General features: G+C 37.3%; 7 protein-coding genes and 2 long non-coding RNA genes across 9 annotated transcripts in view; 8 read left to right on the top strand and 1 right to left on the bottom strand.

Annotated features, from left to right (window-relative positions):
- The window catches only part of LOC109179370 (proteinase inhibitor type-2 TR8-like), a 1,404-nt gene extending 456 nt beyond the window's left edge, over positions 1-948 (top strand). The window contains exon 2 of the mRNA XM_019328868.1: positions 512-948. Within this exon, the coding sequence (XP_019184413.1) occupies positions 512-762 (251 nt within the window). The 3' untranslated portion in view covers positions 763-948. The remainder of the gene's footprint in view (positions 1-511) is intronic.
- Positions 949-3,108: 2,160 nt separating this feature from the next.
- LOC109179366 lies at positions 3,109-4,321 on the top strand. The gene is made up of 2 exons (XR_002053883.1): positions 3,109-3,205; positions 3,878-4,321. It is a non-coding gene; the product is annotated as an uncharacterized LOC109179366 (long non-coding RNA).
- Positions 4,322-6,002: 1,681 nt separating this feature from the next.
- Positions 6,003-7,058, top strand: LOC109179368 (wound-induced proteinase inhibitor 2-like). Its single transcript, XM_019328867.1, has 2 exons — positions 6,003-6,141; positions 6,602-7,058. Exons 1-2 carry the CDS (start codon positions 6,084-6,086, stop codon positions 6,838-6,840), a joined length of 297 nt encoding a protein of 98 aa, XP_019184412.1. The 5' UTR covers positions 6,003-6,083; the 3' UTR covers positions 6,841-7,058.
- A 7,422-nt stretch (positions 7,059-14,480) lies between these two features.
- Positions 14,481-15,670, top strand: LOC109179350. Its single transcript, XM_019328855.1, has 2 exons — positions 14,481-15,468; positions 15,642-15,670. The coding sequence occupies exons 1-2, from the start codon at positions 14,481-14,483 to the stop codon at positions 15,668-15,670; spliced, it is 1,017 nt and encodes a 338-aa protein (XP_019184400.1).
- A 1,983-nt stretch (positions 15,671-17,653) lies between these two features.
- LOC109179349 (uncharacterized mitochondrial protein AtMg00810-like) lies at positions 17,654-18,439 on the top strand. Its single transcript, XM_019328854.1, has one exon. It carries the CDS (start codon positions 17,654-17,656, stop codon positions 18,437-18,439), a length of 786 nt encoding a protein of 261 aa, XP_019184399.1.
- Positions 18,440-22,131: 3,692 nt separating this feature from the next.
- LOC109179305 (proteinase inhibitor type-2 CEVI57-like) lies at positions 22,132-30,169 on the top strand. The gene is made up of 2 exons (XM_019328810.1): positions 22,132-22,247; positions 29,847-30,169. The coding sequence occupies exons 1-2, from the start codon at positions 22,190-22,192 to the stop codon at positions 30,074-30,076; spliced, it is 288 nt and encodes a 95-aa protein (XP_019184355.1). The 5' UTR covers positions 22,132-22,189; the 3' UTR covers positions 30,077-30,169.
- A 13,633-nt stretch (positions 30,170-43,802) lies between these two features.
- LOC109179304 (wound-induced proteinase inhibitor 2-like) lies at positions 43,803-45,220 on the top strand. Its single transcript, XM_019328809.1, has 2 exons — positions 43,803-43,942; positions 44,779-45,220. The coding sequence occupies exons 1-2, from the start codon at positions 43,885-43,887 to the stop codon at positions 45,015-45,017; spliced, it is 297 nt and encodes a 98-aa protein (XP_019184354.1). The 5' UTR covers positions 43,803-43,884; the 3' UTR covers positions 45,018-45,220.
- Positions 45,221-45,745: 525 nt separating this feature from the next.
- On the bottom strand, positions 45,746-46,384 carry LOC109179303 (classical arabinogalactan protein 5-like). The gene has a single exon (XM_019328808.1). It carries the CDS (start codon positions 46,280-46,282, stop codon positions 45,887-45,889), a length of 396 nt encoding a protein of 131 aa, XP_019184353.1. The 5' UTR covers positions 46,283-46,384; the 3' UTR covers positions 45,746-45,886.
- A 51-nt stretch (positions 46,385-46,435) lies between these two features.
- On the top strand, positions 46,436-51,831 carry LOC109179306. Its single transcript, XR_002053874.1, has 2 exons — positions 46,436-46,524; positions 51,596-51,831. It is a non-coding gene; the product is annotated as an uncharacterized LOC109179306 (long non-coding RNA).
- The last annotated feature ends 20,258 nt before the right edge of the window (positions 51,832-72,089 follow it).

Raw genomic sequence — 72,089 nt, 5'->3', positions numbered from 1 at the left:
CTATGTGTAGCCTTTATTACAATGTTTCAATGGCGGGGACTTGATGGGTTAAGTCCAACATTCTGCTATAGAAATATGGAGTTATCTGTTACGCAAGCTAAGTATAAAGAAATAATTATAAGTTAAGTATTTGTTAGTATGTTACTAATTATGGTCATGTATGTTTGGTAAAATAGTTAGTTTATCGGTCTATTTTGGTTTATTTGATCACTATTAAAAAAAATGTTTAGTTAATTAGTTTTTTGTAACTTCAAAATGTTAAATTCAAAACACTGCTCAAAGCAACTTTTTCAATTAGTTTTTTGATAAAAAAAAAATTATACCAAATTTACCAAACATCTATCTACAGCTAATGTTATCAACTACTAGTCATGCCCTTTAACCCAATCAACTAATTGTAACTATAACAGCCATTTACCAAACAGGACCATAGTGATAAACACTTGAGTCTAACAATTGTGTAGGCTTTTCTTTTCGATGTTAAGCTAAAGGTTTGGGTTTGTGCATGCAGCCATTGTTATGGTGGTGAAGAATGCAAATGCCCAAGAAATGAAACCTTGCACTAAAGAGTGTGACGGTCGAGCAGAGTATATGATCTGCCCTCGTCTGCCGGGGCAAAAGGTGAAGCAAGTTGCAGATCAACTTTGTATGAACTGTTGCGCAGCAGAGAACATGGGTTGCATACTCTTCGATCAAAAGGGAACTGCCTATTGCCATGAAGAGGAGCGCTCGTTTATCCGTAAGATGGCAACCATGGTTTAGATCCCCATGAATGCATGCGCCAATAAAACGCAAACATCAAGTTTGCTCTATGTACTACTGCATCTATCTTTGAATAATTAGGATCGGAGATTATTAGGCGGCCTATGGACGCCATCTCCGGCCTTTCTTGTACTGATCTGAAGCTTTTGCCGATGTTAATGAATGGAAAGTGGTGGAATTAATTAATCTGGGACTCGAATTAACTAAATCTGATTAATTAAACTAAGTGGAATGTAAAGACAATGTAAGGTTTGAAATAGACAAAATAACTAGTTTTACACTCTACCTCCCTCATAACGGCTCCGAGCGAATCGGGTTCCCTTGCTCAAGGCGGGTTACCATCCCGCTTGACCAAGCTTCCGACCGCCTCAGTCGAGCCCATTGACCCGCCAACCGACCTCTCAGGCTCGTGTCGGATTGCTCGGGGTCAGTCTCATGGTTGGCATTGGGGCCTTAAAGCCAACTACGAGGTGGCCTTGGCCTCCGAGGCCGACTATCGGGTCAATTATCTCGAGTTGACTTTACTTATCTCTTCAGGTTGATTTACTCCGGATCCGTCTCCAATCAATCAAAAAGAAAGATCTACAAAATTATCAATTTATTTTAGTGGGTTGGCTGTAATGATAGATAAAGTCTATAAAATGGTAATGAGCTCACAGTTTTCTCTACATGTAGAAAGTACTTTAATTTTTCCTTAACACTTTGAGGGTGTGTTTGGCCCTCAAACATTGAAATCGCAATTGTAATGATAATGTGTTTAAGTAGAATACGTCACTTTGTTTAATAATAAATATAAATTTGGAATCAAAATAAATACATAATTAATTAATTAAAATAAAAATAAATAAATATATAAAAATTATATATATATATATATATATATATATATATACACACACACACACACACACACATATGTGTATGTATATTAAAATTTCATATTTAATGCATGGACAATGAGTTATTTATTTATTTATTTTAATTTTTTATCCCTTATTTTTTATTTCATTGTTTAAATGGACTAAGTGGCTTGTGGTCCACTAGTATTGGGTTACTTTCTTAAGTGGGAGGTGATAGGTTCGAACCTTAGTTGAGTTGAGTAGTGTGTATATGTAGGGTATCCCTTCCTTATAATAAAATAAAATAAAATAAAAACAAATGGTAATGAATTTTTTAACTACTAAACGATTTTAATCCAATAGTAAGATAAGAAATATAGATAAATAAACATAATAATTGTATCAAAACTCATAATAGGGTGCAAAAGTCCTCAACCAAATACGGGCTAAATTCTTTCCAAAAATATCTATTCCTTTTGAAAATCTCCCAAAACCATAACTATTCATTGGTAGTAAACAAGTAGTGAAGTAGGAATTAAAAAGGGCAGGAACCAAGCCATTTTTCATCGTAAGTATTATACTCATCCATTGCACGAGAATAGATAATAAAGTATTCATTTTCTGAGATGTTAATGTATATTATATATATGGATAAAAATGCAAAAAAAGAAAAAAAATGTAAAACACTCTTTTACTTGACATCGAGACAAGACCCTCAATCTTTGTATTGTGAGCTGCATCTTTTAATACTCCCATATATATTTCACTAATTTTTCATTCTGTATTCTTTATTTTTTTTAATTTGAAAAATACATTTTTTAAACGTGGTTTAAATAATTAATGTGATGTGGTACCACACTACCATGCATGAAATCGTTTTTTTCTTCAATTAGTCTTCTTATTAAATACATAATTAATAACTATACCTAACTTTTACCAATATATAATCAATAATCATGCCTAACTTTTCCCACGCGGCACTACTGTTTGGTTACTTACAGACTTATTCTCGTTTGATCCTAATTATATATAAGACATATTTTTATTGGGCAATGGTTTTGATCGAGAGTCTAGTCCAACTTCTGCTATTTAAACATGGCGTTGAGAGCTATAAAAGTGTAAAGACATAATTGCTATTAGCTATAGCTTAATCTCGACTATTGGTATCAAAGTCACGTGTTTGAATCCTATAAAAATATGTCGTGCAATTTAGCCTTGCAAATGTTGGGGGGATTATTCATCTCAAACTACTTGGTTTTATAGTAACATAAGATTTGATGTTGTGTCGTGTGTCATTTAATAAACATTATTGTACAATGTAGAAATGTTCACAGTACGTTTGGATAAATAATACGTAAAAATTATTGTACAATGTAGAAATGTCCACTGTATATACGTTTGGATAAATAATAAATGATCATACCTAACTTTTGTCCCCAGTCATTATTGGTTTGCTATAAATGGGATACTAGAATAACACTTTCCATTCATCAACAAAATTAAGTAATTACATGCAAAGCAAATTCCTTTCAACAAGTGAAGATTGAAGGTACCATCCATGGCTACCAGCAAATTTGGATTTGTCACTCTCCTCCTCCTATGCAGTATGTCGTCTTACACAAGTATCCAAGTTTAAAATTTTTGTTAAAATATTTTCATGTCTTTATTTTTTTTTTTTAAAATACATTATTGATGAAAAAAATTGCAATCAAACTATATAAACCAGAGATAAAGACACACCAACAATGTCCTCAAAAACAAGCAATCAACTTGTTTCACTTTTGCTGGGAATTAACAAAAAAAAAAAAAAAGAAAAAAAAAAAAAAGAGAAAGCCACCACTGCTAAGTCTATAGTTTAGATTGATCGACATACACTTCAATCTTCACATCTGTTAGACTCCCTTTGTATATGCCGAAGTGAGCAAGCCTCGTCTCTCTTTCAAAACTCTCAAATAGCTCCAATAAGGTGCTAGTGGCAATCTACTTTAATTTGTTATTACCCTCACACTTAAGCGTTTAGACCCTGTTTGGTAAATGGTTGTTAGCTAATAATAAGTTACTTTCAAGTTCAATGTCCCTCTACCCTTTCACCAGCCCGCACAATGTTAAAACACAATAAATGCCCCGAAGTTCTTCCATAAGAATCGTCACAAAATCCTAATGGTTTGCTTAAATACTTTCTCATATTTTGTTATGTAAGAAAGTCAAGAAATCTTGAGTTTGAATATATATACCATCATCTTTACTAACAAAGAGAGGTGTATTTTTATATGTAGGCATTGTTTTTGTGCATGGATGTGAAGTGAAGCATGCAAATGGCCAAGTAAAAGCTTGCACTCTAGAGTGTGACCCTCGAGCAAAGTTTATCATTTGCCCTCGGGAATCGAAGGCGATGCAAATTGGTCAACTTTGTGAAAACTGTTGCACGGCACAAAGTCGTGGGTGCATGTTGTACAACTTCTTTGGATATCCCATTTGCAAGGATGAACAATCTTTCTTCAATAAGATTAGACTATGGTTTAATTAACTAGATCCGGTCGGTCCATGCATGCATGCAGCCAATGAAAAAATGACACGTAAACGCTGAGTTTGCAGTACTCTATCTTTGAATAATGAGGAGATTAGGCTTATGTGTAAGCAAATATCAAATTGGCCTGTTTAATTTGTTCTAAAATGTAAGTCAGAATAATGAGATTTGTCTCATGGTACCATACTTATAATTTAATGCTTTATTAAAAATAATTTGAACTTTTAATACAATATAATTGTTGGGCGGTGGTTATGAGAGTTAGATTGTCTCGACTGAGCCTATTGACCCGTCAACCGACGTCTCATGTTAGATTGCTAGCTATTGGCTAGTCTCATGGTTGGCTTTGGGGCCTTAAAGCCAACTACAAGGTGGCCTTGGCCCTTGAGGCCGATTACGGGGTCAACCATCTCGAGTTGACTTAACTCGTCTGTTCAATTAAATTTGCTCGGGACCCATCTCCAATTCATCAAAAGGAGAGATTTACAAAAGTGTCAGTTATTTTTTTGGGTTGGCTGTAATGATAGATAAAGCCTATAAAATGGATGATAGATAAAGCCTATAAAATGGTAAGGATCTCTGTAGAAAGCAATTTTAATTTTTTTCTTAACACTCTAAGGGTGTGTTTGGTTCAAACATCAAAATCTCAATGGTAATGATAATGGGTTTGCATAGAATAAGTCATTTTGTTTGATAGTAAATATAAATTTGAAACAAAATAAATAAATAATTAAATAAATATATAAAAAGTATATACACACACACATATGTATATGTGTATGTATATTATAATTTCATATTTAATGCATAGACAATGAGTTATTAATTTATTTGTTTTGTAATTACTAAAGGATTTTAATCCAATAGTATGATAACAAAAATAGATAAATAAACATAATAATAGCTATCAAAATCTATAATAGTGTGCAAAAATCCTCAACCAAACACATCCCTAATTCTTTCCAAATATATCTATTCCTTTTCAAATCTCCCAAAACCAACTATATATATTTTAAAATGTAAATCATAGTAGCTCAACTGAACATGAACCACAGAGGTTAAACCTTTGCTTACTGCACACAAAGAACCTTCCCACACAGGGTAGACCTTTGCTTACTGCACACAAAGAGCCCTCCCACACTTCAGCTAGTGAGACTCAATCCCTAGTCATTCTTTTCAATTTTCATCTTTATAACCAGTTATGAGTTGCCCATGCGTGCAAAATTTATTCATTAGTAGTAGACAAGTACAATTGAAGAGATAATTCTTGGTAACTTAACAACACACTAATTAAGTGGGAGGACCAATATTGAGTGCCTATAAAAGCCTATTACATTAAGTGAAATTCTCAAATTGTGACTATTTGGGCTTAATTTTGTGTCCTTACTTACAATTTATTATAAGAAATCAATTTAGTTATCCATGTAGGATAAAGTTACCATTACTTACGTTAGAGTAGAGTGTTAGATAGATGGTGGTTTATCAATATCATATCATCAGTGCAGTAAAAGAATACAAAAATCACAGGAATCAAACATGCAAACAGAGAAGACAAGCAGGTGGCAGGCAAAAGCCATGAAACAAGCTATGCCATGAAAGCAAGGTGTCAACAAAGAACTCTGCATGGAAAGACGAAGAAAAGATGTATGACAGATGGACTACATCAAGCTATCCTCGTAAATATATACATCTGATCTGCATGCATGCATGCATGCATTTTGAATAGAAGACACCTAGCTCTAATCTAAACCATATATAGATAAACAATTCATTTTTACTCTGTTTAATTAATTACTGGATAGTGTTTGATAAATGTTGTGATGTGGCATTATATTGATGAGTGCAGTGTATGTTATAAATGGGATATGATAGTAGTACAACACTTTCATATCTCATCAACCACAAATGCACTATCTTTCAAGAAGTGAGAATTGAAGCTAATTAAGGTAGCATCCATGGCGGCAAGCAGCACCAAACTTGGCTCCGTCACTCTCCTCCTCCTTCTCCTCTGCGGTATATACCACGTCGTCTTCCACTCTAAATCATAGGTTAATGAGTGTCATTCTGTCTTATTAGTAATATATGATCTTTAAGGATATGTTTGGTTTATGGATTTACACACTAAGAATAGAAATTAAAATCATAATTAGTGTTTGGTCGACAACTTCTAATTAAAAACTTCATACCCTTATTAAAAACGGGTATTATTCTAATTTATTAGTAATCTGATTTTTAAGTTTGGATTAATGTTTTTAGATTTTTGTTCCTATTGTTTTGTTCATATTAGTGCTTTAGATGTGATCAATTTGTTTTTATATATATTTTTAAAATCCTTTATTTTCATTATAGAGTTATACATAACCAAACATTAACGTTATAAATATTTGATTCCCATTCCAATTTCCATTCCCATGTGCACACCCTAAGTTGTTAGGCGGCTAAAGGGTTTGATCGAGTTTATATATGCCCGCAGGCATTGTTGCGGAGGTGAAGCATGCAAATGCGCAATCGAAGCCTTGCCCTCTGAACTGCGACGGGCGAGCAGAGATTATGCTGTGCCCTCGTCAGTACACGAAGGTGAAGAAAGTTGGGCAACTTTGCACAAACTGTTGCGTAGCAGAAAGCATGGGCTGCATACTCCTCGACCAGAATGGAACCCCCTATTGCGAAGAGGAACCATCGTCGTTCCGTAAGATCGTAACTGTGGTTTAGAAACATCCGGCGGTCTGCCGGCCGGCCGGCGGCACCAATAAAATGCAAACTTCAAGTTTGCTGTACTGCATGCATCTATCCTTGAATAATGAGGAGATTATTAGGCCTTCGCAATACGCCATCTCCTTTCTTGTATTGTACTCATCTCAGCTTTTACCTATGTGCCGCATGTGTTAATGAAATTATTAACGAAATAGATCTGATCTACAAGAGTACAAGACTAGACATATATATTATGATGAGTTATATATAATTTAGCTTAATTTTGTTATATAAATGCATGTGTTTGGTAATTAGTTGATAGTTGATTACATGTAAAATGATTTTTTCTAAAAGTTGATCAATTTTGAATTTTAACAGCAATAAAATTAATTAATCAAACATTAATATTGAATGTTTAAACAAGTTAAACAGCTAATAGTAGTCAAATAAGTTAAAATTAATTGATAAGCTAACTATATTATTAAATAGATCCTAATCTGGACAAATGGCATGACAACCAAAATCTTGATACAATAGTTCTCTTCCATAGAGAGTTAACATCAACTTTGCTGAGATTGTTACGTTGTTATTCATATTATGTCTTGTTCGACTTTTTATTGGCTAGGTCATAAATTCATCCAATTTTAGTCATTGACCTTGTGATTTAGTGGCCCTAAATTGCTCCGAGCTTTAGAGGATTTGTGCTTCAGTATAGAAAGTTGTTCTGCACAAATACATCATACATGCATTGTAACATAATCAATAGTACTAAAAAATTTCATCCAATTTTATAAATATAACTAGTTTTTTTCAAGCCCATTGCGCGAATAGAATAATGCCCAATAATTAATTTAAATAAGTAATTCAAAATATATAAATGCAAAACTATATAGGAGACGTTCATACATAAGTAATTGAATGTTGAATTTGTTTATTTAAATCAGTAATTCAAAGTATATAAATGTACGAATATATGACAGATTGATTATAATTGTCACTAAAATAAATGTTTATAACTTTGTAATAATGCTAGTCTAAATACTTAGTCTAAACATAATAGTCTAAATAAATACTACTTTTGATTTAAATTTCTCTTAGTCTTCTTAATTCTCTTTTGGGTAGCTAGCATTGTCAATGTATTCATCTTCCGTACTTGTCATTTTCTTTTATATTGGTAGTGTGGCATGTGCAATTGAATTACTAGGGGTAGCATAGATGGCAGCGTCATACAATAAGATATTGGTGTAGAAAGTTTTAGATTTGCTTTGTTGTGTATATGATTGAGATCTTAGTTGTGCTATGAACTCTTTATTTTGTAAGCGTCTGTTGATATTTGACCGTGATAGTTTTTTTTTCCTACATGTTTAATGTGTTGTGAGATGTGTGTCGTGGATTATCATGTGAAACTATTGAACAAAATATTAATATTTATTATATTTGTATAAAATACTTGGTAAATAAATATATATAACATATTTTATATTATAACTTTGATATTTTTGTGACATTAACTTTGATATTTAATTACAAGATAGTGTAGAAAGAAGAAAATAGACAATTTAGTAAATATAATTAAGAGTTAATACCCAAAATCGTCCTCGACTATAGTGGTTTTTCTCAATTTCGTCCTAAACGACTTTAGTGACCTAATATCGTCCCAGACATTTGTGTTTCGCTCAATTTAGTCCTCAATTTGTTATTCTGTCAAATTGGTGTTAAATAAAGGGACAATTCAATAATGTCAATATTGATCTCTCTTTACTTTCAACTTGTAAAGTGTGAAATTCCTCTTTCTTGTACGAATTACACCCAGAATTACTCCCGGACCTACAAATCAAATTTTATATTCGCAGTTTTAGGAGTAATTCTGGGAGTAATTCGTAAAAAAAAAAAAAAAAAAAGATTTCGCAGTTCACATGTCTATGAGTAAAGAGATGCCAATATTAAAATTACTGAATTGTCTATTTATTTAACACCAAATGGACAGAATAACAAATGAGGGACTAAATTGAGCAAAAACACAAAAGTCTGGGACTAAATTGAGCGAAACACAAAGTCTGGGACGATATTAGGTCACCAAAGTCGTTTAGGACGAAATTGAGAAAAACCACTATAGTCGAGGACGATTTTCTGTATTAACTCATATAATTAATTAATGAATTTGAAGGTAAAGAATCTTTGAATTATAGAAAATAAAGATAATATAACTAATGAAATTGTATCTCTTTTAAAAGTTTTTTTTTTTATAGTGAATAAACTTTTTTTTTTTTTTTTTTTTTTTTTTTTTTTGAATAAAGGCATTATAGACATCTAATTCTTATTCCAGAAGGCTGAACCCCAACCCTAAGGGCCCCCCACACCCCGGCCCGACAGAGCATTTGGGAGGATGTAAATCATGGTGACTCAACTGAACATGAACCATAGAGGCTAGACCGGTGCTCATTGCGCACAAGAAGCCCCCTTCACTTAAATGCATATGTATTATTTTTTGTTGTAGCTACTAATGAAGTCATTGACTTTTTAATTTTCATTTGTTGTTGAGACAAATTATTTTAGTAGTTTGTCAATAACAATTGCTATAATTGATGTCAATAGAGGACGATAGAAAATAATTCGAAATATATGGTTATAATATATATTGTTAAACTGATATAGTAATTTTTTAAAAGTTTTCATGCATTGAAAAATTATACATTCATAAAATTCTGAGAATGATGATGTGTAAACTTGTTCAATTGGAGCTAGTGGGATGTCAACATTGTCAATTCTTTGAAAAATAGTCCTACCATTTTAGAGTTTAGTTGTATTTCTTATCAACAGCTTTGTATTTAGGTAGCGCAGGCTTGACAATGATATGTAAGAACAATTTTGTCCGATAAAAAAATAATAGTACAATATTTGTAAAGTAATTTACAATTGTACCATTATAGAAATACATACAAAAAAATATCTATCTACTATGCTAATAAGAGCCAAAGAGAGTGAGGCCTATAATGGGTAGAAAAATGACGGTCAAATTGTTTAATCAAATGAATGGCTTAGATTTTAATTTTTCCTTGAGATTTCCTAATTTATCCTTAATTATATGATTATCCGTTAACTTTTCCATTAAATATTATCTTCTCCATTAATTTATGTTAGTTCACCGTTAACTTACTCATTGATTTCAATAAGAAATGTCTTAGGTTTCCAACACAATTCCAATCAAAGTTGGCATAATTAGTACCCTATTTTACTCTTATTAAATTAAAAATAATAATTTAGTAGCTACAACAAAAAATAATAAATATGCATTTCTTTAATTTGGAATTATGTGTCTATAATGCCTTTATTCAAAAAAAATTATTCATTATCAATAATTTCTAAAGTGCCGACCACAATAATTTTGATAAACTTAATTATTATCTGTCTTTATGTGCATAGAATTGCATATATTCTAACGTCTAGTCTGGCCAACTTATTTAGGAACCATTTATATCACATTACGTTCTTGTAATTTAATATTGTAATATGAAAAATATTGTTGTATTTTGAAATTTTAATTGATGCTAAAATATTTTATTTCAATTACATGAAATTGTTGTGAAAATATTTTTAGATATAACTATATGTAAATTATCATCAATTATTAAAAAAATTATAAATATCTCCAAATATAAAATTTAGTGATGACTAGGAATACGGAAAAACGTTAGTAAATTTATTTTTATTGACAAATTGGTATTTCATCAGCAATTACTTTTTTTTTTTTAATGACAAGCAGAATAATATATACATAATTGTCAATAAATGTTATTTTCTTGACGCATTTCAATTTTCGTCGCCAATTCAATTTATTAATGACAACCACCATTTTATGGAAAACGTCAGTAAAGATACATTTTCTGACGAAATATTTTATTTCGTCACAAATTATTACTGACGTTTTTGTTTATCTTTCGTTTCAAAATGTATGTATTCCATGAAATTATCAAGACCATGCAAAATCGTCAGTAATAGTAATATTTAGTGACGAAAACATAACTACGTCAGTAATACATTTCCATACGTCGCTAACCCGGCGGTCGGGGTGACTTTTTTATTTCGTCGGTAAATACATTTGCTGACGTTTTTTTATTTTTTTGTGACGTTAAAAAACGTCGCTAAATGTTAAAATTCTAGTAGTGACAAGAGAAATAATTTCATTAGTTATATTGTCTTTATTTTTTTTCAATATAAAAATTCTTGACATTCAAATTCATCAATTGAATTATATTCGCAACATTGTCCCTACAATGTTTTTATTAAAAAAAAATTCATTATCAATAAATTAATTAAGAGAAATAATTTCATTAGTTATATTGTCTTTATTTTTCTCCAATGTAAAAATTCATTACATTCAAATTCATCAATTGATTATATTCTTTTTTGTGCACTATTTTTTAATTAAATATCAAAGTTATAATACAAAATAATGCTATACATTTATTTACCAAGTATTTTATTAATACCATGAAAAAATTAAAAAAATATAATCAAGCCAATCATATTAACTACTTGAGGGATTTGTTGACAAAGAGAGTATTCAAATCACACATAATTTGAAGTGGAAACTCGCAATGTCATTGTTTGCCAATAGCAGTTAGTGGTTAGCGTTAGCGGATTTGACCAGCGAATTATATCAACGGTTTGTAAAATAATATTTGAAAAAATTAGCTGTTTAAATTAACATGTAAAATGACCTAAGGGTATACATAATAATAGTAATAATAATAATAATAATAATAATAATAATAATAATAATAATAATAATAATAATAATAATAATAATAATAATAATAATAATAATAATAATAATAAAAGAAATAAAATCAAAAAAATAAAATAAAATAAAACATATGTGGAGCCGAACGTTCGGCTCCTCTTAGTTTTGCCACATTTTCCACATTGGTGGAAAAAGTGACATGGGAGCCTTGAGGCTCCTATAAAAGGAGCTTTAAGGCTCCAATTTAAAAATTAAGCTTGCCCATCCGTTGATGGACAAGCAATGAGCCAGCGAAACTGGCTCTTGTTATTCAAGGAATCGAAATGGCGCTATAGTATTTTTAAAAAAAAATAAAATAAAATAAAATATGAAGGTGTTTTGGGGAAATCATTTTCAAAAACGCTAAGTGAAAATATTGTAAATTGCAATATTTGTATTTTCAGTGGCTTGGAACAAATTGTTGCTTCAAATTGTTGAATAACCAAACACTTTCTTTAGCATTTTGATATTTGGGTTACATCATATTTACCAATCGTCCAATATATTTGGATTACATTATAATTAAAAATTTTAAAATTTACTACTTCATCTAAATTTCTTAAATTAGAAATTTCTTTATCCATAATAATTTATTCAACAAGGTTGAACTAAATGAACACTAAGCAAAACACCTAAAGAACTGGTACTGTTGATTCATTCATTGATCTTGTATATATGTGCATTCATTAAACATATTAGAACCCTTTGCAACAAAAATACTTGGTTACTATTTAAAAAAAGTTTAGTAACAATTATAATGAATCTCATATATTACAGTGTATTCATATATATAATATCAGTTACATATTTAAATAAACAAATTCGACATTAAATTACTTATGTATGAACTTCTCATATATAATCTTGCATTGATATACTTTCAAATATTTATTTAATTATAAATATTGGACACTAACTCATTCACGCAATGCGCGTGTAAAACTATCTAGTTAATACCATAATGGCCTAAATCATTCCAATAATGCAAAAATATAATTAAAATATTGAGTCTTGTTCTAAATAATCAAAAGAAGATTAATTAAACGAAAAAAAAAAAAAAAAAAAAAACTTAACCCAAATTTATTTTTGTTTTGGTATTTTTTTTTAAATGCAAGAAAATAATTTTCAAGGTTCCTGATTTATAATCTTTGATGCTCAACTTTGAATGCTATGTATTTAGTCGCGCTAATTATTTGACCAAAGTTTATGTTAAATTTTATATGACTTAATTCCACCGGAGGTCCCTTGTCTTTGGTGGAAATTTCAAATTTAGTCCCAGACTATCGTTTTTGCAATTTTACATCCCAGACTATCATTTTTTGGACACTTTTAGTCATTCTAATGATTTTTTCTATTTTTTAATAAGGGCATTTTTGTCTCTTCATATTTTTCTTTTGTTATTTTTCCGGTTTCAACTAGTTTAATTGGTTTAGAACTTTACTAAAAATTGGTTGAAAAATATGGTTACTAAAAATCAAAGGTTACCTAAAGTTTTAAACCAATTAAACTGGTTAAAACCGGAAAAATAACAAAAGCAAAATATGAAGAGACAAAAATGCCCTAACTAAAAATAGAAAAAATCATGAGAAGGACTAAAAGTGTCCAAAAAATAATAGTTTGGGATGTAAAATGGCAAAAACGATAGTCTGGGACTAAATTTGGAATTGCCACCAAAGACAGACATATTCGTAGTATATATTTAACAATTATGCCAACTCTGATTGAGATGCGGTTCGAACCTAAGACCTTCTTATACAAATTAATGAGTAAGTTATAAGAATAATAAATATATACACTACTGGAAATTATGGAATTTCCGACCACCTGAAAGTGATCTTAAATCAAGTTCATACCAAAAAGTGGTCGGAACAAGGCTTTCGACTTGATTTAAGATCATTTTCAGGTGGTCGAAAATTCCATAATTTCCAGTAGTGATAGTTAACGGAATATTTCATTACTAAAGTTTATATTAACAAAATGTAGGATTATTTAAGGGAAGAAAATAACATAATAGAGGGTAAATAAGGAAAATCCTTAAAAAAATACTAAAATAAAAATAATATTAACCATTCATTTTAACAAACAATTACACCAGTATTTTTTTGTTCACATTAAGGCCTAACTTTATTGGCTCTTATTAAATTTTTAGATTTTAGATGTAGATTGTAGATTTTTTTTGAATGCAGATGTAGATTGTAGATGTTTTGACAATTATATAATAAGCATGCAAAATCATTATCACTTTAGCAAAACATAATAAGCTGAGAGAACATTTATAAAATCTTAGTCTTCTCACTTCAATATTAATACAAGAAAAGTCCTTGGAATTGCTAGCATTTCTGTGTGTTGTTTACCTCTTTATTGTTGGGTTTATCTCTCGTCTATGATTTATGAATTATTATACACCGCGTATATCTTTATAATTTATATATATACAAGAGTTAATGTTGGTAAGATTATAATGGAAACAAAAATTATGTTGGTGTAATTATTAGTGAAGTTATTATTTTCATATTATTATTGTATAATGTAGTCTTATAGTATGTGGTTATTATTAGTTAGTCAAGGCTAGTTCTACTCATCAGGGTTAGTTAGAGTTTTAGTTGTGATATACTCTGTAATCTTTATCCGGTTTCTAATTAAATCGAAAGACATTCTCTTATCTGGTATCAGCCGGGACTCGATCCTATTTTCTCATCTCCACCGTCAAATTACCCCCTCTCCACCGTAACCTCCACCACCAAATTATCTGTTTTTCCACCTTCTGACCGAGATGTCTTCGAACTCTTCTGAGCACACCCCTTCCGCCGCTGCCGCCGGTACGCCATCTCCGGTCGCCGGAAGCTCTCTCGCAGGCGCCCACCACTATGTAACCATGAAGCTGACATCCCGGAAATTCTTGTTCTGGCGTACGCAGCTGCTCCCATTTCTTTGGAGCCAGGAACTCCTCGGTTATGTAGATGGTAGCCTGTCATGCCCGCCGGCAACGATCGCCGCCCCTTCGTCATCTGCGGATTCCAGTACCATTCCGGCGGTCAGCGTTGTTCCGAATCCAGCATACCAAGTCTGGGTGAAACAGGATCAATTGATTCTTTCACTTGTGATCTCGTCGATGTCGGATGAGGTCTTGTACCTTGCGCTTGGCCGAAACATGTCTGCTGCGATGTGGGAGTCCATCACCACGGCGCTAGGGTCCTCCAGCCAAGCTAAGTGTCTCAATCTGTTGGCGCAGTTCCAGCTTCTCCGCCAAGGGAATTCCACCACCGCTGATTATCTCGGGCGCGCGGGTGTGTTGGTGGAGTCTCTAATCCAGGCCGGCAGGCCTTTATCGTTGATGGAGCAAAATTTGTACGTCATCCGCGGCCTGCGTCCGGAACTGAAAACGTTGGCGGCCTCCTTCACCTCCGGCAGTGCAGTCACCCTTGCGCATCTTTCGGACTATCTGCAAGCAAATGAATTCATTCTGGTGGATGATTTCCCTGCTGCCGACGAAATTGCTGCCCACTCGGCGTTCTATGCCGGCAATGGTCGTGGTGTGTCTTCTGGAGGCGGACGACATCAACAACAATCGGGTCGAGGCTCCTCGTCCGGTGGCCGTGGTGGGCGCGGTGGCCGGCAGAACCGAGGTGGCCGCGGAGGTCCTCGGTGCCAGATTTGTCGCTCCCATGGACATTCGGCTATGTACTGCTTCAAGTGGTATCATCCGCAACTGGCCGCGCCGCAAGCTCACGTCGCCGTGTCGGGCGACACTCCGCCGGCTCCGGACACCGGTGCCACCGCGCATGCGACCCCCGATACGAACATGTTGGGGCAGTCGGAGGAATACACTGGTTCTGATGTGCTACATGTGGGTAATGGTGCAGGTTTGGCTATTACTAGAGTCGGTCGTGCATCTCTCCCTTCCGAGTCAAAATCTCTCTGTTTAAATAATATATTGCATGTCCCGAGTCTCTCGGTCCCATTACTTTCTGTTCATAAATTTGCAGTTGATAACGGTGTATACTTTGAGTTTCATGATTCCTGTTTTTTTGTGAAGGATTCCATCACCAAAGTGGTCCTGCTTAGAGGTCCGGCTATGGGCGGACTTTACAAGCTTTCGGCGTCACCTTCACATTTTGCGTATGTCAGTTCCCGGGCCACCCCTACGGTTTGGCACCAAAGGCTCGGTCACCCGCATAAAACTGTCCAGAATAAAGTTCTACAAAGTTACCCAGTTAAATCCAATAAAAATGATCTAGTCAATTCCTGCGTCTCGTGCCATCTTGGGAATCATCGCGTTTTAAATTAGACAGTGTACCACGTTCTAGTGAAAATGTACTAGATCTTATTTTTACCGACATTTGGGGACCATCCCCGGTACTATCTGTTAGTGGTTATTGTTATTTCTGTTTATTTGTAGATGATTTCTCCCGCTTCTGCTGGTTTTATCTATTACGGGTAAAATCAGACATATATAAATGTTTCGAGTCGTTTCGTGTTTTGGTCGAGCGCCAATTTGGGCGTTCTATAAAGTCAATCCAATCTGATCTAGGGGGTGAGTACAGAAAATTACATACTGTATTTCAAACCTTAGACATTAATCACCGCCAGTCATGTGCATACACACATGAGCAAAATGGGCGTGTAGAGCGCCGTAATAGACACATTGTCGAAATGGGCCTAACTCTACTTGCTGAGGGAAAAGTACCTCACGAATATTGGGAATATGCCTTTGAAACAGCAACTATCTTAATCAACTACTTACCGTCTTCTGCCATTAATTATGATAGCCCATACACTCGTCTCTTCAAAATACCACCTCTGTATACCTTCCTTCGCGTCTTCGGGTGTCAGTGTTACCCATATCTACGCCCATATAACAGGCATAAGATAGAGTACCGCTCCACCCCATGCGTCTTCCTAGGTTACCCATCCTCCTTTAGGGGATACAGATGCACTGACTTGGCTACTGGTAAGACCTATATCTGCCGCCATGTCCGTTTTGATGAACATGTGTTTCATTTTTCAGCAAAAAATGTGCAACAAGTTTCGCCTCTACCGATTTTACCGTGGGCGGCAGCACCTGTTGTCACGACCAGTACATCTTTAGTGCCCACTGATCCACCGGGCCCCCGAGAGGTTGTTGAGTCTGAGCCCATACCCTTAGCGCGTGATCCACCACAACTGGCGATCACTCACACTGCCCCGGCACGGACCCGTAAGCGACGTGCTCAACTACAGGGGTGAGACCATGTCATGCGTCTTCGTCACATGACTAAGGGTACGGACGAGCCTTTTCAGGCCTTGACTGTCAGTTCAGACCCGACGTGTTATTCACAGGCCGTTGAACATGCACACTGGCGTGAGGCTATGGATCAGGAGTTTAATGCTCTTCTCCACAATCATACCTGGCGCCTAGTCCCACCTAAACCTCATATGAATATTATTGGTTGCAAGTGGGTGTTCCGCACTAAGCGCACTGCGGATGGGTCAGTTGAGCGATATAAAGCTCGTTTGGTAGCCAAAGGGTATAACCAGGTTGCAGGGGAGGACTTTTTTGACACATTTAGTCCAGTAGTCAAACCCACTACAGTTCGAATACTGTTTTCATTGGCTGTATCCAAGGGTTGGACTCTACGGCAACTAGATGTTCACAACGCCTTCCTAAACAGCCACCTAGCCGAAACAGTTTACATGAAGCAGCCACCAGGGTATGAGGATCCTACAACACCTGGTTATGTGTGTCACCTACAACGGTCTCTTTACGGGTTGAAACAGGAACCCAGAGCCTGGTTCAAGCGTCTCCATGATTTTCTGTTATCCACAGGTTTTCAGGCGTCCATAACCGATGTCTCTTTGTTTTATTACACTGCAGGAGACTCCCGTGTGTTTTTGTTGGTCTACGTAGATGGCATCATTATGATGGGCAATGATGCCAAACTTGTGACTACTTTACTATAGCGACTGCCTACAACCTTCAAAATTCGAGATCTAGGAGCGCAGGGATTTTTTTTGGGTATCGAGACAGTTGTGGTAGGCGATGGTCTCCTTTTATCGCAACGGCACTACATGACGGATCTTCTTGGCCACTCGGGTATGGTTGACTGTAAGCCGCTTGCCACTCCAGCAGCTGTCACCAAGTCAATCACTACGGTGGATACCCCGTATGATAATCCGACACAGTATCGACGCATTGTTGGCGCGTTACAGTATCTGACGATCACGCGTCCAGACTTGTCTTATGCTGTCAATCGACTTTGTCAGTTCATGCATTCCCCGACAGAAGATCACTGGAATCTAGTAAAACGAGTCCTTCGATACATCAAAGGTACTTTAGACTATGGGTTGCAGCTTATTCCGTCCGCTTCTACTGCCATTCATGCCTACTCTGATTCAGACTGGGCTGGCTGTCCCGTCGACAGGAAGAGTACAAGTGGTTATGCTGTTTATCTGGGTTCCAATCTCATCTCATGGTTGTCCAAGAAACAGCGCATTGTGGCTCGTTCTTCCACTGAAGCTGAGTATAAAACGTTAGTTGATGTATCCGCTGAGGTCACCTGGGTTGTTTCATTACTTCAGGAGCTTGGGTTACACTCTGGTCAACCTGCGACACTATGGTGTGACAATCTTGGTGCAACGTATCTATGTGCAAACCCGGTCTTCCATGCTCGCACTAAACAAGTGGAAATTGACTACCACTTCGTTCGTTACAAAGTTGCTTCAGGGGATTTCGTGGTGAATTATGTGTCTACTACTGATCAGCTAGACGATATCTTCACCAAACCGCTTCCGTCACCGCGTTTTTCTACTCTACGAGGCAAGCTCAATGTGGCCTCTCTGCCGTCTTGTGCTTGAGGGGGTGTATTAGTGAAGTTATTATTTTCATATTATTATTGTATAATGTATAGTCTTATAGTATGTGGTTATTATTAGTTAGTCAAGGCTAGTTCTACTTATCAGGGTTAGTTAGAGTTTTAGTTGTGATATACTCTGTAATCTTTATCCTATTTCTAATTGAATCGAAAGACATTCTCTAATCGTAATAATATGTATTTTTTTTTTTTGAAAAGGTGTAATAATATGTATTGATAACTTGTACAGTGATAAGAAAATTTTATAATTATCATTTTTCCTTTTTTTTTTTAAATTTATATACAAATTTTAGTAACATAATATTTCGTTAACTTTTATTATTCTTAACTTACTCACAGCAAATATTTTCTAACATAATAATAATAATAATAATAATAATAATAATAATATAATAAAAATAATAAAAATAATAATAACAACAACAACAATGAATATTTTGTTTTTATATTATTTCCTAATAATTAAATTAATGTAAACAAAAAATAAAACTCAGACCTTTTTTTTTTATTTTTATTCTTTTTGCAACTATTTTCTTATATGTGGTAAGAATTAAAATATAATATTATTTACTTATTTGGTTTTTTCTTTCAGAAAAAAAATGATTTTATTGAGGATTAAACACTCGGCGAGCAACAAAACCCCAGAGATCATACAGAAAAGCCACATGAACAGAAGCACGCAAAGTCTCTAGGGGTGTTCAATCGGTTAACCGTTCGGTTAACCGAACCGTTTTAACCGAACCGAATTAACCGAAGTTTTTTTTCCTTTAACCGTTAACCGAACCGAAGTTTGCTCTACCGAATTCACCGAACCGAAATTTTTTTCGGTTAATCGGTCGGTTAACCGATTAACCGAACTTTTTAAAGCTAAAATTTAAAATTCTAAAAATAACACTTAAAATAATAAATCGCATTAAAATAAAATACATATCATAATACATTCATAACAAAATATAAATAACATGAATTATAAACTCCAAACATCCATAATTTCAAATTAGTATTTATATTTATATTATTATTTTTATATATATATTAAAAACTTCGGTTAACCGTTCGGTTAATTCGGTTAACCGACCTTTCGAACCGAATTAACCGTTAACCGAAATTTTAAAATTCCTTTAACCATTAACCGAACCGAAAAAGTTCGGTTCGAAAACGGTTAACCGAACTTTGTCGGTTCGGTCGGTTAACCGAAAATTATCCGAAGTTTGCACACCCCTAAAAGTCTCAACGAAATGATAGACCGTAAAAGATGGGTGACTCAAGCCCACTAAAGGTAAAGCATCAGCAACACTATTGGCCTCCCAAAAAATGTGACAGATAGAGCCCAACCAAGAGAAAAGTAATGTGTAAATACGATCAATAGCACCACGAACAAACCAAGGAACGGACAAAGAAGACAATTTAAAGTAATTGGCAAGCATGAGAGAGTCCACCTCAACAAGCACTAGTTGAATGACCATCAACTCACACCATCTGATCGCTAGATCCAATGATTAGGCCTATGCCTCTAAAGTCGAGGACACAGACAGTGGGAAATGAAGAGCCATAACAAGGGAGCTCTCTGGGTCTCTTAGACAAGCACCACCAATCACGTCACTATTGGAGAATGTAGCGTTAGTATTGAGTTTGAGTCGTCCTGAGGGCGGTCGAAGCCATTTGATCAATCTAATTACCTTTCGCCGCAGGAGAGCAAAAGGATGAAACAATTCCCTCATCAACTATAATGAGGTACGAACAGGTCCAACACTGAAGTGGGTGAACATGCATGTTTCATTTTCTGGATTTGCAACAGTGTTGTAGTTTCGACATCTTTTCAATACGTCAAGTGTGTCACGATGTTCTATTGCGGCCCTACATTGACATTTTTAATAATGAGTTTTAGATGTAGCTATGTTAGATAATGGTCTAATTACCATTTACATATTATTATCAGCATAAAAGCATACCAGTTCTTTAGGTGTTCAGCTCAAGGTACTTTTAGTTCAACCATTATTGTTGAATGAGTTATTGTGGATAAAGAAATTCCTAGTTTATTTAAGTAATAAGATTCGATAAGGTAGTAAAATTTTATACATTTTAAATCATCTTAATAAAAAATACGATTTACCTTTAAAGTGAAGTGTGATATAATCTAGAGATATTACGGGATAGTTTCCCGCTTCAATTTCTTCGATTATTTTAATACCCTCTTTTTCAACAAATCCTCCCCAAGTAGTTAATATGACTGACTATTGTTTTTTTTTATTTTTTTTCCATGGTATTATAAAATATTTGGTAATTAAATAAATATATAAACGTATTTTGTATTATAACTTTAATATTTAATTACAAGAGTGTAAAAAGAAGACAATGAACAAGGTGGTGAATATAATCAAGGCTAAAGTGTCATCCCGCACAATGAACCAATCCTGATTATTCATGTCGCACTATGATTTTTAAAAAATGATATTTAGAGCCATAAACCATAATTTTTGTTCATCTAGAACTTTTTACAGGTTTCCTACAGGTTACCAGTAATAATATTGCTGACATAAAATTTTTTATTAGTTTTTTTTTTTTTCTTTCACCTTCGTATTAATTTTTGTATAGGCATGCTCTGCGTTTTTCGCTTCTCGTTTCTCCGATTAGGCCTGCTCTGTATAGGCATTCTCTACGGAGTTTGGTATTGGAGAAACGAGAAGCGAAAAACGCAGAGCATGCCTATACAGAGCAGGCCTAATCGGAGAAACGAGAAGCGAAAAACGCAAAGCAGGCCTATACGTTTAGCAAAAAAAAAAAGTTACGAAAAAAATAATACGAAGGTGAAAGAAGAAACGAGAAGCGAAAAACGCAGAGCATGCCTATACGTTTAGGAAAAAAAGAAAAATACGAAAAAAATTATAATACGAAAGAAGAAAAATACAAAAAAAAAAAAAAAAAAAAAAAAAAAAAAAAACTAATAAAGAATTTCATGTCAGCAATATTATTACTGGTAACCTGTAGGGCTGTAGGAAAACCTGTAAAAAGTTTTAGACGAAAAAAAAATTATGGTTTATGACTCTAAATATCACTTTTTAAAGATTATGCTGCGGCATGAATAATCAGGATTGGTTCACGGTGCGAGATGACACTTTAGTCTATAATTAATTAATGAATTTGAAGGTAATGAATATTTGAATTATAGAAAATAAAGACAAAAATCTACCACATCAATTAAGTAAAGTCCTCAAGTTGTGACTATCGGGCTTAATTTGATCTGTGCCCTTATTTATAATCTACTGTCAACAAATCAACTGAGTTGTTCATATACGATTATCTTACCATTACTTACGTTAGAGTAGTGTTAAATAGATGGTGGTTTGTCATATCAGTGCAGTAAAAGAATACAAAAATCACAGGAGTCAAACATGAAAGCAAGGTGTCAACAAAGAAGTCTGACAGATGGGCGATCCAAGCTATCCTCGTAAATATATACATCTGATCTGCATGCATGCATGCATTTTGAATAGAGGACACCTTGCTCTAATCTAAACCATAGATAAACAATTCATTTTTAATCTGTTTAATTAATTAATTATTGGATAGTGTTTGATAAATGTTATGTGGCATTATATTGATGAGTGTATGTTATAAATGGGATATATATATACTAGTACAACACTTTGATCTCATCAACCAAACATACATACAACACACTTACACACCTTTCAAGAAGTGAGAATTATTGAAGCTAATTAAGGTAGCATCCATGGCGGCAAGCGGCACCAAACTTGGCCCCGTCACTCTCCTCCTCCTTCTCCTCTGCGGTATATACCACGTTGTCGTCTAGCACTCTAGCTTGTTCCTTTTTAATAGAAAATAATGACATGTCTAGTAGAGAGGAATTTAATTCTTTTTGTAAAACTTTGAAGTCTGGTCGAGAGGAATTACAATTTTATGGAATTATAATTTTTTAAATTTGATGAATTACAAATCTTATATTTCTTAGGAATGGTCAGGGACGGAGCCAGAGGGGGGCAGGGGGTCAGCTGCCCCCCCCCCTCACCCTACCCCCACCCAATATATAATATGTATATGTATATATGTATATATAGTATATGTTTTAGTATTAGTATAAAAAAACTAGTACATACTAATAAGTATGGAGTTAGATTAGTTGGTGGAGTATATCTAAGGTACTAGGAAAGGTCTTGGGTTCAAAACCTTGCATTAGCATAGTTTGTCCTTCCCCTATGACTTTAACACATTTACTTTTTTAATATTTAACACACACACACACACACACACACATATATATATATAACATTCTTTTATATTAATACTGATATGTATAATTTATAATGTGTTTTCTATTCAAATTATTTTATTAAATTACAATTATATTTCTTAAGTAATGGTTATATAAAAAGAAATTCTTAGGTAATTTTTTTTTTTAATTATATCTTTTGTTTTAATGTTTCGCTTTTACTGAAAAAAATTTCTAAATCCATCCTATTTCGCCCCCCCTCAATCGAATTTCTGGCTCCGTCCTTGGGAATGGTAACTATATAATATATATATGGAAATAAATTTGGAGTGTAAGGATTAAAATGTCCTCCCTAATAATATTATATCTTTCCTTATAAATTATAATTATATGGACATTTTAATTTTTCTACTACTTATTCCGTTCCCAAAATATTATAATTGAAATTCTTAGTAATTCTATTCATAGAAAATAATAAAATTTGAATTTATAATTTATTTTCAGCTTATCCTTTCTCCACAAAATTACAATTCATTTGCCCTTTGATTGTCTCATTGCAACAAACGGCCTGTAAAAGTTTTATCTAAAGGTGTGTTTGATTCATGGGTTTACACATCAAGAATAAAAATCAAAATCATAGTTAATGTTTAGTTGACAACTTTTTAAAACACAACTATGAGATTTTATTACGTCTTCAATTTTAAACCAATTTCCTAATTAAAAACATATATCATCTCATCTTATTGGTAATATGATTTTTAAGTTTGGATTAGTGTTTTTAAATTTTTGATTTGATTTTTTTGTTCATATCGGTGTTTTTTTGTCATTATATATATATATATATATATATATATATATATATATATATATATATTATTTTTTTTTTTGAAAACCAAAAACTTCATATATTGCTTTAACTTAACCCCGAAGGAATAAACGATGGGAGGGACTCCCTCCAGATAGAGCGTTCATGTACTGCTCCTACATGTTTAGCTAAAGCATGAGCAACCAAATTGGTGCCTCTGCGTACAAACTTAATAGAATGAGCTGGGAATGAATTAAACAAACGTAAACATGAATCTAAAACAATGCCAAGATACGAACGAAATAAACTGACGTCTCGAAAGCTATCCACGAGAACTGCGCAGTCCGTCAAAATAACAATACTTTGATAATTGTGGTCCTGAAGCCATGAGAGAGCCTCACGTATTGCCATTGCTTCGGCTAAAAGCGGATCATATGGGCAAGAGAGAGGGCCATTTACCGCTGCTATAAAAACACCTTCCGGGTTGCGCACATAGAAGCCGAAAGTTGGGGCGTGTTGTGATCCATAAAATCCAGCGTCCGTACTACATATCACGGCATCGTGGGGGAGAGATGCAGCAGCCCCGTGTGGTATGGCAGGCAAAACTTCAGACTGCGTCTGTAGCAAAGCAGTAACATTGGGCGGTAACAGCGAAACACTGCCATGAGCATTTGCTTTATTCCATACGGCCCAGGTTCGGTGAAAAGATGCACAAAGCTGCGACGGGTTAGGCAAAGCGAGGTCCCAAACCGCCATGTTTCGGGCCCTCCATATTTCGTAGAGTATTTCACATATTTGATCTTTTAGAAACCCAGTAGATATTGCTGAGTTCCCTAGCCAAAGCTCCACCCACTGCACAAAATCATGATCACCAAAGTTAGGGAGTTGTAGTTGTGAAACATTCCACACATGTCTAGCATAAACACAATTGCATAAAATGTGCATAACATCTTCTTCAAGCACACCACAAGCAGGGCACACATTTGGAATTTCCACTCTTCTTCTAACCAGGTTAGTAATTGTTGGAAAAATATTAGTGATAGCTCTCCAAAGGAAAATCTTCCATTTGGGGGGAACCTGTAATTTCCAAATGTTATTCCATATTGCATCACTTGGGGCATTAATTTCCCCCAGCTGCCTATAACCATTTTTGACCGTATATACCCCCCTTATATCACCCGCCCAGTACCAATCATCTTTAAAATCCACACACACCGGGGTTTGTAAAATCAAGCCAGCATCCCTGGGAACAAATAACTGCAATATTAGATCCTGATTCCAAATTCCCTGGTCATAATCTATTAAGTCTGCCACCAACAAATCAAGGTGTTGCGCAGGCTGATCTGAGTGAACAAACGGGTCATGGGAGTCAGTCAACCAGGGGAGGTCCCAGACTTTAGTCATTCTTCCGTTGCCAATTCTCCGCCTGCAACCACTTCGAACAAGATCCTGACTGGCCATTATACTTCTCCACACATAACTTGGGTTACCACCAAGCGTGGCCTCATAAAAGGTAGAGTTAGGAAAATACCTTGCCTTAAAGATCCTGGCCACTAGAGAGTCTGGGCAAGTCAACAATCTCCACCCTTGCTTCCCTAGAAGTGCCAAATTAAACTCATGCAGCCTTTTAAAACCCATGACTCCATACTTCTTGGGCACACACATCTTGTCCCAGGCCATCCAGTGAATGCCATCTACCACATTACTTTTACCCCACCAGTATCTATTCATTAGTCTTTCCAATGAGACACATAAAGACATAGGTAACAGATAGATACTCATAGTGTAGGTTGGCATTGCCTGTGCCACACTTTTCAATAGCACCTCTTTACCTGCCATAGATAACAGTCTCTTATTCCAGGAGCCAAACCGCTGTTTCAATTTTTGCTCAATATAAGAGAAAACCACCCTCCTGTTTCTTCCAATAACTGAAGGGAGACCCAGGTATTTCCCAAAATCCTCAGCTTGCTCAACTCCTAGCTCATCAGCAATATCGTTCCTGACCCCCAAAACAGTGTTACGGCTAAAAGAAATATTGGATTTATGATAATTAACTGATTGGCCTGAAAATTCCTCATAAACCGCTAGACAACGTTTCACCTCCATAGCTTCTTTCATATTCGCCTTAAAGAATAGTAGGCTATCATCCGCAAAGAAAAGATGCGAAATAGGTGGAGCTCCACGAGCTACCCTGCAACCATGTATCCGTCCTTTTGCCTGAGCGTCCTGCAACAAGAGGGACAAGCCTTCTGCACATATAATAAAAAGGTACGGAGACAGTGGATCTCCTTGCCTTAAACCCCTAGATGGGATTATCTCTTTACTCGGCTTCCCATTGACCAGCACCCTGTACCTGACTGTCCGTACACAGAGCATGATAAGTCTGACCCATTTTTCATCAAAACCCAGCCCCAACAACATACGCTCCACAAATGGCCACTCCATACGATCATAGGCCTTGGCCATATCCAATTTACGGGCCGCCCAACCTACCTGCCCTAACTGTTTCCTTCGTAGATAATGACCAACCTCGAACGCAATAAGAATGTTATCCGAGATGAGCCTACCTGGCAAAAAGGCACTCTGAGACTCTGAGATAATACTATCAAGCAGTGGTTTCATACGATTAGCAATCATTTTGGCCATCAGTTTATATATCACATTACACAAAGCAATAGGCCTGAGATCCGCAACAAACTCAGGGGCTGTTTTTTTAGGGATTAGCACAATATTCGCATCATTCAACTCTAAGGGGAAGGATGATTGAGATAAACAATTAAGGACAAAATCAGTAACATCCTTACCAAGAAGATCCCAGAATGCCTGATAGAAACCCGGATTCATACCATCCGGTCCTGGTGACTTATCTTTCCCCATGGAAAACAAGGCGCACTTAACCTCCTCAAGCTCAAACGGACGGAGAAGATCATCGTTTTGCTCACGTGTGACACGTGGTGTGAGGGTATCCACGTGGAACACACCGGTCCCACGGCTGGACCGAAATATCTGCTCATAATAGCTCGTGACCAGCGAGGTTAGGTCATCCCCCTCCTTCCAAACCCCATTCTCATCCTTAAGCTTCATAACAAAATTTTTCCTTTTCCGGTACGTGGCGTACTGGTGGAAAAACTTTGTATTTCTATCCGCACCCTGCAGCCAGTGTTGCTTGGCCCTTTGTTTCCAGAAAGTCTCCTCCTGCGACAGAATGGAACACAACTGCTCATCCAACTGTCTAAACTGCCCCAAGGACGCCGGGTCCATACGCCCTCTCAAGGCATTCATATCCCGCCTTATTGTGTCAATCCTGGAACCAAATTTATGAAAATGGTCCCCTCCCCACTTCTTCAGGCCCTGGCCACACATCTACAACCTCTCCTATAACCCCAACCCCTGCGTACTCAACCACCTCTCCTCCATCACCCCTCTGCAGCCCTCATCCTCTAACCACGCATTCTCAAAACGAAAACCACGTGGTTCCCGAGTTGTAGCTGAGCCATTAATATCCAGAAAAAGGGCCGTATCATCCGACATTAAAGTCCGAATATTATATAGCCTGGCTCTATTATGAATCCCCAACCAAGCTGCATCCCCCACTGCTTTATCCAGCCTCTCCTCCACCCAATTTGGTGTCCCCTTACTTCGTTCCCAGGTAAAAGGGTACCCGATCATGGGAATAGTCGTCAAGTCGCAATCAGCAAGAGCCTCCCCAAACCCCTCTATCGAACCAGCTGGATGTGGCCGTCTACCTCTCTTCTCAAATTGATGAAGAAGATCGTTAAAATCCCCTACTACCACCCAAGGAAGATCAGATACATTCTTGAGTGATCGTAGAAAATCCCACGACTCCCTTCTCCTCGTGCTTTGAGCAAAACCATAATAGCAAGTAAGCCTCCAGTGATGACGATTTGGCAATGACACCACCAGATCAATGTGGTTATTAGAGTACTTAATTAACCGAGCGCTATTATTCTTTGCCCATAGGAAACCCATACCACCTTTCTATCTCACACTATCCACCCCAAAACCTCCTTCAAAACCAATCTTCACACGGAGTCTCTCCACATGACTCCTATCCACCATCGTCTCCATCAAGTACACAAAATCCGGCTTCCTTTTGGACACTAAGTCCACAATTTCGCGAACCGTCCGTGGATTGCCCAAGCCACGGTAGTTCCAACTTAGAATACTCATTGGGAAGGGCGGGCCTGATCAACAGGTCCCGCCAGAATAGAAGAATCAGAATCCACCAACATCACACCATCCTCCGCCTCCACCCTCCCCGTCACCTCCCTCACCACCCCCCGTCTCCGCTTCGGATCAACCCGCACCCCCTCCTCCTCCCCCTCATCCCGAAACCCCTCCCTCAAACCTGCCGCGAACGGCCTAGTCACACTGGCCGAACCTACTCCAGTGCCCGGCGTGCCCCGACACCAATCTGCCAGCAAGTCCGAACCGCGTCCTGGACGGTCCGCGATGGTCCGTGGGTCATGGACATCACCCCCCTCCCCACAGCTGAGACCCAATTCTCGGTGTCTCCGTTCCCCTTTTTGCAGCCAACTCTCCCCCACCGCCTTCGCCGGTAAATTGCCCCCAGCCTTCAAACTCGCACTAAAAGGATATTGCTCAGGTTTCAGGCGAGACACACGGGCATCCAGACAGAACTTATCTGTGTGCCCTAATTTTCCACAAAAGTAACAAAACATGTGCAACCGTTCATACCGGAAATTAACCCATGTCTATGAATTGTCCCGCAAAATCATCTTCATGCCCCTTTTCAGGGGTGCCGTTACCTCAATCGTAACCTTCACCCTGTAGAATTTAGTCCAAGGCCTCACAAAATTTCGTTCATCTAGCCGAATGAACAGCCCTAAATAATCCCCCACTTTCTCCAAGACTTTATCCGTTCGGTAACCAACCGGCAGATCATGAACCTGTATCCAATAATCAATCGTATTCAACGTGACCTGCGTGGGATGCTCGCCAGGCCGCAAAGGTTGACATACTAAGGTGGCGTTCTCAAACGCCCAAGGGCCATTCTCCAAAACATACGCCATGTCCGTGTCATGATAAAACGTGAACAAGTAAAGATTCGGTTGTACCTCTGTAACCTGTATCCCCATCAACGGCCTCCACACAGATGCCATTACCTGTCTCATCACATCAAATTTGATATTACGATCGGTTAGGAACCTGCCGACCAACTGCCAATACTGCCGCTCAACCTCAACTGTGACAACCGCACTCGGGTCCTCCTCAAACCGAACTCCCGTCTCCTCGTCTTCAAGAGTTATCTCCGCGCAACTCTGCACTAAATCACGGACTTCCATGCTACGTCCACCGTCCATGTTTCGTCCACCGCCCATGTTTCGTCCATTGTCCATGTTTCGCCCACGTGATCGAAACAGCAACGTGAACGAGAATCGAGAATAATTAACGTGATCAAAGAAGCAGCGTGATCGGGATCGAGAGTAAGCAAACGTGATCGAAGAAGCAAGAACGATATAAACCCTAGATGTCAGGGAGAGAGAGGAAAAACCCTAGATACCAGGGAGAGAGTTTATATATATATATATATATATATATATATATATATATATATATATATATATATATATATATATATATATATAAAAGGATCAATTGCTTTTCTTTTCTTTTTTGTTTTTGTATTTTTAAAATCTTTATTCATAGGGTTATACATAAACATACATTAATATTATGGCGAAAACTTGTGTGAGACTATTTCACCGTGAGACGGGTCGGGTCAAGATGAAAATGTATATTTATACGCACAAATGTCATACTTATATGCTCAAATTTAATACTAGTCAGTAATAGAATTTTTGTTACTTATACGCACAAATGTCATACTTTTACATTTTGATTTAAAAGTGTTACATTTTTCTTTAAAAGTATTATATTTTTCCTTACAAGTAAGGGGCACTTGCCAACAATACTTATTATGAAAAATGTAATATTTTGATTGAAAGTATAATACTTTTACATCAAAATGCAAAAGTATTACATTTTTTCTGTTATAAGTAACAAATTTTTTATTCATGATTAGTATTTTATTTGAACATATAAGTATGACATTTCCGCTTATAAGTATGATATTTAGATGTTAATTCGACATGACTCTACGGGTCTCACGAATAAAGATTCGTGAAACAGTCTCACACAAGTGTGACACCTAATATTAGTAATCATTCCAATTTTACCTTTCTAACAAACATGCAAAATACTTTCAGAAAAGCCATTAATATTACAAATATGTGATTCACCTTCCGATTTCCATGTGCACACCCTAAGTTGTCAAGCGGCTAAAGGGTTTGATCGAGTTTATATATGCAGGCATTGTTGTGGAGGTGAAGCATGCAAATGCGCAATCGGAGCCTTGCCCTCGGAACTGCGACGGCCGAGCAAAGGTTATGCAATGCCCTTTTACGGACACGAAATATGGCGAACTTTGCACAAACTGTTGCATAGCAGCAATCATAGGCTGCACACTCTATGACCAGAATGGAACTCCCTATTGCCCAGAGGAACCATCGTCCTTCCGTAAGATCGTAACTGCGGTTTAGAAAGATCCGGCGGGCCGGCGGCACCAATAAAATGCAAACTTCAAGTTTGCTGTACGTACTGCATCTATCCTTGAATAATGAGGAGATTATTAGGCCTTCGCACTGTACTCATCTCAGATTTTACCTATGTGCATGCATGTGTTAATGAAATTATTAAGGAAATAGATCTGATCTACCAGAGTACAAGACTAAGACATATATTATGATTGAGTTATATATATATAATTTAGTTTAATTTTGTTTGTTTGTACCTGAAACAATTTGAGGGGATGTTTGGTAAATAGCTTTAGCTGATTGTGTTAGTGGATTTGACTAGTTGATTGCATTAGCTGATTGTGGAGAAGTGTTTGGTAAATTAGTTCTTAGTTGATAGTTGATTACATGCAAAATGACTTTTCACAAAAAAGTAATAGAAAAAGCTGTTTTGAACAAAATTTTGAATTTTAATATTTTGGAGCAATAAGTTGTTACAAAAACTTAATAAATCAAACACTTATATTTATTTTTTAACAAGTCAAATAGCTAATAATGATAAAATAAGCTAAAATTAAATGATAAACTAACTATATTATCAAACAGGTCCTAGTCTTGACACGTGTTGAATGAACAAATGTCATGACAACCGAAATCTTAATACAATAGGTCTCTTCCATAGAGAGTTAACATCAACTCCGTTGATTTTTTATTTTTTTTTGAAAGTTAAAACTTAATGCATTAAATCTCGAATAAGACAGTTAACAAGAAAAGCAGGAGGTGTATCAAACCACTCTCCACAACCTGACTCTGAACAGGCCTTCTTGGCAACAGTCTGAGCGGCACAGTTCGCAATAACTCTACAAAGGGTCGGAAATGTGCTTGGTTCTTGACCAATGTAAAGCATGAGAGTCTAAGGAATAGACAAAAAAAGACCTGATCGTCTTAAAAAATGGAATTGGACGTCTTCAATCATAGACTCCAATTCTTCAACATCATCTAACAAAAGTCCCAAAGAAGAATAAAAAGAAGGATGAGAACTGATTCATAGTGTTGATTCTGAAGAAGGCAAATCCGGATTCATTTGCTGACTATAGACCGATTTGTCTGTGTACCTTTATCAGTAAGGTTTTTACACGAGTAGTCTCTTCAAGAGTGGCTGCGGTCCTGCCTAATTTGATTTCTAAGGAATAAGTTCGCTTTGTACATGTCCGAAATATTCAAGATAACGTACTTCTGGCTTTTGAATTGCTGCAGTATATTGACAAGAGATGTCGTGGGATGAATGTTATTGTTATGCTTGATATGATGAAGGCTTTTGACAGAGTATCTTGGTCTTTCCTCCAAGCAGTACTAGAAAAGTTGGGTTTCCCGGCAATGATTGTGAATGTTGTAATGCGAAATTTGGAGGCAACGAGACTGTCTGTTCTGGCTAATGGGGTAAGCTACGGTTTCTTCCCGCCGACTAGAGGAGTCAAACAGGGTGATCCTCTATCGCCGCTTTTATTCATACTGGCCTCGAAAGCTTTATCCCGCTCCCTTATCTTAAAGATGGGGGTAGGACTGTTATCACCTTATTCCACAGCCCCGAACTGCCCCTTTGATCACCCATCTGGCGTTTGCTGATGATATTTTAATTTTTGTAAATGGTTCGTCGGCCTCCCTAAAAGTACTCACAGAAGTCTTAATCCAATATCATGAGGGTTCAGGACAAAAAATCAATTATGACAAAAGTTTTTTGTTACTTCCAGGAAGTGTACGCGTGCTCGGGCTAGCATTATGTCGCGTGTCCTTGGTATGCAACAATCAACCTTGTCGTTTCGCTATCTTGGAGTGAATCTTTTTAAAGGAAGAAATCGACCGCTATATTATCAACATCTTCTTGAAAAGGTCGATGCAAGACTCCTAGGCTGGCAACGAAAATTAGTATCTCCAGGGGGCCGACTAACGCTCATTCGTCATGTATTATCTTCGATCCCTTTATTTACTGCAGCTTCGGTTCTCTTGCCTAGACAGACCGAGCGATCACTTGAATCCAAAGTTGAAATTTTTTTATGGGGTATGGACGGTGGCAAGCCAAAGCGTCATTGGGCCTCTTGGAAAAAATTATGCTTCCCCGAAAAAGAGGGCGGCCTGGGATCAGGTCTCTCGACTCTATCCAGAAAGCATATTCTGCAAAACTTTTGTTTAATCTGCTTCGTGGAGGGACATTATGGAGCGATTTTATGGATTCTATCTATATCGCTGTCTCCCGCGCGGCTCCCTCGCTCTGATCGCTACGAACAAACCAAAGAACGGACGAAGAAGACAATTTAAAGTAATTGAGAGGCAGGAGAGAGTCCACCTCAACAAGGTGGCCATCAACTCACACCATCTGATCGCTAGATCCAATAATAAGGCCTATGCCTCTAAAATTGAGGACGCAAACAGAGGGAAATGAAAAGCCACAACAAGGGAGCCCTCTGAGTCTCTTAGACAAGCATTACCTGCTGCGCCGCTATTGGAGAATGTAACGCCAGCATTGAGTTTGAGTCTTCTTGAGGGCGGTCGAAGCTATTTGATCAATCTAATAACCTTTCGTCGCAGGAAATCAAAGGATGAAACAATTCCCTCATCAACCAGAATGAGGTCCAAAGAAGTCCAACATTGAAGTGGGTGAACATGTTTCATTTTCTGGATTTGCAAGATTGATTGCAACATTGTTGTAGTCTCGACATCTTTTCAATACATCAAGTATGTCATGATGTTCAATTTCCATACATTGACATTTTTAATAATGAACTTTTAAATGTAGCTACGTAAGATAATGATTAAATTACCATTAACATATTATTATCAGCATAAAATCATACAACTTCTTTAAATATACCAAAAAATTAGCCCTTAATCCAGCCAAAGTTAAACCTCTAAATTCGATTTCACCTAGCCTAATAAACCATTATAAAATATTCTTTAAATTAGCCAAGATCGAGCCAACTAGGTTTACATAATTTGGTATCAGAGCCCACAGTTATCTCTTCACGAAGACTCATGGAGCTTCAACAGTGCGTGGAACGTGGATTCGATGACGAATCCCTCTAAAGTGAGAGGGAATGTTGTGGCTACGTGATCTGTTAGAATATTTTAGAATTAGTTTTATTAATTAATTAGGATGATTATCTTAAATTAAAATTATTTTAGATTTAGTTTGTTACAATTATATTATTATTCGTGTTTATATTAGGTTGTTGGTTACTGGTTAGGATTAGTTGTTATTTCATTCATGTGGTTATAATATGCTTGTTAATGACTATTTAAGGTCATTGCATGCCAAATGAAATATAGAGTTAGACTTTTTTAGGAAGCTGAGTGTTTTCTAGAACTCGGGACAGTTCGACCATGATCAAGTCATGGTGATCCTGACTTATCAAGTGTGAAGCATCACTTGTGGAGTCACCCCAAATCCTACGTATCACCTTATAACCCGATGTGGCCAAAGGACTTATTAAAACCAAAAAATTATCCCTTAATCGAGCCCAAGTTAAACCTCCAAATTCGATTTCACCTAGCCTACTAAATCATTATAAAATATTCTTTAAATTAGAGTGTGAACATAAGATCAGGCCAACTAGGTTCACATCACCTAGTTTATTTAAGTAGTAAGATTCCATAAGGAAGTAAAATTTTATACATTTTAAATCATCTTTAAAAAAAAATACGATTTACATTTAAAGTGAATTGTGGTGTATGTACTCGAGAGATATTACAGGGTAGTTTTCCCGCTTCAATTTCTTGGATTATTTGAATAATATCTTTATCAACCAATCCTTCCCAAGTAGTTCATATGACTGACTTCAAACTGTTTTTTATTTTTTTCCCATAGTATTAATAAAATATTTGGTAAATAAATATATAAAATTATTTTGTATTATAACCAATGTTGCAAAAATCGCGCCATTGCGCCGCCGCGAGGAACGGCCTCCGCGGCCTCCTCCGCGGCCGGCCGCCTAGGCGGTCTAGGCGGCCGCCTAGACCGCCTAACCGGCCGGTTCGGCGGTTTTTTTTTTTTTTTTTTTTTTTTTTTTGAAAATGTCGGAAAAGTTTCGGAAGGCATAACTTTTGACTCGTTTGTCCGATTTGGACAATTTCTTTTTTCAAATCGCGTATTTTTTCGAGATCTATCCACCGCTGGTCCACTAATTTCTCAAAAAAATGCTTCTTTAGCTCTTAATTTTAATTTTTTATGTATTTAGATGATTTCAACAATCTTTTGAACACTTTTACAACCACTTTCGTAAATAATTTCTAAGAAATAACTATAGAAACCTTATGTTTTATTACTAAATTTTAAAAATTTTAAATTTTAAATTTTATTTTTAATTAAAAAAATATAAAAAAATAAAAAAATAATAATAAAAAATAATAATAAATCGGCGCTTAGGGGGCGCCTAGCGTGTTTTGCAACATTGATTATAACTTTGATATTTAATTACAAGATAGTATAAAAAGAAAACAATGTACAATATAGTGAATTTATTTAATTAACTAATTTGAAGGTAATGAATCTTTGCATTGTAGAAAATAAGGATAAAGAACCCACCATATTAAATAAAATCCTCAAATTGTGACTATCGAACTTAATTCTGTGTCGTTATTTATAATTTAGTGTCAAAAAATCAACTGAATTACCCATGTGAGATTATCTTAACATTATTTACGTCAGAGTAGAGTGTTAAATAGATGGTGGTTTATCATATCAGTAAAAGAATACAAAAATCACAGGAATCAAACATGAAATTAAGCAACGTGTACAACAAAGAACTCTGACAGATGGGCTACATCAAGCTATCCTCGTAAATATATACATCTGATCTTCTGCATGCATGCATGCATTTTGAATGGAGGACACCTAGCTCTAATCTAAACCATAGATAAACAATTCATTTTTTAGAAAGCCAAACATCAGCTCAATCGAGATCGAATATATTGATTACTCTGCCTAATTAATTAATTATTGAATAGGTAGTAGTGTTTGATAAATGTTGTGATGTGACATTATATTGATGAGTGTATGTTATAAATAATGGGATATGATAGTAGTACAATACTTTCATCTCATCGACCACACATACACTATCTTTCAAGAAGTGAGAATTATTGAAGCTAATTAAGGTAGCATCCATGGCAGCAAGTTCGCTTGGCTCCGTCACTCTCCTCCTCCTTCTCCTCTGCGGTATATACCACGTCGTCTACCACTCTAGCTTGCTCCTTTTAATATAAAATAATGGCATCTTTACTAGAGAGGAATTTAATTCTTTTCCCAAAATTAATTCCAAAAAGTGTAAAAATTTAAAAATCTAGTTGAGAGGAATTGTAATTTTATGGAATTATAATTCTCAAAATTTGAAGAATTACAAATTTTACATTCTCTAAGAATTGTAATTCCATAATGTTAGGAACCTTGTATTAGGATTTTGATGATACCAATGTAATGTAGAAAGTAGACCCCTAACTCTTACGTTTCTCTTGTATCGCTACTTTCGTTCTAGACGAAAGTTGCCATAACTCATATGTAATTCGTGTTAAGCTAGAACAAACACACGAAAAGAGTTATGAATAGAAGATAGGCTGATCAAGACGAAAGAAGACTCCACAGCAACGAAAGAAGGAGTTGTCATTAAGAAGACAGTTCTTTTCAAGACTATCCCAACAAGTATTCTTCTTATCAACAAGAAGAATGTTCCACCTGTCTGTTTTGACAACATCCTAGGACAATAAGGACCTCAACTCATGGGACACGCTCTCCAAAGAGCATTTAATGAAGCTGTACTATCTCTAGAGCTAAAAGACAAAAGCCATCAAGTCCTCCATACCTTCAAACGGCTACATAGTACAAACTCATTAATGGAGCATTAAATGCATGAGGCTCCATGGTCCTTGTCCAACGGATAAAAGGTTTGAAAAATTCATCTCCCTCCAACGGATGAATTTTCATCACCTATATAAACCAACCTTCATCAACTAAGAAGGTGCTGGTTCATTATCACTCTACTCACTCTCCTGCAAAAAGTCCTTGAAAAGTTAACAATCTCAAAGCTTTTTGCGAACCAGCTACTTAAGGTGTTAAGGCATTTGAAGTAGATCATCCATCACTGCCCTACATCTTGAAAGAAGTCTTGCACTCTTGAAGCAATCATCCCACACCATCAAGATTTCACAGTTGGAGGAATCAAGAAATACTTTCTTACCAACCTCAACTTAGAAGAAGAAGTTGATAGAGGCGGAGTAAACTCTCGGAGTTGAAAAACCTTCAAAGGCTGTCCGGCTTAGTGATCAAGGAAGTCTTTGTGTAATTGTACTAAAGAGTGATAGTGCAATCCTTCCAGCAGTTGTGGAAGAAGAGTGGAAGTAGGCAACGTTTGGCCGAACCACTATAAAATTTCGTCTCTCTCTCTTCTTTACTTACTGCTTTATTTTACTGCTTACATATCATCTTTTTCATCACTTCTCTAATATTTTATCAAACTCGTGCAACCCTCACTTTATAATCTTTCCGCTGTGCTTATCTTACTCAAAAGTGTTGTCAGGGTTTTTCTTTTAAAAATCTAAAGAAAAACGAGAGTCTATTCACCCCCCCCCCTCTAGACTCACCACACAATCTATCGGGACCAACACATAATACATGGAAATAAATTTTGGAATCTAAGGATCAAAATCTAATAATATTATATCTTTCCTTATAAATTACAATTATATAGGCATTTTAATTTTTATACTAATTATTCACTTTCCAAAATATTATAATTGAAATTCTCAGTAAATCTATTCATACATAGGAAACAATTGAATTTAAATTCATACTTTATTTTTAGCTTAACCTTTTTCCGCAGAATTACAATTCATTTGCCCTACTTATTATTCTCTCATTGCAACCAAACAGCATGTAAAATTTTTATCTAAATGTGTGTTTGACTAGGAATAAAAATCAAAAATATAGTTAGTGTTTAGTTGACAACTTTAATTTTTTAAACACAACTATGTGATTTGATTACTCCTTCATTAAAAACTTCATTCCCTAATTAAAAACAATCATCTTATTAGTAATCTGATTTTTATATTTGAATTAGTGCTTTTAGATGTTTGTTTCGATTTCGATGTGCACAACCTGAGTTGTTAGGCGGCTAAAGGGTTTGATCGAGTTTATATATATGCCCGCAGGCATTGTTGTGGAGGTGAAGCATGCAAATGCGCAATTTGAGCCTTGCCCTCGGAACTGCGACGTAACTGTGGTTTAGAAAAATCCGGCGGTCTGCCGGCCGGCCGGCCGGCGGCACCAATAAAATGCAAACTTCAAGTTTGCTGTACTGTACTGCATGCATCTAATTTTGTTTGTTTAATTTGTACCTGAAACAGGTCTAGTCTCGACACGTGTCGAATGAACAAATGGAATAATGACGACCGAAATATTGATACAATAGGTCTCTTCCATAGAGATCGAGTTAACAATTAACATCAACTCTGCTGAGATTGTTACGTTGCATGTTATTCATATTATGTCTTGTTTGACTTTTTATTGGCTATCCTAGGTTATAAATTCATCCAATTTTATAAATATAAAGTTTTGACAATTATATAATAAGCATGCATGCAAAATCATTATCACTTTAGCAAAACATAATAAGCTGAGAGAACATTTATAAAATCTTAGGGTGTGTTTGGTTTGTACATGGAATCGAGAAATTAGAACCGGAATCAAATACTTGTTATGGTAATGGGTTTTAGTGAAAGTATTTTGCATGTTTGGTAGTATGATGGAATTGGAATGATTAGTGATATTGATGTTTGGTTATGTATGGTCCTATAATGGGAATAAAGGTTTTGAAAATACAAAAAATAAAAAAATAAAAAATCAAGACTATTAGTCCTAATATAATGACATACAAACTACCAATATGAACAAAAAAATCAAAGCATAAATCTAAGAGCCCTAACTTAAAAATCAAATTACCAATAAGATGGAATGATACACATTTTTAATTAGGAAATGAGGTTTTTTAATTGAATAGGTAAATCACATAGTTGTGTTTCAAAAAGTTGTCAACCAAACACTAACTATGATTTTGATTCTCATTCTTTGTATGAAAACTCATGAACCAAACACACCATTAGTCTTCTCACTTCAATATTAATACAAGAAAAGCATTTCTTTGTGTTGTTTACCTCTTTATTATAGGGTTTATCGCTCCTCATTATGTATTCATATTCACCACATATCTTTATGTATATACAAGAGTTAATGTTGGTAAGGTTATTATGGAAATAAAAATTATGCTGGTATAATAATGTGTATTTATAACTTGTACAGTGATAAGAAAATTTTATAGTTATCACCATTCCTTTTATTTATTTATTTATATAGAAACTTTAGTAACAAAATATTTCGTTTAACTTTTATTATTCTTAACTTACTCACTGCAAAATATTTTCTAACATTTTAATAATAATAATAATAATAATAATAATAATAATAATAATAATAATAATAATAATAATAATAATAATAATACCCACACCAACAACAACAAGCATTTTGTTTTTATATTATTTATTATATTTAATTTCATAATAATTATATTAGTGTACACAAAATAGAACTCATGCCCTTTTTTATTTTTCTATTCTTTTTGCAACTATTTTCTTATATGGGGTAAGAATTAAAATATAATATTATATACTTATTTGATTTTTTTTTTCAAAAAAAAAAAAAAGAAAAGATTTTATTAAGGATTAAACACTGGTGGAGCGACAAAATTCCGGAGATCATGCAGAAAAGTCACATGAATAGAAGCACGCAAATTGTCAACAGAATGATAGAGCGTAAAAGATGGGTGACTCAAGCCTATTAGGACTCTATGTATATGAGTCTGTTTAGAACTTCTTATCCTTGTCACACTGTGACTCTCTACTTCTTATCATTGTCACACTGTGACTCTTTATTCTATATATTCACATCATCTGATCTCATTGTAATCAAGTTCAGAAAATATAATACAATCAGTTCTCATCTGGTATCAGTTAGCTAGGGTTTTGTGATTCATAAAATCAAGAAGATGCAGCGCTGCGATGATAACCTTAATTACCGTGGAGGTCAGCAACGTGGCTTCGATGATCCGTGTCAAATCTGTAAAGGTTTCGGCCACACAGGAGTCAATTGTTTTTGGCGCTATGATGATCCGTGTCAAATTTGTAAACGTTTTGGTCACACGGGAGCCAATTGTTTTTGGCGCTATGATGATCCGTGTCAAATTTGTAAACGTTTTGGTCACACGGGAGTCAATTGTTTTTGGGGTCCTGCGCCCACTTTATCTACTTCTGGCTTCCGTTATTTTGTGATCTTTGTGGATGACTATTCCCGTTATACATGGTTCTTCCCTATGAAATTAAAGTCTGATCTTTATGTCATCTTTGATAAATTTCGTACTCTTGTTGAACGGTCTTTTAATTGCAAAATAAAGGCCATTCAGTCTGATTTAGGTGCTGAGTACAAAAAGTTGCATTCTTTGTTTGTTCAATTAGGAATTCAACATAGACAATCCTGTGCCTATACACATGAACAGAATGGTCGTGTTGAACGAAAACATCGTCACATTGTTGAAATTGGTCTGGCTCTTCTAGCTCATGCCTCTGTTCCTTTGAAATTTTGGGATTTTGCCTTTGAGACTGCTGTCTATTTAATTAACAGAATGCCATCTTCTGTATTAAATAACTCCAGTCCTCATCTCCTGTTACATAAATCCCCTCCTTCCTATCTTTTTCTTCGTGTCTTTGGGTGTTTATGCTACCCACATCTTCGGCCATATAATCGTCATAAGATGTCATACAGGTCTTCTCCATGTGTCTTCCTAGGTTATCCTGAGTCCTTTAGGGGGTACAGATGCATGGACTTACATACTAATAAGATTTACACATGCAGGCATGTCAGATTTGATGAATAAGTTTTCCCCTTTGCTACTAAAACTTCTTTACAGGATCTATCTACTCCGTTTTCTGGACCTTGGGCGGAATCTGTTCTCAGTCACAGCACACCTATTCCTGCCGTGTCCAATGATGAGCTGCCAGAACCGCCGCTACCTGCTTCATTCGAACCAGCCGTGGATCCCGGACAGGCTGCCTCGTCGGGTGATCCTGTGGAGCCTGTTGCTCGCCGGCGAGGCCGTCCACGTGGGCGGTCCATCAGGCCCAATGTTCGTACTCACTCTATGGCCACTCGCAGCAACGCAGATGCTCCTCTTTTTGCTCTAGGAGCTCAAGTGCATCCCACGGAACCCACATGTTACTCTCAAGCTGTCAAATATCTTGAGTGGCGTGAAGCCATGGACCAAGAATTCAATGCTCTCCTGCATAACCACACATGGTCTCTAGTTCCACCCACTGCAGGTATGAATATTATTGGCTGTAAATGGGTGTTTCGTACGAAGAGAAAGGCTGATGGTGCTATTGAAAGGCATAAAGCCAGGCTGGTTGCGAAAGGTTTTAATCAGGTTCCTGGTCAGGACTTCTTCGACACTTTTAGTCCAGTGGTAAAGCCTACGACTGTAAGACTCCTTCTATCTCTAGCTTTATCATCTGGGTGGTCTATCAAACAGCTAGATGTTCATAATGCTTTTCTGAATGGTAATCTGGCTGAAACAGTTTATATGAAGCAACCCCCTGGTTATATTGATGCTAACTTCCCGAATCATGTTTGTTTGTTAAAAAGATATCTGTATGGGTTAAAACAAGCTCCCAGAGCTTGGTTTAATCGACTACATACGTTCTTACTATCGGTTGGCTTTCAAGCATCCAAGACAGATGTCTCTCTGTTCTATTACTCTAAAGACTCTGCTTTGGTTTATCTATTGGTGTATGTGGATGACATTCTTGTAATGGGAAGTGATCAGGGTATTATGTCTCAGCTCTTGTCCAAACTGTCTGCTACATTCAAAATCAGAGATCTTGGTGAACCAAATTTTTTTCTGGGTATTGAAACAGTTAAGAGTGACAATGGGATTATTTTATCTCAACAACGGTATATGAATGATATTTTAAAACGGGCTGGAATGTCTGAATGCAAACCCCTTTCTACACCTATCTCTGTCTCGAAAATTGTCCCCTTCAATTCAGATCTATATGATGATCCCACACAGTACATGAGTCTAGCTGGAGCACTGCAATATCTCACTGTCACACGACCTGACCTATCCTTTGCAGTTAATCAGTTATGCCAGCATATGCATGCTCCCACCATATCACACTGGGAGCAGCTCAAACGGGTACTCAGGTATGTTAAGGGAACAGTTGATCATGGTTTACGCATACGACGGTGCTCATCTAGAGACATTCATGCTTTCTCTGATTCTGATTGGGCTGGTTGTCCTGACGATCGAAAATCCACGAGTGGTTTTGCTGTTTTCTTGGGGAGTAATCTTATATCATGGGTTTGCAAGAAACAGAGAACTGTTGCCAGGTCATCCACTGAGGCTGAATACAAAGCTCTTGCAGATGTTTGTGCTGAGGTTCTATGGATTATGTCATTATTGCGTGAGATACAGATTCCGGGTATTTCCATTCCAAAATTATGGTGTGATAATCTAGGAGCTACATATATGAGTGCCAATCCAATCTTTCATGCCCGCACCAAGCATGTGGAGATTGATTATCATTTTGTTCGTGATCGAGTAGCTTCGGGCGATATCCAAGTCAACTTCATCTCCACAAAGGATCAACTTGCTGATATCTTCACCAAAGCTCTTCCTGGACCTAGATTTTCTTCCTTAAGGGACAAGCTACAGGTTACTAGTATACACTGTGCTTGAGGGGGAGTATTATGACTCTATGTATATGAGTCTGTTTAGAACTTCTTATCCTTGTCACACTGTGACTCTCTACTTCTTATCATTGTCACACTGTGACTCTCTATTCTATATATTCACATCATCTGATCTCATTGTAATCAAGTTCAGAAAATATAATACAATCAGTTCTCATCAAGCCCACTAAAGCTAAAGCATTAGCAACTCTATTGGCCTCCCGAAAAACGTAACAGATAGAATCCGATTAAGATAAAAGTAATGTGCAAATACGATCAAAAGAACCACGAACAAACCAAGGAACGGAAGAAGAAGACAATTTAAAGTAATTGGCAAGCAGGAGAGAGTCCACCTCGACAAGCGCGGGTTGAATGGCCATCAACTCACACCATCTGATTGCTAGATCCAATGATAAGGCCTTTGATCCGCCTCTAAAGCCGAGGACGCAGACAGAGGGAAATGAAGAGCCACAACAAGGGAGCCCTCCGAGTATATCAGACAAGCACCACCTGCCATGCCACTATTGGAGAATGTAGCGTCAGTATTGAGCTTGAGTCATCCTGAGGGTGACCGAAGCCATTTGATCCATCTAACAATCTTTCGCTGTGGGAGTGCAAAGGATAAAAACAATTCCCTCATCAACTAGAATGAGGTCTGAACAGGTCCGACACTGAAGTTGTGGCGAACATATATGTTTCATTTTCTGGATTTGGGGCTAACTGTTAGGCAAGTATAATGAAATAAAGTTATGTGTCATCGTTGCTAGCTATAATTTTTTGTGTAATGCACGTAAGGCTTGATCATGAAAGTATACTCACAACCGAGTATGAGATATCAATGCTACTCTAACACGTTTAAAACTCGACTATCAACTATCTGAACATGTCGTATTAGGGTTCAGGGGTCACGTACTCAATATTATTTTACATGTTGTCGTTCATAGATATTATTCCTATAGTCTGATTAAAACTAAAAAAGTAACACTCAAAATTTTGAATATTCGAAATAAAATTTGGATATAATTAAGCTCAATCCAGTGCATATACATGAGCACCACGTACTCGATATTGTTGTCACCTATCACTAATTCCTCATTTTCTCATTTAAAAATAATATAGAAATTAAAGTATTTGGTAATAAACACGTTTTCTATCAAAGACCTTGTGGTCAAACGATCGACTTGAAGTGACTCTCCTAACTGGGAGACGGTATTGACTCGTTGGGTTTCAGTATGTTGAGAAAGGTTGAGAAAGTATATGAACAGATACTACATGTAACAGGGTCAATAGTACTAAAAAAAAACACGATTGCACAGCATAATTCTCGCTTTCTTCAACTATCATTACTTACCCACAAAAAGTGAAATTCGTTTTCTTTTTCTTCTTATCCAACCCCACTCTACTCCATCCGACAAAATACTGAAGAGGGAATCCCATTAATTAAGTTGGAGGACCACTGTTGAGTGCTCACAAGAACTCACCACATTAAATGAAATTTTCATCAAGTTGACACTGTTTGAACTTGATTATGTGTTCTTACTTGCAATCTACTATCAAGAAACCAACTGAGTTGCCCATATATGATTAGTTTACCATTACTTACGTTAGAGTAGAGTGTTAGATAGATGGTGGTTAATCACATGAGTGCAGTAAAAGAATACAAAAATCACAGGAATCAAACACGAAAGCAAGGTGTCAACAAAGAACAATGCATGCAAAGACGAAGAAAAACAGATGGGCTACATCCAAGCTATCCTCGTAATATATACATCTGATCTGCATGCATGCATGCATTTTGAATAGAGGACAGCTGGAGATAGAATATATTGATTATTCTGTTTAATTAATTAATTATTGAATAGTGTTTGATAAATAATGTTGTGATGTGGCATTATATTGATGAGTGTATGTTATAAATGGGATAGTAGCTAGTACAACACTATCATCTCATCAACCAAACATACACCACACCTTTCAAGAAGTGAGAATTGAAGCTAAGATAGCATCCATGGCAGCAAGCGGCACCAAACTTGGCTCCGTCACTCTCCTCCTCCTTCTCCTCTGCGGTATATACGACGTCGTCTAGCACTTAGCTTGTTCCTTTTAATAGAAAATAATGGCATGTCTAGTAGAGAGGAATTTAATTCTATTCCCAAATAGTTTCGAAAAAGTGTAAAATTTTGAAGTGGGAATTACAAATTTCACATTCTCTAGAAATTGCAATTTCATAATACATGAAAATAAATTTTGGAGTTTAATACGGATCAAAATGCTCTCCCTAATAATACTATATTTTTCCTTATAAATTATAATTACACGAACATTTTAGTCTTTATACTAGTTATTCCCTTTTCGAAATATTATAATTGAAATTCTCACTATTTTCTTTTTATTTATATCTACGAAACAATAGAATTTGAATTCATACTTTATTTTCAGCTTATCCTTTGTCCACAGAATTACAATTCATTTGTCCTTTGATTCTTTCATTGCAACCAAAAGGACTGTAAAAGTTTTATCTAAAGGTCTATTTGGTTATAGATTTACACACCATGAACGGGAATCATAGTTCATATTTAGTTGACAATTTTTTAAAACACAACAATGTGATTTGATTATCCTTCAATTAAAAACTCCATCCCCTAATTAAAAAGGGTATCATCTCATCTTATTGGTAATCTGATTTTTAAATTTAAATTATTACTTTTAGATTTTTGTTTCAATATTTTTGTTCATATTAGTCCTTTGGATAATTATATTGGATGTCATTATATTAGGATCAATTGTCATACTACTAAAATATTTTCATCAAAAGTCATTAACATTACAAATATTTGATTCTCATTCAGATTTCCATTCCCATGTTCACACCCTAAAGGGTTTGAGTTTATATATGCTGCAGGCATTGTTGCGGAGGTGAAGCAGGCAAATGCGCAATCGAAGCCTTGCCCGCGGAACTGCGACGGGCGAGCAGAGGTTATGCTGTGCCCTCGTCAGGACAGGATGGTGAAGAAAGTTGGGAAACTTTGCACAAACTGTTGCTTAGCAGAAAGCATGGGCTGCATACTCCTCGACCAGAATGGAACCCCCTATTGCGAAGAGGAACCATCGTCGTTCCGTAAGATCGTAACTGTGGTTTAGAAAGATCCGGCGGTCTGCCGGACGGCGGCACCAATAAAATGCAAACTTCAAGTTTGCTGTACGTACTGCATCTATCCTTGAATAATGAGGAGATTATTAGGCCTTCGTGGTCTCCTTTCTTGTATTGTACTCATCAATATTAATACAAGAAAAGTCTCAAGTCTTCTCACTTCAATATTAATACAAGTCCTTACTATCTAGCATTTCTTTGCGTTGTTTACATATTTATTGTTGGGTTTATCTCTCATCTGTGATTTATGAATTATTATACACCCCATATCTTCATATATATATATATATATATATATATATATATATATATATATATAGGGAAGGGTTCAGGTGCGGTAAAAGTTTCTCGTGCAATAGTGCGATATGATTGATACACCTTAAGCATTAAAATCTAAATAACGCACTACAAGAAAAATCATTTTTAGTGACGAAAAATTAGTGACGGGTAGAAAAACCCCTCACTAAATGTAGTATTTACATAGTTTTTGTGAGGATAAAAAATTACTCTAACTAAAAGTTTATAATTTGGTGACAAAATTTTAAATATATATTTATTTTAAAAATATACTCTCACTATTGATACAAAAACTATTGTTACTCTCACTATTGATGTATTTGAAAATTATTTCATTGAAATTTAATTCCCACCAAAATTTTTGGGCGCCCCAAGTGTGCAGCTGGCTCCCTCATTATATGTTTTTTTTTTTTTAAACGAATTAAAGCATCTAATCTCCTCAATCGCTATGATCAACACCGTCAAAATCAATGACTACAAAAAATTCAATGAAATATAAATATAGAGCCCTAAATCATCAACTCCAGTGTATTTGAAAAGAATCTCAGGTAGATCAGAGAATTTAGAACAGCAAAGCGGCAGTGACGAACGCCAAACCAGCAGATTCGACGAGAGTGACTCTGTTCAAAGCGGCGGCGTTGGGAGGGGAGGAAGGAGCATCGCCTCCGGGAGCCTGTGCGATGGATAGAGGATTAGCGATGGTGGAGGCGGCAGGAGTGCTGGTCGGAGGAGCCGGTGGAGAAGAGAGTGGTGACTCAGAGGGAGCGGCGGCAGATGGAGTCTGAGCCGGAGAGGACGCTGGAGAAGAACGTGGTGCCGGCACTGCCTGCGGTGGAGACGCGACCGGAGATGGAGATCTCTTCGGTGAAGCAGCTGGTGCGGCTCCTGGTGCCTGAGCAAAGGCAGATCCAGCCATCAAGGCCACCATCATAACAGCAACAATTCTCAAGTAAGCCATTTTTCCACTCAAACGATAATTCAAGTTCAACAAACTTTGCTTCTATTTGCAGATTAATTGAAATTGTATGTATAGGCACAGAGAAATATTTTTGAATGAAGAGATGAGTGAATCCATTATATGTTGATTTGCTGCTTGTGTGGACAATGGAAATTTAGGTGAACGGCATGAGCCTTTGATGTATAATGTTGTTAGGAACCAGATTGAGACGGAGTTCCCGGTGGTGGGACTGGATTGATGAGGTATATATCGGAGGAGTTACATGAGTGAAAGAAAGATGTGAACGGAGTTTGTTATTGATGAAAAAATGAATGAATAGAGGACAAAACTTTACACGCTGGTTATATACGAAGGTGACAAAGCTGAGAGCTAATAACCGCTGGTAACAAACTTTAGATGGAAGTTACATTGCTGCCCTTCTGGTTCTTTTCACTAACAGCAGAGAGGGGCTTATGCATGTTGCTTTCTTCGCCCAAGTCATCTGCGCTGCTGTCTCATGTTACCCCCCCGTAAGCTGGAGTATGAAGATTTTGAATGCCCAGCTTAGATATGAAAGCTTGAAACTTGGAGACCGGAAGGGACTTCGTAAAGCCATCTGCTACTTGAGCTGAGGAGGATATCGACATCAATTTGATTAGCCCTTGAGCAACTCTCTCACGAACGATGTGGCAATCGATGTCTATGTGCTTCATTCGTTCGTGAAAAACATGGTTTTCAGCAATGGCAATGGCCGACTTACTATCGCAGAACACAGTAGCTGGCTTGTCTAATGTAAAGCTGCAAATCATTCAATAACATGACTAGCCACTGAGCTTCGCAAACTGTGGCAGCGAGTGCCCTGTACTCTGCTTCTGAGGATGAACGAGATACCGTTACTTGCTTTTTAGATCTCCACGAAATAAGAGCTGTGCCAAGAAAAATGCAGAAACCGGTAATTGATCTCCTTGTCTCAGTGCACGCTGCCCAGTCCGAGTCACAAAAAATGTTCAGCTGCATGGTATTGTCTCGTGGATAGAAAATCCCTTGGCCGGGGGCTCCCTTAATGTATCGTAAGACACGATGCGTTGCTGTCATATGTGCATCTGTTGGGGAGTCCACAAATTGGCTTAGTTGCTGCACCGAATAGGCTATGTCTGGCCGTGTTGCTGTTAGATATAGCAGCCTACCTACCAGCCGTCTATAGCTGCTTGCATCAGTAAGAGGAATACCATCAGTTTTGCTCAATGTGTGGCTTGGAACCATAGGTGTATTTGTAGGTTTGCAGCCAAGAAAACCTGCCTCATTCAAGATTTCTAACGCATATTTGCGTTGACACAAATTCAGCCCTGCTTTAGTCCTATGTGCTTCGATTCCCAGAAAATATCCAAGACTGCCCAAGTCTTTGATTTTAAAAGTCTTGTCCAAGAATGTTTTGAGGTCTTGGATTAAACGTAGATTGGGGCTAGTAACTAGTATGTCATCTACGTATACAAGGAGAGCCATGAAGTCCTTACCAGTTCCTTTTGTAAATAAAGAAGGATCGGCCTTGGATTGTTGGAACTTCATTCCAATTAATGCACTACTAAGCTTCGCATTCCACTGCCGGCTAGCTTGTTTCAGACCATATAGAGATCTCAACAACTTGCATACTTGATTCGGTTTCCCCCCTTCAAATCCCGGTGGTAATAACATGTAAACATCTTCATTTAAATCACCATGTAGGAAGGCATTATTTATGTCCAGTTGATGAATATACCATGCATGAGCTGCTGCCAAGGCCAAGAAGGTTCGAATGGTGGTTAACCTTGCTACGGGGAAAAAAGTCTCGATGTAATCAACACCTAGTTGCTGCGTATACCCTTTGGCAACTAGTCTTGCCTTATATCTTTCTACGGAGCCATCTGCTTTGAGTTTTGTTTTATACACCCACTTGCAACCGATGGGGGTTTTGCCGGGGGGAAGATCTGTCAACAGCCAAGTATTATTCTCTTGAAGGGCTCTTATTTCTGCTGCCATGGCCTCCTTCCAGCATTGAGACTTTATAGCTTGATTGTATGAGTGTGGCTCATCAATAGAGGTGACTGCCATGGAGAAGGCTCTGTGTGGAGAAGTAAGACTATTATATGAAATCACTTTAGACAAAGTGTGAGGGGAGGACCTGCTTTCCACAATTGTATCGCAATAATAGTCCTCAAGTCTGCAAGGTGCACGTCGATTTCTTTCAGAGCGCCTAGGCTGATCAAGAAGCAGACTGCTAGGCTGGATTTCAGTGGAACTATCTTGGTTATGAGCTTCATTAGACTGCACAGGACTGTTGCTAGGCAGATGATTATATTGGGACGTGTCATCTAGGTTGTTGGACTTGGACTCACTGGATTGCATATGAGGCTGGATGTGGGAGTCTTCTAAGAGCTCAGCAGCTTTATGTTGTGATGTGAATTGTGAATCAGAAGTGACAAAATCAAGAGGAGTATTAGTAGGAATAATAGGTAAGGAAGGTTCAGGTATCAACTCATGTATCTTCATTGAACTTTCCTCCTTAACCATTGGGAATTGATCCTCATAGAATACCACATCTCGTGATATAAATGTTTGCTTCTCTTTAATGTCATACAAGACATATCCTTTAACATCCGCAGGGAGGCCAATAAAGATACACTTTCTTCCTCTTGGAGCCAATTTGTGTCTTGCATGAGACAGTGTGGAGGCGTAGCAAAGACAGCCAAGGACTTTGAGATTGCTGAAATCTGGAAGCTTGCCATATAACGTCTGATAGGGACTTAGTCCCCCAATAATAGGAGATGGAAGCCTGTTGATTAGGAATGTAGCATGCATGATGCAGTGACCCCAGAATTTCAAAGGTAGATTAGCTTGGAACCGCAAAGATCTCGCAACATTAAGGACATGTTGATGCTTTCGCTCGACAACAGCATTCTGCTGTGGAGTATATACGCAAGACCGCTGATGAATCATGCCTTTTTCTGAGAAAAAATCTGTGAAGTTGAACTCAGAGCCATTATCGCTTCGGATAATTTTAATCAGAGTCCCAAACTGAGTAAGAACGAAAGCATGAAAATTCCTTATAAGCTGTCTCGCCTCTGATTTATTCTGCATAAGGTGGATCCAAGTAAATCTAGAGAAATCATCAACTATTGTTAGAAAATACCTTTCCCCTTGTAAAGATTGTACTGGAAACGGCCCCCATATATCAATGTGTATAAGATCAAATTGTGCTTTTGAGACAGTAGTACTAATCAGGAAGGGAGAGCGTTTATGTTTAGCTAAGTGACACACATCACACGCCACATTTTTATTAACAGAAACTTCAATATTTTTCAACAAATGTAGCTTGTTAACTGGGAAGTGGCCTAATCTTTGATGCCAAAGCTCACTTCTAGTACACTGTAACACAAATTGTGTATCCGGTAACACAGGTGCTTGTGTTAGGAAATACAGTCCTCTATCTTCTTTAGCTATACCAGCCATCACCCCATGTTTCTCCTGAATGAGACATTGTCCAGACATAAAAATCAGTTTACAATCTGCATCTTGTATAAGCTTACTGGCCGAGATGATGTTAAACTGAAAAGAAGGGATGTGTAGAGCTTCTTTCAGCCAGAGTTTATCATTCAATTTCACACTTCCTACATGTTTAACATCAATAGTTTGGCCAGTGGGGAGGTTGACCTTGATTCCATTAGCCTCATGATGATCAACAAGGAAATCCAAAGAGCAGACAATATGATTCGTTGCCCCTGAATCAAGAATCCAAGAAGATTGACATATTGAAAGGGAATTGACAACAGTTTTAGAATGCTTGCCTCTAACATCATCAGTTTGCGGATTGAAGTGTGGACTCAAAGAGACTGCAGCAGTAGTTCCTGTACTGGAAGGCTGGCCAGTCTGAGGTTGCATAATAGAGATTTCATTCTGTATCACGGAGATCCGTTGAGTATCACGTTGCGCGAATCTCCTCTTCAAATCCTCCCATACGTCTCTGGCTTTGTCCAGATGCACCATGCTTTGTGATATGGATTGGTGAACAGATTGAAACAACCAGGAGCAAACTAGCAAGTTGCAACGTCTCCAGGTTCCGTAGTTTGAGCTCCCTAACAGCGGTGAACTGACTAACACCGAGCTAGGGTTATCATTTGCACTGAGGAGGAATGGATTCTCCAATTCCTCTGCACTGAGTCTTCTGTAAGTTCGAGACGGCGAGTTCCTCTGCGGAACCACCGTAGGAAGGGTGACGGTAGGTGTCTGGTTGATCGGGAACTGAGGCTGCGTTCCTTGACTGGTTTCGCCGGTGCCTGAGACGACGACGGCGGCGTGAGATCGTGGCTCTGATACCATATCGGAGGAGTTACATGAGTGAAAGAAAGATGTGAACGGAGTTTGTTATTGATGAAAAAATGAATGAATAGAGGACAAAACTTTACACGCTGGTTATATACGAAGGTGACAAAGCTGAGAGCTAATAACCGCTGGTAACAAACTTTAGATGGAAGTTACATTGCTGCCCTTCTGGTTCTTTTCACTAACAGCAGAGAGGGGCTTATGCATGTTGCTTTCTTCGCCCAAGTCATCTGCGCTGCTGTCTCATGTTTATATATGCTTTTTATTTTGTGGTTTCATTATAAACTATGGATTAGATTAAATTATTGCGTATTCTTTGTTCTATACTCATGAATTGGTACACATTTGAAATTTAATTAGATTGTGATAAAGATTTTGATTTTTGTTGTTCAATATTGCTCACCAAGACATGCATACACTATATTGCTGTAGTTTCAAGAATTTTGAGCATATAGCTGTATACTATTCTATTCTTAATTCTATACAACAAAATAATTTTAAGTGCATATTGAGGAGGCATGATGGTATGACTCAGGTCTTTATGTTTAATATAGGTATCATTGCTCTTGAAGGACAGTTTCATCGAATCAACATTTTATGAAGGTATGTTTCTAATGCTCAATGTTATATATTAACGGTTCTTTTTCTCTGTCTTGTGAACTAAGATCATGGACCATTCAATTTATATTTGACTTTGTTTCCCAGGATATGTGTATAATGTCACTAAACTATTGAAATAATAAAAAAGAATAGGGCGATGTACACACATAATAGTTCTATTGCAATCTGTATTATCATTATGTGATTATTATTAATCTTAACGTAAAATTTTTGTTTAATCATATGCCATAGTAGATGTCACCCTTTTGTTTTCTCCTTGCTCTGTTACAAATATTGATAGATCATTTGATGAATTCTAAGCTTGGAAATTGTATGTCTTTAAGATTATACTAAAACATTTTGGGGTTTTATTGGCAGTCAAGAGACAGAGGCCTGTGATTCCAAAGCAGGAAGTGAGATGATAAGCAGGAGTTACCACTGATCTTGCATGACTTGAGCAAAATTAGTTCAAATACAAAAGACTTCTGGCAAAATAGCTAGCCAACAGATACATTACTATGGCTATTTGTTATAATTAATTTCTTTGTCTTTAGTCTTTACAAAGTTGTATGAAACATTTTATTTTGGTATTAATGATGAAGTCTTTTAATATATTGATCGGGTTTACTTTAATTGCATTATATATCAATATAATATTTATATTTATAACATAACATAATATCGATTAGTGAGAAAAAGAAATGTATTACAAAAATGAATATTTAATGAGAAGTAATAATATATATACAAATTAAAAAATAATACTATTTGTTAGTAAATAGTAGTATTAATGACGGTATTTTCTATCGTTATAAGAATATAATGAGAGGAAATTATGCTAGTGAGTAGTTGTATTAGTGACGGGATTTTTTGTCGTAAAAAGAACGTTTTAGTGACGGTAAACACACTATCACTAAATTGCTTATTAATGATGGTATCATATCCCGTCACTATTTGTTTTTATCTACGGAAGAAATAACGACGGGTGGTGACGGTAAATTTCCCGTCATTAAAAGTCTTTTATGATGGTTTTTGGATTTTTAGTGACGGTTTTACCTCTCATTAATGGACAATTTTCTTGTAGTGACGACTCAAATCAATGAAAATTAAAAAAAAAAAAAAAAAACAAAACAAAAAACTGAAAGAAAGGAGCTAAAAATGACGCACATTAAGTGAGAAACACGCACCTTAAGTGTTATAACAACGCATCTTAAGCGTTAAAATGATGCACGTTAAGTTTTGTTCAAAAGTTTTATTCTTGAGGGTCTCAACCACTTCTCAGTTCAAAAGTTTTGTTCTTTCTTGTGGGTCTGAACCACCCCTCAGTTCAAAAGTTTTGTTCTTCTTGAGGGTCTGAACTACCCATGACTCACAGAGAAAGGGTGCGCAAAGAAGAAACAGGAAGCACTAAGCACACAAAACCCACGCACCTTAAGCACAAAACTCACGCACCTAAAATGTTAAAATGTCGCACGTTAAGTTTTGTTCAAAAGTTTTGTTCTTGAGGGTCTGAACCACCCCATAGTTCAAAAATTTTGTTTTTTCTTGTGGGTCTGAACCACCCCTCAGTTCAAAAGTTTTGTTCTCCTTGAGGGTCTGAACTACCCGTGACTCACAGAGAAGGGTGCGCAAAGAAGAACACACCTTAAGCACAAAAACTCACGCACCTTAAGCACAAAACCCACCCATCTTAAGCACAAAACTCACGCACCTTAAGTTTCAACAATTACTCACATTAAGTACAAAACATACGCACCTTAAAGCACAAAACACACGCACCTTAAGTACAAAACTCACGCACATTAAATTTGACCTAGTTACAAAAATTACCAAATTGCCACCGCATTTTTTTTTTAATTTTAGTAATCTGAACATTGATTTAAACAAAATCAATAGCTCTCCTCTCACCACACAATCACACTTGGGGCTTCGAATCGCACAATTCAAGAACCTAATTTTATATATATATATATATATATATATATATATATATATATATATTCTAGTAACAGAATATTTCGTTAACTTTTATTATTCATAACTTACTTATTACTGTAAAATATTTCTTAACATAATAATAATAATAATAATAATAATAATAATAATAATAATAATAATAATAATAATAATAATAATTGACGGGGAGTACTCTCCGTACATTCTGTGCTCCTGTTTGAGTCGGGGTCAAACGGTTCGGGTCAACGAGTCAAAGTCAAACCCGTCAACTCTTGGGGCTATAATTAAGGCCTTGACCCTTCATCTTAAGTGGCTTTTTCCCTCTCTCTACACTTAGAAGTCTCTCAACTCTCTCTATTATACAATGAATAAAAGGCATTTTTGAGCTACACTTATGACTTCTTTCCTTTATTACTTGCTCTATACATACGGTACAGTATACACTCGGACAATTATCCACATCAAATGGTGCCGTCTGTGAGGAATGCAGCAAGAAAGCCGTGTTCCTCAACCATGCAGAAGTTTAATCTGCAAAAAAGGGAAAATGTCAGATGCTAAGTCCTTCACTTGGTTCGAAATTTTCTGGAATTTGTTGGGTTTATTTTCCCTGTCTGTCTGTTGCGACTCTGGGGATCCGACGAAGACCATTCCGCTGCCAAGTGCAAATCGGACGAAGAAGCTGCAAGACGGTGTTGCTGCTGTCGCGGCTTGCATGCACCACCGCTGCCGGATCTACCTGTTGGTGGCCGCTGCTGCATGTTGACAAGCAAGAGGGAGTGAAGACCGGCGACCTCCGATCTCTCTTCTTCCTGGGTAAATGCATGTCCATATATCCTTTAATTTGTTAATCCAGTGTGATGCGGCAAACCAAGGTGCATGGAATTAATGATGGTATCCCCAATTGAAGTCATCATGCTTTGTTTTCTAAATTGTACTTAAAATAGGCCTAGTACAAATTGTATACGTTAAGTGCCTTATAATTGTACTTAGAAAATTATAATAGGCATTAGTTGTAATAAGTTCGGTTAGGTTGGTATTTTCACCACCGACACCTAAAGTCGGGTTAGATCGGCTTTACCATCACCGGCATAAGTTCGGGTCCATCGTGGCATGGTCGGTAAACCGGAGAAGCCCTACGAAGGTAGGCATAAGCCCGGGTCCGTCCCGGCATGGTCGGTAGGCCAATAAGACCTACGAGGGTAGGCATAAGCCCGGATCCGTCCTGACACGGTCGGTAGGCCAACAAACCCTACGAGGGTAGGCATAAGCCCCGGTCCGTCCCGGCACGGTCGGTAGGCTAACAAGCCCTACGAGGGTAGACATAAGCCCGGGTCCGTCCTGACACGGTCGGTAAGCTAACAAGCCCTATGAAGGTAGGCATAAGCCTGGGTTCGTCTCGGCACGTTCGGTAGGCCAAGAAGCCTGATAAACATTATTTTTATTGTTATTTTAAATAATCTTTTTATAATTAAGTTACAAATAATTAATTAATTTTTATCTATTTTTATTTATTATTGCTATAAGTAATTTTTATTAATATTGTTAATTTTTGGTGTTGTTTTTGTTATTAAATTAATTTTGTTATTAAAATTGTCAGTCCAATAATTTCTTAATAATAATAATAATATTAATTTTAGTAGTGTTGGTTAGGAGTTTAAAATGGACTCTAATAATATTAGCTTTTAAATGTGTTTTAAATAAATGAAAAATTATTATTATTAGTGGAAGTTTTTGTGCGGAGTATAATAGTTTCAAATCAGCCAGTCGACACCACCGCCGAGAAAGAAGATCGCAGCTTGTTGATCAGCCCTGGAGGAGCACAGAATTTGGAGAAGAACCGATCGATGGCTACGCAAATTTGGGCAACATTGTTGAACCGAGTGCTATAAATAGAGGGAGATTAGGAAGAAGACGGCATCATTCTCCTCGTCAAGTTCTGTTCGGCGAGTTAAACTGAGGTACTTCGGTCGACGTTCGCAGGTACGGCGAGCTCCGACGGCGACGTTGGCATCTCTAATTCCGGCGGTAGTTCGGCAATTTCCGAGTCGCAGCAATCTGTCTCTTTAGTGGATTTATCTAGCCGCAGCTTCATTGCCTGGGCGTAAATTTGGTTCGACAACAGATTAGAACGTTTTTGGTTTTTCTCTTTTTAATATGCATTGGAGTTTGTTCTCAATCAAAGTTTTATATTCAAGTATGTGATAGTGTACTGTGTTTCAATTCATACATCTGAATTATTATGCTTCTCCCAAATCTTAATTATTATGCTAATCACCTTGCTTAGTACGTACTTAAAGTTTAATTACAATGCTAATGTTAATTACAGTGTTTAGTTTAGTGCTTAATTATTTGTTAATCGCGATTCTTTTACTGTAATGATAATATAATTGATTTATTGATTCGTGTTCCTGGTCTTTGTTCCCTTGTCATATTTGCTATTTTGTTATTTTATTATCTTTCGTGCCTTATTTTCACTTACAATTTCATTTAGTTAAATCAAGTCTGAATGTTGATTGATCCTGATCACTTTAAATTGTTAAGTAATCATTTTTTAGTTTACAAATTGCGTTGTTACGTTTCCTAGAGCTTCTATTTTCTTATTAGCTGCAAATTTATTTTCAACCTTATTTTCCTGATTTTTAATAGCACATTTCTTCTCTTGATTTTCTATATAGCATTTGGTTTAGTTTTTACTATTGATATTACGTACACTTATTTCACTTTGAGTACTTTAAAACATTTATTTCAATTAAATTGCATTTTATCAATTCCATGTGGGTTTGACCCTTACGAAGCACACTATCACTGCAATTGACTCGTGCACTTGCGAGGACTATATTAAAATTGTCCATCAAAGCCCTACGAGGGTAGGCATAAGCCCGGGTCCGTCCCGACATGGTCGGTAGGCCAGAAGCCCTACAAGCGTAGGCATAAGTCCGGGTCCGTCCCGGCATGGTCGATAGGCCAAAAGCCCTACAAGCGTAGGCATAAGCCCGGGTCTGTCCTGGCATGGTCGGTAGGCCAAAAGCCCTACAAGCGTAGGCATAAGCTCGGGTTCGTCTCGGCACGGTCGGTAGGCCTAAGGTGTTGGAAAAATTAGCTTAAAATGACATATTAAGTGGCTATTTTGTGGTACAATTATCAGTGGGGTCCACTTCCGATTTGGGTCGGGTCAAAGAGGATTCGGGTTCTTCGTAGTAAGACGAAGAGATTAATATATTGTACGCTCAAAACGGATAATGGGTGAATGAGATATTGATTCTCAAAGTAGACCCATTTAAGTTGGGAAATGAAGGGAAAATGTAGGACTTTGTCCCACATTGGTTTGGAAACAAGATTTGCCCCCCTTATATACATGAGCTCTTTTCAAGTTTGTAGAATTGTATAGCATAGAGGCTCTCTCGCGCGGGGGGGGGGGGGGGGGGGGTGGGTGCAAATCAAAATCCAACTAGAGGACATCGAAAAAGCTTGATTCAAGCACGAGCTCGCGTGCGCCGGTACCCGCGGACACGAATGTCGTCCGGAACCTACTTCGGTATCTTTTTCCATCTGATATAGTCACTTGGTTCGGCCAAAACCGAACCGAGAGAACCTACTTTCGTGTGTAGCACGAGAGGTTGTGGTGCACCGAGAGCACAACTCTCGTGCATCTGTGACCACGAGTGTAGTGCACTCTCGGGTGCATCTGTGACCACGAGAGTAGTGCACTCTCGGGTTGCACCACAGTGAGCACGAGAGATGTACTCTCGTGTTGCTGGTCCGTGTGCTCTCGTGTGAACCTGCACCCCAACGGTCTGAAACCCGAAAGTTCAGCGTGTTGTACAGATTAAACTCATCTGTTACGAAATTAATACTGTTTTAATTCCAATTTTAAATCTGAGTTTAATCCTACTTAGTGGGTGACCGTTACAGGTCTTATACAATTGGTTTAGGACCAATTAAAAGCCATGTTGAATGCTATCCCTTCCAACAGCCCTATATAAAGAGAGGTAACAGTGTAGAAACAAAGGAATTCCAGTAGCTTTATTCTCTCAAAAACTCTGCTTCTACTCTCTTCTTTACCCAGCAGTGTTCTTGCTCTTGCTTTGTTTGTCGGGTTCCTTGTTTAGGTGCTTAAACAAGGAATCGTAGCACGTTTTATCCTGGGAAACCTAGGCTACAACGCTCCTAGCACTTGTGGGAGGTAGCAAATAAGGTTTTAAGGAAAAGAACTTCGTGTTCGAACTCGTGCTAAACCTATACCCAAACACTCAACCTTTTCCTTCCCAGTTTTTCTGTTTTCCCATATAATATTAATCTTTTCGTAGGATTATTATTTTGGGGAATTTTCCACCATATTACCCAAAAATCTTAAAACCTTATTTCCGTTTCCCGTTGGTTGTTTATCTCTAATTTCCTAGAAGAAATGGAGAATCCAGTTTTGCTAGCTCTCGGGGAGGAGAATGTTGTTGAGAACAACAGTGGTGGGAATGGCAAAAATGTTGCTAATTCCCAAGCTACACCAGTGAACGTTGGTTCACAAGATGGTGGGAACACCGAGGGATATATTTTCATGACTCGGGTACCTACGGTACCAAGTGGTTCGGCCGAAAGACCGGAGAAATTCATCAGTATTGGATCGAATTTCAAAAGGTGGCAACAAAAGATGTTGTTCTACCTAGCAACTCTCGGCTTGGCGAGATTTTTGACCGAGAAGGTTCCCGAACTAAGGGAACAGGATGCCCAATCCGTGATGGCAGTTGGCTATTGGAAGGATTCGGACTTCCTATGCCGAAACTACATCCTAAATGGATTGTGTGATGCGTTATACGATGTATATCGCAAGATTGGCACAGCGAAAGCGCTGTGGGAAGCTTTGGATCATAAATACCGAAGTGAGGATGCCGGCGCAAAGAAATTTGTGGTTGGCCGATTCCTTGACTTCAAAATGGTTGATTCCAAAACAGTGCTAAGTCAGGTTGAAGATTTACAACTAATCTTTGATGAAATCCGTGACGAAGGCATGATGTTGAGTTAAGCCTTCCTAGTGGGATCTGTTATCCACTTGCTGCCTCTAGGGTGGAAGGACTTCAAGAACTACCTTAAGCATAAGTGAAAGGAAATGAACCTGGAGGACCTGATCCAGCGACTCCGAATTGAGGAGGGGAACAGGACGAATGATGGAAGAAATTCTGTCACTATTGGCGCTAAAGCCAATGTTGTGGAGCATGCTAAAGGCTCCAAAAAGAACAAGAAGGACAAGCAAAAGCTAGGTCCGAAAGGAGGCATTACCAAGAAGAAATTTCATGGAAAATGCTTCAATTGTGGCAAGACTGGCCACAAGTCCTCTGAGTGCAAAGTTCCAAAGAAGAAGAACAAGAGTTCTGAAGCCAACATGGTTGAGGAAAGCAATCAGAAGGATGTCGAGATTAGCCTTTCGGCTATGGTGACCGAGGTGAACCTCGTGGACTCTAACCCACGAGAGTGGTTCATCGATACTAGTGCAACAAGGCATTTGTGTTGCAACCGAGAGATGTTCAATACCTTTGAGACCGTTGAGGGCGAGAAGATTTGGATGGGAAACTCTGCTCAGTCTGCTGTGGAAGGCGTGGGCAAGGTGGTTCTGAAGATGACTTCCGGGAAGGAACTGACGTTGAACAACGTGCTGTATGTTCCAGAGCTGAGGAAGAATCTGGTGTCTGGCTCACTGTTGAACAAGCATGGCTTTCGCATGGTGTTCGAGTCAGACAAGGTTGTTTTGTCTAAGTTAGGAATGTTTGTAGGCTAAGGTTATGTAACTGATGGGCTGTTTAAGCTCAATGTAATGCCTATTATCATGAATAAGAGCAAAGTTAATTCCGTTTACTTGCTTGAGTCTTCCAATTTGTGGCATGGTAGACTAGGTCACGTTAATTATAATTCTATACGTAGATTAATTAACATGGACCATATTCCAAATTTTCAAATTAACACAAATAACAAATGTGAAATTTGTGTTGAGGCAAAATAAACGAAAGTACCTTTAAAATCGGTTGAAAGGGAAACTGAACCACTAGAATTAATCCATAGTGATTTGTGCGATTTTAGATCGATACAAACGAGAGGTGGTAATAAATATTTTATCACATTTATCGACGATAGCACACGTTATTTCTATGTGTATTTGCTTAAAAGCAAAGACGAAGCCTTGGAAAAATTCATTCTTTATAAAAATGAAGTTGAAAACCAACTTAATCGTAAGATTAAGAAAGTTAGAAGCGATCGAGGTGGTGAGTACGAAGCACCTATTGGTGACTTCTGTGCGAGTGTAGGTATAATACACGAGCGTACTGCACCTTACTCACCTCAATCGAACGGTGTTGCCAAACGAAAGAATCGTACATTAAAAGATATGATGAATGCGATGCTTATAAGTTCGGGCCTACCTCAAGACGCGTGGGGTGAGGCTATTTTGACAAGTAATTACCTTTTAAATAAGGTACCCCACAAGAAGCTTGATAAGACTCCTTATGAGCTGTGGAACGGTAGGAAACCTTCCTACCAGTACTTGAAAGTGTGGGGGTGTCTTGCCAAAGTTTTGGTGCCAACACCTAAGAAAGTAAAGATAGGTCCTAAGACGGTGGACTGTATCTTTATTGGCTATGCACATAATAGTAGTGCTTATCAGTTCTTAGTACACGAGTCCCATAATCCGGACGTACACGAGAACACGATAATAGAATCAAGGAATGCATCTTTCTTTGAAAATGTATTTCCTTGTAGGTCCAACGAGGGACCGAGTTCGTCAAAACGAACGTTTGACGAAGCTATGGATAATGATAGTGGGGAATCCGAGAGAGAACCCGAGCTCGAGCCGAGACGCAGTAAGCGGGCGAGAGTTGGAAAATCATTTGGTCCTGATTTTCTAACTTACTTGTTGGAGTACGATTCGAGTACTCTAACTTGTTTATTAGAAAATGAACCCGATTTTCTATCTTGTTTGATAGAAAACGAGCCTCGAACGTATGGAGAAGCCGTGACTTCTACAGAATGACCAATGTGGAAAGAGGCTATTAAAAGTGAAGTGGATTCTATTTTACAGAATCACACTTGGGAACTTGTTGATCTTCCTCCCGGTAGTAAACCCTTACAATCCAAGTGGGTCTTTAAAAGGAAGATGAAACCCGATGGTTCCATCGAGAAGTATAAGGCTAGGCTTGTAATCAAGGGTTACAGGCAACGCGAGGGCCTTGATTACTTCAACACGTATTCTCCCGTGACGAGAATAAACTCCATTAGAATGATACTTGCTATAGCCACGCTGCGGAATTTGGAAGTTCATCAAATGGACGTTAAAACCGCTTTCCTAAATGGCGAGTTAGATGAGGAAATCTATATGGAACAACCCGAAGGGTTCGTGGTTCCGGGCCAAGAAAGGAAAGTATGTAAGTTGGTTAAATCGCTATATGGTTTAAAACAAGCACCTAAGCAATGACACGAGAAGTTTGACCATGCGATGTTGACTAATGGGTTTAAAATAAACGAAAGTGAAAAATGTGTCTACGTTAAAGAAACGATAGACGGTTATGTCATTCTTTGTTTATACGTAGATGACATGCTCATCGTTGGTAGTAACGATCGAATGATCAAGTCTACCAAAAACATGTTAAATGCAAGATTTGACATGAAGGATATGGGTTTGGCTGATTTAATCCTCGGGATTAGAATCATTAGAAGACCTGATGGTCTTGTGTTGAGCGAATCACATTATATTGATAAAATCCTTGAAAAATTTAACAAGGATAATCATCAAGGGACTAGGACGCCATTAGATCGAAGCGTTCATCTAACCAAGAACCACGGGGAGTGTATTTCTCAAGTAGAATATGCTCGGGTTATTGGTAGTTTGATGTATCTAATGAGCTGTACTAGGCCGGATATTGCCTTTGCGGCTAGTAAACTCAGTAGATATACGAGTAACCCCGGTGCCATGCACTGGACGACAATAGTGAAGGTTCTGAAATACTTAAGGTATACTCGAGACCTTGGACTGCACTATGGGAGATATCCTGCTGTACTTGAAGGGTATAGCGACGCTAGCTGGATATCCGGTATTAAGGACTCCAAGTCCACGAGTGGCTATGTGTTTACACTAGCCGGTGCAGCCGTTGCATGGAAATCCTCTAAACAGACCGTGATAGCTAGATCCACGATGGAATCTGAGCTGATAGCCTTGGACAAATGTTGTGAAGAGGCTGAATGGCTACGCCATTTTTTAGAGGATATTCCTAATTGGGAAAGACCTGTACCTCCAATGTGTGTGCATTGCGATAGTCAAGCTGCAATTGGACGAGTACAGAATCATATGTATAATGGTAAGTCTAGACATGTGCGTCGTAGACATAATACCATTAGACAACTTCTCACAACTGGTGTTGTCTTGATTGACTACGTAAAGTCAGAAGATAATATAGCGGATCCGCTAACCAAAGGGTTATGTAGAGTAGCTGTGGAGAAGTTGAGACGAGGAATGGGTCTAAAGCCCTTGGTATAAGTTCTATAGTGGACACCCAACCTAGCTGGCACCTAGGTTCAATGGGACAACTAAATTATGGTAAATGCTTTAGTGATTCGAATGTCGGTTGACATAAGTGAGTATGCGGGATACTCGGGAAAGAATCACCTATGTGAGAGAGAAGTGAGGGTCGCTTCAAAGGAGAATTGACGGGCACAATTCTTCACAAACTCTTGCAGAACCAGGAATGGTGACCCACGACCAAAATGGGCACAATCATGAGAACAAAGCATGGTTGGGAGGTTCCTGTGTGAGATATGTCATCGTCTACACAAACGGCAGTCGGTTCAAAGACATCGCGTTCTACCGTACAGTCAGTAGAGTAAATGTATCTTCACGAGGGAAGGTTCAAAGGGTGCGACCCTACCCATCCTATGCAGGGATCGACCGTTGAACACAGTTGTTTCCGTTTTAAAACTACCCCGAAAATCAATTTTCATTCATGTGGGGGATTGTTGGAAAAATTAGCTTAAAATGGCATATTAAGTGGCTATTTTGTGGTACAATTATCAGTGGGGTCCACTTCCGATTTGGGTCGGGTCAAAGAGGATTCGGGTTCTTCGTAGTAAGACGAAGAGATTGATATATTGTACGCTCAAAACGGATAATGGGTGAATGAGATATTGATTCTCAAAGTAGACCCATTTAAGTTGGGAAATGAAGGGAAAATGTAGGACTTTGTCCCACATTGGTTTGGAAACAAGATTTGTCCCCCTTATATACATGAGCTCTTTTCAAGCTTGTAGAATTGTATAGCATAGAGGCTCTCTCTCGCGCGCGCGCGCGGGGGGGGGGGGGGGTGCAAATCAAAATCAAACTAGAGGACATCGAAAAGGCTTGATTCAAGCCCGAGCTCGCGTGCGCCGGCACCTGCAGGCACGAATGTCGTCCGGAAATGGGCTGGCCTTGCGGGCATAAGTTATGCCTAACTTCAGTATCTTTTTCCATCTGATATAGTCACTTGGTTCGGCCAAAACCGAACCGAGAGCACCTACTCTCGTGTGTAGCACGAGAGGTTGTGGTGCACCGAGAGCACAACTCTCGTGCATCTGTGACCACGAGAGTAGTGCACTCTCGGGTGCATCTGTGACCACGAGAGTAGTGCACTCTCGGGTTGCACCACAGTGAGCACGAGAGATGTACTCTCGTGTTGCTGGTCCGTGTGCTCTCGTGTGAACCTGCACCCCAACGGTCTGAAACCTGAAAGTTCAGCGTGTTGTACAGATTAAACTCATCTGTTACGGAATTAATACTGTTTTAATTCCAATTTTAAATCTGAGTTTAATCCTACTTAGTGGGTGACCGTTACAGGTGTTATACAATTGGTTTAAGACCAATTAAAAGCCATGTTGAATGCTATCCCTTCCAACAGCCCTATATAAAGAGAGGTAGAGCAGTAGTATTTTCACACAGTGTAGAAACAAAGGAATTCCAGTAGCTTTATTCTCTCAAAAACTCTGCATCTACTCTCTTCTTTACCCAGCAGTGTTCTTGCTCTTGCTTTGTTTGTCGGGTTCCTTGTTTAGGTGCTTAAACAAGGAATCGTAGCACGTTTTATCCTGGGAAACCTAGGTTACAACGCTCCTAGCACTTGTGGGAGGTGGCAAATAAGGTTTTAAGGAAAAGAACTTCGTGTTCGAACTCGTGCTAAACCTATACCCAAACACTCAACCTTTTCCTTCCTAGTTTTTCTGTTTTCCCATATAATATTAATCTTTTCGTAGGATTATTATTTTTGGGAATTTTCCACCATATTACCCAACATAAGGTTGTGCTCTTTTTCCCTTAGCTAAATTTTTTCCCACTGGGTTTTTTATTAGCTTAAGGTTTTTAACAAGGCAACCGGCGTAAGTCACGGATCGTATAATCAGTTTTTCAGCCCAAGCCCTTCCTCGCTAATTCATCGTCAGGGCACGGACTGGGGGGCTTCTTGACGGTGAGTATACCTCGGGTTCAGGCTCTCCGTACGCTCCGTGCTCCTGTTTGGGTTGGGGTCAAACGGTTCGGGTCAACGGGTCAAAGTCAAACCCGTCAACTCTTGGGCCTATAAATAAGGCATTGGCCTTTCATTTTAAGGGGCTTTTTCCCTCTCTCTACACTTAGAAGTTTCTCAACTCTCTCTATTATACAATGAATAAAAGGCATTCTTGAGCTACACTTATGACTTCTTTCCTTTATTACTTACTCTATACATTCGATACAGTATACACTCGGGCAATTATCCACATGCATTAATAATAATAATAATAATAATAATAATAATAATAATAACAATAATAACAATAATAACAATAATAATAATAATAATAATAATAATAATAATAATAATAATAATAATAATAATAACAACAATAACAACAACAACTATATGCATTTTGTTTTTATATTATTTCATAATAATTAAATTAGTGTACACAAAATAGAACTTATTATTTTTCTATTCTTTTTGTAATTATTTTCTTATATGTGGTAAGAATTAAAATATAATATTATTTACTTAATTGATTTGTTTCTTTTTTCAGACAAAAAAATTATTGAGATTAAACACTCGCAAAGCGACAAAACCTGAGAAGTCATACAAAAAAAGTAACATGAATAGAAGCATACAAAGTGTCAACAGAATGATAGGGCTACTTTTGCAACAAAAAAAAATGAAATGAAAACAAAATGATAATGCTTAAAAGATGGATGACTCAAACCCACTAAAGCTAAAGCATCACCAAGACATCAACTCTATTGGTCTTCCGAAAAACGTGACAGATAGAGCCCGACCAAGAAAAAAGTAATGTGCAGATACGATCAATAGCACCACGAACAAACCAAGGAACGGATGAAGAAGACAATTTAAAGTAATTGGAAAGTAGGAGAGACTCCACCTCAGCAAGCACGGGTTGAATCGCCATCAACTCACATCATCTGATCGCTAGTTCCAATGATAAGGCCTCCGCCTCTAAAACCGATGACACAGACAGAGGGAAACGAAAAGCCACAACAAGGGAGTCTTCTGAGTCTCTCAGACAAACACCACCCGTCGCGCCACTATCAGAGAACGTAACGTCAGTATTGAGCTTGAGTCGTTCCGAGGATGGCCGAAGCCATTTGATCCATCTAATAACCTTTCACCCCGGGAGAGCAAAGGATGAAATAATTCCCTCATCAACTAAAATGAGGTCCGAACAGGTCCGACACTGAAGTGGGCGAACATGTGTGTTAGTAAAACCAACTCCTTCTTGAGTCCCCATATAAGCTTCTGGGAAGTGAATGATAGACCATCATGGATAGCCAAATTATAGGATGTCCATATATTCCACACAATATACACTGGCAAGAAGAATCTAAATCTCCCCACTGCCGAGTGACTATGAGTAGAAAACCACCAAGATTGACAATTCGAACGCAATGAAAAAGCATTCACCATAGATATAATTTCATTAGTTATATTATCTTTATTTTCTACAATTTAAAGATTCATTACCTTCAAATTTATTAATTTATTATATTCACTGCATTGTCCATTGTCTTCTTTTTACATTATCTTGTAATTAAATATCAAAGTTATAATACAAAATAATTATATATATTTATTTACCAAGTATTTTATACAAATATAATAAATATTAATATTTTGTTCAATACTTTCACATGATAACCTATGACACACATCTCACAATGTGAAACATGTAGGGGAAACTACCACTACCAAATATCGATTAGAAAATTTAATAAATATTATCTTGCATTTATATATTTTGAATTACCGATTTAAACAAACAAATTCAATATTTATTTACATATGCATGAACATCTCCGATATAATATTGCGTTGATATACTTTGAAATGCTTATTTAAAAATAATCATTGGGCATTATCATATTCGCGCAAAGCACGTAAAAAAACTAGTTATATTATACGCAGTAAAATGCTCAAACCGTAACCTAATAATTATTACCATTCATATTTAGTCTATTATTATGCTAATTATTACATTATTATTCTAACCAAAAATAACCACACTAACACAATTACTCATTTCTCCTTATGCTTAAAATCTATCCTTAATTAATTGATATAACTCTTTCAATCTCAAAAATCCATTTTAAATGAGTTAATGAATGTGATGTGCCCTCATGATCTCATTTTTAATAGGGATCTCATGGGAATGAAAGCCTATATATATATATATATATATATATATATATATATATATATATATATATATATATATGCATGTATCTCTATTGATGGCACTGTGTAAACACCTTTAATTATTCCTTTTTGAATTGCAGTGTCTGATCTAAGCATGTGTGTATATAAATCAGGATATGTAATTATGGTTATGGAAGTATTGGAACTATGGAAGGAAACTTTAATTTACAACTTCTTAACTTTGATCACCTTCATCATAATGGCTTACATGTACAATTGTTATACCATATACTATAGTCCACCTTTCATTGTGAACCTGATTCAAAAATTATGTGTTTGCAATTAATATATTTTGTGCCTTTCCATTCAAATATATATATATATATATATATATATATATATATATATATTGTGCCTTCCGTTAATAATTATGTGTCTGTTTTTTTTTTTTAACGCCTCCACTAAGGCTCAAATGTTAACAATTTACATATTAAATGTTAACAATTTTATGTGCCAAATATTTACAATTTACATACTGAATGTTTACAATTTGAATTGTGAATATTCAACATATAAATTGTGTATCCAGATTCATGGCATAATTGTCGGTGGTCCATGCAGGCAAATATTCAGGCATCAATAAAACGTGTTTCAATTCACCGGCCAGCTGGTTGTAATGTGTGGTGTACGTGTATCTTTGAATAATATGGCAATCGTTATGCCATAGAACCGTGTTCATCATCCATGGTGAACACGGTCCCAACGGTGTTAGTGCATTGTTATTTATTTATTTATTTTTATTCGCGTGACTTTTCTTCTTCATTTTCACATTTCGCGGTTTCACTTTAATTTGAGATGAGCAATGATTTTGGACATTCATAAATTATGAATCCATGCCTGCACATTCACTTTGGAACCATGCCTACACATTCCCGTCCGAAACCATGGCTGCTCCTCTGTAGCGCAAGCTTCTTCAACATTCATAAATTATGAATTTTCTGTTATGAGATTATGAATTTTCTGTTATGAGATTATGAATTTACAGTAAATTCATAATCTCATAACAGAAAATTCATAATTTAATAAATGTTTTTCTTTTATGCGATTATGAATTTTCTGTTATGAGATTATGAATTTACAGTACATTCATAATCTCATAACAGAAAATTCACAATCTGACTAAACGCGCGTCGTTAACACCAGATTTGCGAATTTTTTTTTTACGTAAAAAGGGCGCCGTTTGGACCCTGGACCCGTGTTCACCATTCATGGTGAACACGTTTCCAGGGCATAATTTGCCAAATGGAGATTAAGCCTACCTATCTCTGGCCCAGCAATTATACCTTGGACCGTGGTCCACAACGACAAATATTATAGTGTATCTAAATTGACACTATTTCACGTATTATTTTATTATATTATCAAATGAAATTACAATTAAATTGAAACGAAACTGTGGTTGTGTTGAAATGAAACTGCAGTGTATACAAAATGAAACTGAATAACAATTTCACATATTTAAGTGTATGTTCTCCAGAAAAATTGTAGTTATATCAAAATGATACTTTTGTTGTGGTGAAATGAAACTGCAGTGCATATTTGATGTCTGGACCACAATGCATTGTGGACCACGGTCCACAATATAATTTGCCCCTCTGGCCTACCTCTCTTTTCTTGCAAACATTATTACATGGACCAGATCTATACAAATGTGTGGACCATAAATAAAAAGTATATTTTTAATATATTAAAAATACATTATTTGTGTATATAAATTAAAGTACATTATTTGAGTAATGAAAGTACATTATTTTTATATACTATTAAATAATATATATTCAGTATAAAAATAATATATTTTTAGTATATTAAAAATGTATTTTATATTTATAAGCCACACAACTATGTGGACCATGGTCCGCACAATAATTTGCCCATTTCTTGTACTTGAGCTGACTGTGTATGGTTCTAAGGCTATCCTTAAAAGTATACGGAGTATTACTTATACTCATAAATTCTATTTTCAATTTTTACTTCTTCTCATAAAATTTAGATTTTGACATTTTTCTTAGGACCCACAAGATAAAGAAATTATTCATTGCTACAGCAGGGAGTAAAATTAAGGAATACATATAGTAGAACTCTTACCTTGTACTTGCAATATTCTCTCACTTTCAAAAGTTGGTCTTATTCTCATTGTAGACACAGAAAATTTGAAGCCGACAAGTGGACCGATTAAATCATTATCGAGCCCAATTTCAGGATTGATCATTAGTCCAAGTAAATTTGATTTGGGCTATTGAATTAAGTAATTAATTGGTCCAAGCCCATTTCATAATTGAATTATAATTATAATTATAATTTAAATATAATATGATTTTATTATATTTGAATTAGATAATTATAATTTAATTTGAATTTGAATTAGATGATAGAATAATGAACCTAGACTTGATTTTGGCAAGGTTCATTTTAGTAGATAATTAATTAATTTAATTTAATAAAAATTAGTGGAGTTTGTTGAGGGATTTTAGTTACAAACTTCACTATAAATAGAGCCTCAATTCCATTCTTCAAATCACACCTTAAATACATTGAGAACAATTTGGAGACTTGAGAGCTTGAAGGCATTGCAGAACGCTTAACAACTTATGGCTTGAAGATTTGAGAGCTCTTTTGAAGGCATTTGAAGATCTTGAAGAATTAAAGGCATTGAATGCATTTTTTGCAGGTTTTAAAGATCTTGAAGCAACTTGAAGCCTTTTTGTAGGTACTTTGAAGATCTTGGAGCCTTTTGAAGGCAACTTGAAGCCATTGCAGGCGCTTTAATTAATGTTTTGCAGAGTTAATTGCTTCGGAGCTTGATGTTTGCTGTTGAAGATCACGCCAATTGAATCCCGGAAGCTACACCGTTTAAATCCCGGAGGCACGCGCCACTTGAATCTCGGAGGCTACGCTATTTGAATCCCGGAGGCACTGCAATAGATAACGGCATTGAAGAATGCTTGAAGACTTGAAGGCATTATTGTTGATTTTGCAGGCAATTTGAATCCATTGCAAGGTCGATTATTTCTAAATTCTTGACGTTCGTTGTTGAAAGTCACGCCAATTGAATCCCGGAAGTTACGCCACTTAAATCCCGGAGGCACGTGCCAATTGAATCCCGGAGGCTACGCTATTTGAATCTCGGAGGCACTTCAATAGATAACGTCAGTGAAGAATCAGAGGACTAGACAGAGATTTTGTACCTGCACTTGAATTATACACACGCTGTACACGAAATTTTGTGAATATATACAAAGTTTATTTTTTTGTGTTTACAGATTTTGGCACGCCCAGTGGGACCGCTCTGCCTCTCATCTCTTCACTATCGATCTACATCAGCAAGCAACTCTACTAGCAACCGGAATGGCGTCAAGAAGCTCAATGTTCAAGAAGTCTTATGCCCAAGCCGCTAGTTCCAAGTCTTCATCAACAACTGGTTCTGAAGCTAACCGAGAGACCAAAACACCATTAACCAGGAGCCGTGCAAGGAGCTTAGGAATGCGACCGCCGGAGCCTGAGTCAATTGTTCGACGTATGATTCAAAGACTCGAAATGGCCCCTACCGTCCCGAGGAAGTCTATTTATGTTGCAGGTCCACCATCTTCGAAAGGAGCAGCCGATAGCGGGAGGCTGGCTTCTTCGAAAGGAGCAGCTGACAGTGGGATGCTGACATCTTCAAAAGAAGCGGCGAATAGCGAGAAGTCGACTACCCCAAAAGGAGCAGCTGGTAGCGAGAGTCCAACATCTCCGAAAGAAGCAGCCGATAGCGGGAATCCAACATCTTTAAAAGGAGCTGATGATAATAGGAGTCCAACATCCCCAAAAGGAAACGCTAACACCGGAGGCTCGTCACCGACATCGCCGTCGTCTAACATGTGGAAGGTCGCGCCAGAATGGTCACGCATCTATACAGGCATGCCGGCTATGACAACAAGCGCTTCAACTATAGAGGACCAGCTTGCGAGCATCACTAAGGCGCTTGAAGGGATCACCACCCTCCTTCAAAACCAAGAAAAGAGAATCAACGACTTAGCTAAAAAGGTAGAGAGCACAAGGAATGGCAAAACTAGCCAAGCTCCTGGGAAACAACCTGAGGTTTAAGGAGAAGATGTCTCGCACTCACCAACTTGCATTGGGCGAACTACAGTGCACGAGGAATCAACTTCGCACATACCAAGTTCGGACAGGAGCATTCCAGTCATAGGGGGCATGGTACCAGTAGATCGGCTTGACGAGTTCATCATGGGAGCTATCAAAGGAAAGCTCGAGGGGGAAAAACCTTCATACACTTACACCAAGCCTTACACCCAAAGGATAGAGGATTTGAAGATGCCCATTGGATATCAACCTCCAGCATTTCTACAATTCGATGGGAAAGGCAATCCAAGACAACACATCGCCCACTTCGTGGAAACATGCAACGACGCTGGGACATATGGAGATCTTCTTGTCAAGCAGTTCGTCCGCTCTTTGAAGGGTACTGCCTTCAATTGGTACACCGACTTGGAGCCTAGCTGCATTGATAGCTGGCATGACATGGAGCGCGAGTTCTTTACCCGCTTCTACAGCACAAGAAGAACCGTCAGCTTCTTAGAACTCACCACCACTCGCCAAAGGAATGGTGAAAGCTCGACCGCTTACATTGAAAGATGGAGGGAGTTATGCTTGAATTGCAAGGAAAAGATATCACAGAGCTCCGCGATTGAAATGTGCATCCAAGGCATGCACTTCGAGCTCTCCTACATCCTCCAAGGGCTCAAGCCTAAGACTTTTGAGGAATTATCTAGTCGTGCCCACGATATGGAGTTAAGCATAACAGCTAATGGTGAACAAAACATACCCATTCAAAGCTTCTACAATGGGGGCAAGAGTCATGATGACGTTGAAAATGGCGACAAGGCCTTTAAGAAATATGAAAGCATGGACGCTATGCATGTGAATATTCAACCAACTAGGATATTCACTGAAGCTACTAATGAGTCTAAGGGTGCTTCTAGATCATTACGGGGTAGTAGAAGGCTTTCTTTCAGGGAAAGACAAAACAAGAAGTATCCATTCTTGGATTCTGATGTCCCGCATATGTTTGATGAGCTATTGAAACACAATCTCGTTGATTTTCCAGAAATGAGGCGACCACACGAGGCATCAATGGTGGATCATCCGAGTTATTGCAAGTTTCATAGGCTTGTCGGACATCCAATTGAAAATTGCTTTGTCTTTAGGGATAAAGTAATGGAGTTAGCTCGAGATGGGAGAATTGAACTCGCAGATGCCACAGCAAGCGCTAATCAAGTTTCCATCTCATGCGGTAAATCTACTTCGCTACTCATTGAGAAGAACAATGTGAAGGGAAATAGAAAACAACACAAGTGTATATTTCCTCTTAACATCAAGTCTTATGATACCAAACCCGAGTATGGTACTCGACTTGGTATTAAGCATGCTAAGCAACACCACGTTTGTGCTGCAACACGACCGCCTAAGCAAGCTATGAAAAGGTGGGTTAAGAAGAAAATGGTAAAGGACCCTATAGATGGAAGGACTTGCAGCCACCATATAAAAGCACGAGTTCCAGTCACATTGGCGGATTACGTGCCGAAGTGGTTCCATATTACTCCAACTAACCAAGGAGTGAAGATGAAAATTCCTCTAATAAGCCCATATGCTAGAGAAGAATGTGCCTCAACACATTATACCACAATATGTGATGGAGGAAATATTCTTCAAGCTTCCTCAATGTGAATTGAAAACGCATCATATTCAAGACTCCCCGGCACAAGTAGAAACTGCCTCATATTACTTCAAGGCTCACCGGCACGAGTCGAAACTGCCTCATATCCCACAAGGCTCCTTGGCACGAGTTGAAATGGCCTTATAGTTTCGAGACTTCCATGCACTACATACTTTCAAGCAGTGTATGCTCTCAAGTGGCATGTCCAAGAAAGTCTCGAGGGGGCAATTTGTAGACACAGAAAATTTGAAGCCGACAAGTGGACCGATTAAATCATTATCGAGCCCAATTTCAGGGTTGATCATTAGTCCAAGTAAATTTGATTTGGGCTATTGAATTAAGTAATTAATTGGTCCAAGCCCATTTCATAATTGAATTATAATTATAATTATAATTTAAATATAATATGATTTTATTATATTTGAATTAGATAATTATAATTTAATTTGAATTTGAATTA

The sequence above is a fragment of the Ipomoea nil genome, unplaced genomic scaffold, assembly GCF_001879475.1.
Source record: "Ipomoea nil cultivar Tokyo-kokei standard unplaced genomic scaffold, Asagao_1.1 scaffold0900, whole genome shotgun sequence".
NCBI classification, from domain to species: Eukaryota; Viridiplantae; Streptophyta; class Magnoliopsida; order Solanales; family Convolvulaceae; genus Ipomoea; species Ipomoea nil.
Note: the sequence above shows the minus strand (reverse complement) of the source record. Positions and strands in the feature narration are given on the sequence as shown.

Bases quoted from the DNA above. Each gene is read 5' to 3' on its own strand.
- LOC109179305 (XM_019328810.1), top strand. From the start codon at position 22,190: ATGGCGGCAAGCGGCACCAAACTTGGCCCCGTCACTCTCCTCCTCCTT. The intron at 22,248-29,846 runs GTATATACCACG...TTATATATGCAG, and splicing joins CCTCCTCCTTCTCCTCTGCG to GCATTGTTGTGGAGGTGAAG.
- LOC109179368 (XM_019328867.1), top strand. From the start codon at position 6,084: ATGGCGGCAAGCAGCACCAAACTTGGCTCCGTCACTCTCCTCCTCCTT. The intron at 6,142-6,601 runs GTATATACCACG...ATATGCCCGCAG, and splicing joins CCTCCTCCTTCTCCTCTGCG to GCATTGTTGCGGAGGTGAAG.
- LOC109179350 (XM_019328855.1), top strand. From the start codon at position 14,481: ATGAAGCTGACATCCCGGAAATTCTTGTTCTGGCGTACGCAGCTGCTC. The intron at 15,469-15,641 runs GTTTGGCTATTA...TTTTTTGTGAAG, and splicing joins ACATGTGGGTAATGGTGCAG to GATTCCATCACCAAAGTGGT.
- LOC109179349 (XM_019328854.1), top strand. From the start codon at position 17,654: ATGACGGATCTTCTTGGCCACTCGGGTATGGTTGACTGTAAGCCGCTT.
- LOC109179304 (XM_019328809.1), top strand. From the start codon at position 43,885: ATGGCAGCAAGCGGCACCAAACTTGGCTCCGTCACTCTCCTCCTCCTT. The intron at 43,943-44,778 runs GTATATACGACG...TATATGCTGCAG, and splicing joins CCTCCTCCTTCTCCTCTGCG to GCATTGTTGCGGAGGTGAAG.
- LOC109179303 (XM_019328808.1), bottom strand. From the start codon at position 46,282: ATGGCTTACTTGAGAATTGTTGCTGTTATGATGGTGGCCTTGATGGCT.